The 72,089-nt window shown below is 30.8% G+C and overlaps 4 protein-coding genes across 4 annotated transcripts; 1 reads left to right on the forward strand and 3 right to left on the reverse strand.

The window, feature by feature from the left end:
• The first annotated feature begins 7,739 nt into the window (after nt 1-7,739).
• On the forward strand, nt 7,740-16,950 carry LOC119610310 (serine/threonine-protein kinase ATR). The gene is made up of 7 exons (XM_037965471.1): nt 7,740-8,092; nt 8,328-10,725; nt 11,025-11,318; nt 11,383-13,426; nt 13,783-15,851; nt 15,978-16,703; nt 16,767-16,950. The coding sequence occupies exons 1-7, from the start codon at nt 7,863-7,865 to the stop codon at nt 16,890-16,892; spliced, it is 7,887 nt and encodes a 2,628-aa protein (XP_037821399.1). The 5' UTR covers nt 7,740-7,862; the 3' UTR covers nt 16,893-16,950.
• Nucleotides 16,951-19,791: 2,841 nt separating this feature from the next.
• On the reverse strand, nt 19,792-26,256 carry LOC119610319. The gene is made up of 6 exons (XM_037965480.1): nt 25,979-26,256; nt 23,660-23,828; nt 22,816-23,523; nt 21,786-22,174; nt 21,558-21,726; nt 19,792-20,699 (listed from the first exon to the last, which is right to left on the reverse strand). Exons 2-6 carry the CDS (start codon nt 23,756-23,758, stop codon nt 19,977-19,979), a joined length of 2,088 nt encoding a protein of 695 aa, XP_037821408.1. The 5' UTR covers nt 23,759-23,828; nt 25,979-26,256; the 3' UTR covers nt 19,792-19,976.
• A 3,274-nt stretch (nt 26,257-29,530) lies between these two features.
• Nucleotides 29,531-31,923, reverse strand: LOC119610311. The gene is made up of 4 exons (XM_037965472.1): nt 31,536-31,923; nt 31,303-31,471; nt 30,924-31,246; nt 29,531-30,098 (listed from the first exon to the last, which is right to left on the reverse strand). Exons 1-4 carry the CDS (start codon nt 31,898-31,900, stop codon nt 30,065-30,067), a joined length of 891 nt encoding a protein of 296 aa, XP_037821400.1. The 5' UTR covers nt 31,901-31,923; the 3' UTR covers nt 29,531-30,064.
• A 2,268-nt stretch (nt 31,924-34,191) lies between these two features.
• On the reverse strand, nt 34,192-37,225 carry LOC119610317. The gene is made up of 5 exons (XM_037965478.1): nt 36,732-37,225; nt 36,586-36,674; nt 35,773-35,852; nt 34,771-35,088; nt 34,192-34,708 (listed from the first exon to the last, which is right to left on the reverse strand). The coding sequence occupies exons 1-5, from the start codon at nt 37,100-37,102 to the stop codon at nt 34,295-34,297; spliced, it is 1,272 nt and encodes a 423-aa protein (XP_037821406.1). The 5' UTR covers nt 37,103-37,225; the 3' UTR covers nt 34,192-34,294.
• Nucleotides 37,226-72,089: the final 34,864 nt, after the last annotated feature.

Here is a 72,089-nt window from a genome sequence, read left to right on the forward strand (position 1 = left end):
TATGCCAAATCTTATATATCCACCATCAAATCATAACCTGTAAAATAAATATGAATTTCGTAACGTTTTTATGGTTCATTATGAATTGATCGTTTTGTTAATTGTAGTAATGATATTAGTTGTGTTTTGTTGCTAACGTTATTAAAACAAAATAAATTAAGACAAATTTTATTAATTATCGAATTGGAGTTTAGTTTCTTTGGATTTCGATTAATCTTGTTGGTTCACAATAATGTTAATAATTCCATTTTAACTTCCGATCGGAATATATTTTTAAATCACTATCATCGGGTATACCTTGTTCAATAATTGACTTTCTGGTGTTCTGATTTTCCAATCATATCTTCATATGATCATCACTAACTCCAAGGTGGCAAGATTGGTACAATTGTACTTTTTTTTGTACAATTCAATCCTTTAAAGTAAAAGGTACACCAATGACTCATTTTGTACATTTGAAATTAATTTCCTTATTGAAATAGTAACCTAAAATTGTACTTCTGACACAAAGTTCAAAGGTAGGAAGTCCTAGATATATATTGTTTAAAAACCTGAAAGAGATTGCAACTAGACAAGAAGAAATAATTTTCAACCATTAGTTTATTTACATATTTAGGATTATTTTTTTATCCGATCGCTAAAATTTTAAATAATTTTAAGGGCCATTTAAGTGCTATTTTAAATAAACGTTAAGTACAAATCGATTATTTGCGGTATTTTTCCTCTAAGTGTAAATTCTAATGACTTACTACCATTAGTGCATTTACACTGAACCATATCGAATTGTCGCCGAATCATAGACTATTAATGTACAGTCTAATGAATTTTCTGTGCTCTGGTCTAAAAATTAGTCCAGGGACTAGTCTATGAAGTAGTCTCTGCGTTATTTACCGACTATGCTATTATCTAGTCTTTAGAGTCTAGCCTATAGACTATTCTATTATCTAGTTTATAGACAACTCTATGTATTTGCCTTTCGACTAATATATAACATTCTAATCTATAGACTAGTATATTGTCTTATCTATAGAGTATTCTATTGTCTAGTTTATAGACTACTCTATTGTGTCGTCCATAGGGAGTCTATAGACTGTGTAGTCTATGGACCTATCTGGTTGCCAAATGAACTTGTTCATTGTCTAGTCTTATGACTAATTTTTGGGCTAATACAAATGAACTGTTAATTTTGAAAGTGCTTCATATTGATATAAAGTAAAAAAAATGATTTGGTACAAATGGAATCAAAAAAGTACAATTTTCTTAATGCTGTTTTGTACAATTTGAAAATTCTATTTGCCAACCCTGACTAACTATCTAATAAGAACAACCTAAAAACTTGGCATTACTTTTTCTTTTATTTTCTTGTTCGTGCCGGCTTCTTATTTAGTTTTTTTAGACCTTCGCGCGCGTTTTACAGTGAAAATTTTAGCTAATAAAAAATATAAAATAAATCAATTAAATAGTAAAATGTGTTAGATACACACATTGCTGGGCTTGTAGAATGTGAAAAATCATTTCTTCAATGAATTCATTCACTGCTGATGTGTTTCCTATGAGATAAAGCTTCCGCTTGAGGCCTGGTGTCACAAAATTCATAAACTTATTTTGGAACTACGCCTTGGAGCATCTAAGGTATGGAAGCCAGACGTGAGGAAAACCGGAAGAATTTCGTTTCTGTGTGAATATTAATGGAAAGTTGCTGTAACAATATTATGTGTAAGTTCTATCTCATAATATGCATGTTAATAAAACTGATGGAGTCTTAATTGCCGGCAACAATAAGACTGCTAATTGTTTTTTGTTTATACGGAAGCTCATCTCATATTTTAATTGGAGTTTTGGTTTTGTGATAAAACACATGGAAATAAAAAAGTCGGATGGGACATATAAAATTAACAAAGTACAATCAATATTTATAGATCATATTTTATAAGCTGGAAATTAATACGGCTACCAGAAGTATCCACCGAAATTGAAAGCTTGGTTCATTCTACGGAAACTTTTGTTAAAATTTTTGTTCTGTGTTCAAAGCTACTCTCCTAAGCTTCGTCAAAGCTCCTTGTTTAAGTTTTCCAATTTTTTCATGTTTCTCACAAAGGAATAAATCGAATTTTGATATCATATGAAAGGGTGTTCAATACACCTTTAAAGGCTTATCATCATTTTTTGTGCTAGTTCAAAAATATAACCAAATTTTATAATTTTTCGAATAAATTTAAAATTATTACATAGATTTATTTATGGGGAAGAATATTTTTTTAATCTTAATTACAAAGGCATGATAAAGATCTTGACTTGATATTAGGGTGATAGATTATTCGACATTTTTCAAAAACCGGTTTTCGAATAGTTCGAATAGTTGACATTTAAAAAAACCGGTTGATATTTTTCAAATTCAGAAAAAACGGGTTTTCATTATAAATAAAAAAATATATTTTAATTTACCTGTATAGGAAATTTGCATTCCTACACTTCCATAAAATTTCAGTCGAAAATTAATTATTGTAATTGGAATACAATCTTAAGATTGATAAAATTTTATCAAACAGTTATCAATTTTACAAATAATTTTTTTAATTAATTAGGAAAATCAAAAAAGTTAAAACAAAGGAGCTGAGAAAAATATACGCTAGTTCCTCGACTCGAATATTTTTAAAATTTAGACGGACAATAATACGGTTTACTTAAAAATTTCATTTAAATAATCTTTGAATACAAAGCAAATAAAAGTATTAGAAACCGGTGAAAAAACGGGTTATTCGATATTCGAAAAATCAACATTAAGAAAAAACCGACACTGGTAAAGGGGGCCATTTTAACTGGTTATGAAATGTGTAGTGCTTATAATGTTCAACCCATTCAGCTGTGGAATTGGTGTAAACGTGATGCTTCAAATTTAATAGTGAAGCTAGTACGAATGACCAGGGAGTAGGAATCACCAGTGTTTTTGTTATTTTTCAAACTAAAGTAATTCTGAGTTATTGATTACTTTTTGTTTTTTCATTAAAATACATAATCTCTTTTACAAACAAAGTTATTTCACTAAAGCTTTCCACTTAAAAAGATCTTTTTTAATAGAACATAACGTTTTCAATAAAAACGAGCGCTATTTCACTAAATAAAAAGTAAGAGTGTTATTTTCGGCTATGCCGAACAGAGATACAAGCCGAGACGGCTCAAATCGGCGGCGGCTCAAAAGCTAAGCCGGCTTAAACGTAGCCGCTGATAAAGATTAGAATCACACATGTATTTCAGAACATAATTTCACCAAATTGAACGGAGTTGCCACTATTTTAAATTCTTATGGCAAATTGAAAAGAGTTGCCACACAATATTGTGCTAATATTAAAATAGTTTTCTGCAGAAAAAAACTTATATAGAGACAGGTTTCTATGTAACAGACTATTATACAAAGATTTTTCAATATAATAAACCTTATAAGGTCAATTTCTAAAGAAAAAGTTAAATTGAGCCGACAATTTAGCCGCCGCCGATATTTTTTGTAATAAGCCGCCGCCGCCGACCCAAAATGGTTGCGCCGCCGCCGCCGATCATTTCCCATCGGCTTGTATCTCTGATGCCGAATCTTATATGCCCCCATCAAATCATAACCTGTAAAATAGACATGAATTTCGGAAGATGGACCTATTTATGGTTCTTTATGAACTTTTTTAATTCATATTAAAAACAAGTTTTCAAATCAAGGAATTTCTTTATATGGTTAAAATGTATTTTTAGCTTAAACTTTTATATTTTATAACTTTTTTTTCTTATTTGGAACTTTTTAACAAAAAAACCTTAGGAGGGTCCATTACGTTACATTACACAAACAAGTGGGAATTTAAAATTTTTTGTTGAAAATGAAAAAAAGGAAAATATTTAAATCACTATCATCGGGTATAAAGTATATAGTTGTGTTTTGTTACTAACGTTCAAAGGCAATTTCATATAAATTTATAAACGTTAGGAGTTAACGTGTAAAATTATACAAGTTAACACAACTTTTGTTCAATAATTGACTTTCCGGTCTTTTATTTATTTTTTTTTTTTACAAAATCGTTTGGTATCGTCATGTTATCAACACTCACTCTAATAACAACAACCAAAAAACTTGGCATTACTTTTTCTTTATTTTCTTGTTCGTGCCGTCTTCTTATTTAGTTTTCTTTAGACTTTCGCGCGCGTTTTACAGTGAAAATTTTAGCTAATAAAAAAATATAAAATAAATCAATTAAACAATAAAAAATGTTAGATACGCACATTGCTGGATTTGTGGAATGTGAAGAATTATTTGTTGTAAGAATCAATTCGCTGCTGATTGTGTTTCCTATGATATAAAGCTTCCGTCTGGTGTCACAGAATTTATAAACTTGTAGAATTTTTGGAACGAAGCCTTGAGGCGTCTAAAGTATGGAAGCCAGACATGAGAGAAACCGGATGAATTTCGTTTCTGTGTGAATAACAATGGAAAGTTGCTGTAACAAAATAATTTGTAAGTTCTTTCTCATTATGAGCATGTTAATAAAACTAATGGAGTCTCAATTGCCGTTAACAATGGGGCTGCTAGAAATGATTAATGACAACTGCTTTTCCTTAAGGAAAACTATATTAGGAGGATAACTTACTACGGAAATATTTAATGGGAAGGAAACTTTTGGAAGATAATTATAGAACTTTTGTACAGACTTGTATTGTGATGAAAGTTTTCACTAAATGAAATTAATATAATCCATTTTTATCTAATTTACTACTTTTTATCTTTCTGTGTTCTCATTTAAGAATCTACGAAAATAATTAAAATAATCCCTAAACCCCGATCAAACTTGGAAATTATTAGTTGCTGTACAAGTCCTGAAGAAGAGACCTTTTTAACGGGTTATGAAATGTGTAGTGCTTATAATGTTCAACCCATTCAGCTGTGGAATTGGTGTAAACATGATGCTTCAAATTTAATAGTGAAGCTTATGATTTCCGTTTATCTTACCAAGGGAGTACGAATGACCAGATCTCGAAAGGCGGTAAGTGTTTTTGTTATTTTTTAAACTAAATTAAAAAAAAAATATATATTTTTTTTTGAGAAAAACTTCTAAATAATTCTGAGTTGTTGATGACTTTGCGTTTTTTTCTTTAAAACAAGTCTCTTTTACAAACAAAGTTATTTCACTAAAGCTTTCCACTTAAAAAATCTTTTTTAATAGAACATAACGTTTTCAATAAAAACAAAGTTTTTCACCAAAAAGAGCTATTTCACTAAATAAAAAGTAAGAGTGTTAGTTTCGGCTATGCCTCCCATCAAATCATAACTTATAAACATCAGGGAGATTTTTGGAATAGGAACCTTAATGATTTTGATATTTAAACTTAAGAAATTAAGAAAAAATTTATTAATTATCGAATTGAACAATATCCATTCTGTAGCTTATATTCCGATTGATATTGTTTTAGTTTCTTTAGATTTCGATTAATATTGTTGGCTCACAATAATCTTATAAGTTCTTTTTTAATTCACATTAAAAAACAAGTTTTCATATCAAGGAATTTGGTTTAACACTATTTTCTTTATATGGCTAAAATGTATTTTTAGCTTTAAATTTTATATAACTTTTTTTATTTGGAACTTTTAAAAAAACCTTACATTTTACATAAACAAGTGGGAATTCGAATTTTTTTGTTAAAAATGAAGAAAAGGAAATACATTATTCTACTTCCGATCGGAATATATTTAAATCACTATCATCGGGTATACTTTGTTCAGTAATTGACTTTCCGGTTTTTTTTAAATTTTTTTTTACAAAATAAGACTAGCTATCGTTTGATATCGTCATATTATCAACACTAACTCTAATAAGGACAACCTAAAAACTTGGCATTACTTTTTCTTTTATTTTCTTATTCGTGCCGGCTTCTTATTTAGTTTTCTTTAGACTTTCGCGCGCGTTTTGCAGTGAAAATTTTAGCTAGTGAAAAAATATAAAATAAATCAATTAAACATAAAAAAATGTTAGATACACACATTGCTGGATTTGTGGAATGTGAAGAATGATTTGTTGTAAGAATCAATTCGCTGCTGATGCGTTATCTATGATATAAAGCTTCCGCCAAAGTCTGGTGTCACAGAATTTATAAACTTATAGAATTTTTGGAACGAAGCCTTGAGGCGTCTAAAGTATGGAAGCCAGACATGAGAGAAACCGGATGAATTTCGTTTCTGTGTAAATAACAATGGAAAGTTGCTGTAACAAAATAATTTGTAAGTTCTTTCTCATTATGAGCAAGTTAATAAAACTAATAGAGTCCCAATTGCCGGCAACAATGAGGCTGCTAATAGTTGTTTTTTACAAGGAAGCTCATATTTCTCACATTCTAATTGGAGTTTTGGTTTTGTGATAAAACACATGGAAATAATAAAGTTCAATCAATATTTATAGATCATTTTTTATAAGCTGGAAATTGATACGGCTACATTAGGATGGCCCCATTTACATGGAGAAAAATAAGGTACTGAAGTTTCCAGCGAAACTTGTTAAAATTTTTGTTTTGGGTCCAAAGCTGGGTGAGCTTATCATCAACTTTTGTGCTAGTTCAAAAGTATATCAAAATTTCATAGTTTTTCGGATAAATTTTAATTTTTACATAGATTTATACCTATATGGGGACGGTTTTTTTTAATCTTAATCAAACTTTTAAATTTTCCTATACCTATACTTATTAGAGTGATCGACTCGGGTTTTCAACCGGGTTTAAAACCTGTTTTTTCAGTGTCGGTTTCTTCTAAATTTTAATTTATCCAATATCGAATAAGCCGGTTTTTACTTTTTAAAAATCGGTTTCGTTATATATTTTGTTATTTATGATGAAAAGCCGGTTAACCGGGTTTTTCTGGATTCGAAAAATGTCAACCTGTTTTTTTTTTTTTTTCAAATGTGACCTATATATTCGAAAACCGGTTTTTGGAAAATACTTACATATGTAGATGGACTATATTCAATAGTCGTTCATTATCACGATGGGAAAATATTCAGCAAACAATCCCACAAATCTATTTGTATTTTTATAGCTCTTTTTAAGAGAAACATAACTGAATACTAAACTCTGTTTGGGTTTATGGTTTTTGAGATATTACCGATTATGATTAATTTCATTGTCGTGTTTAACTATATATTGTTGATTTTGGATCAAACATTATATTCTGGTGCTTTTTTAATAATTTGGCTATTTAACGGCATTTTAAGTATTAAATTAAAATAACATTTTTATATTTCTATCGGTTGTATGAATATGTTCATAAAAACTCTTATCTGTTATAAATTTGCAAATAATTCCAAAATTTTAAATTCTAATTATGTACATATGGAATCCAAAAAATAAAATCGTTTTTTTGTCCACGATTTTAATTTCATGATTTGTTTAAAAGTTATTTAAAAAATGGTAAAATGTAGGTAATTAAACATTCAAAGCTATTTTTCTCGAAACGACTTTTTGTAGTAAATGACCGATATATGTATGTTATGAGTGATCATTTTGTTTAAACTAAGTAGTTTATTTTTTTATTATAATTATTTCCATTTTCATAATAATAAAAATCAATTCAGTACTTTGCCTTCTCTAGTGTAAAGTACTAAATGCATTAAATACAAATTAAATGAATGTACCATCACAATTGTCTAATAGGAACGCAAAATTAAACTTGGTAGCACTTTTTGTTGTTTACTAATAACAACCCTGTTTTACCCAGTTATTGTTTGTTGTCGCGCGCGTTTTGCATCGAGTATTGCAATATTCTGCAGAAAATGTGAAATAAATAAAGAATTTAAGAAATTAATCTAAATTTGTATAAAAGTGTTTAAAAACTATCTCAAACCATGACGGACCGTCGTAAAGATATGTGGAAACTGTTGTACAGTTTAGTAAATCGCAATGAAACAGAGCTAAATGATGTCTTTGTTTTTGTCGATGATATCTTGTGCAAGGAACCCAGTTTGATACGATATTCGGTGAAGGAGAGCACTAATCGTTTCCAAGACACTTTCATTTTATGGCTGGTCAATAAATTGGTAAAGTCTTTAAAAGTGGAAAGTGATCAGGATTATGAGTAAGTAAAGTTGACGACGGCTGCGGTTGTTGGGCACTTAGTGTGGATTATTTGTAGTGTTATTTTATGGTAGTCCAATCACATTTTTATTTCTATATATACACATTAGGAAACACTTTTCTATTAAAAGAAATGATTTTTAGAGAAAACTGTATAGATAATACGTGATAGCAGTTCCTAACTCCATTTTTTTATCTAACTTCCTACTTTTTGTCTTTCTATGTTCTCATTTAAGAATTCACGAAAAGAATTTAAAAGTTCAGCGTAAATTATTAAATTCCTGCCTCATAAATCGTGGCGTGCTCTTCGAAACCTTAATAAAAGCCTACATTTCAGCCATTGAACAATTATGTGAAGAATATTCTAAAGTGGACCTCTCCTGTCAAGAGGAAGTTGAAAGTCAGCTGCTTAAAATCACAGCATTCACATCGTCCGATGATTGTTTAAAAGAAATTGATCCAAATTTTAGTTTTCCTCTCATCGAGGTTGACATAGATGATGTGGACGATTATGTGCAGGCCTTATTACAAGTGTTGCATCATGGTCTATTTGTGGGTTATACCAATTACTCGCTAACCTTTGAAGGATCCTTAATGACAGTTCTTAAAGCTTTGAAAGAATGTGAATTTTCTACAAAACTCTATTGCTTACAATATTTGGGTAGAGTCTTTCAAAAGGTGCCCGTGCTTAACAACAACCTACAGCATCTGTATGAACTAAGCCTAAGAGCCTTAACAATGATGTGGAATTATATGCCCATATGGTTAAATAATAATTGTTTTGCTTTGGATTCTATAGATGAGTTTGTTGAAGAATCAAGCAGTTTTTTGAAAATTTTAAAGAATCTACAACATCAGGTGGAGCAAAAGGAGATACTCATACGTCACTGTTTCCTATTAATGGAGTATATGTTTGAAATTCATCAATGGCTACGTTATCGCACCGGTCAAAATACCCAAAATTTATTGGAAGTCTTTAAAACTTCAGTCGAATTATTATTTCAATTGATTAATTCTTCAACTATTGTCAAGGATCAGCAAGGAAAGTTTTTCAATCTTTTTTGGCGTGTTGTAGAGGATTATCCCCTTGTTTTGCGTCTCTTGCCCGCTTATTTGCATAACAATAAAGAAAAAACTAAACTTGATAAATATTTTAAGTTTATTGAAGTAAAAGTATTGGAATTTATAAAATTGGAAAAGTGGAATAAATCACAATTTGAAGTAGTCCATGAATGCTTAAATAGTTTAAAACTATGGGAACATATTTATCAGCATCAACAGCAATTAATGGAAGCAAAAAGTGTCTCCACCGTAAACGAGATAACACTACAAAACAAACTACCGAGTAATTGTATAAAAATAGAAAAATGGATCAAACCTTTGGACTTATGGTGCACAAAACTTAATCATTCCAGCCGTGTGTCACCCAATGAAATGGATGAAATAATAATTTCTGCATTTCTACTACAATCCAATATCATAGTTACTCAGTTGCCCTCTCAAATACAAGCTAAATTAATAGAAATTGTTTTAAAACCTATAAAAAATTTAAGTCCCATGAAAATACTTCAAAATGATTCAACCAGTTTGGAGCTTAGTTTGGAAATGTTAACTTTAATAAATAATTTAAAAAGCGAAAATGCCAACAGCAATATCAAACAATCTTTAAAGTCTGCAGGCAAACAAATATTTTCGTCTAACAAGGAACAAGATAATTTGATATTAAAATATTCTTCCTGTCTAAACAAGCAATGGATAACTATGGAGTATATAATGAAAGAATTTCTGGTAGCAAATCTTAAAAATAAAGAAGTCTATACCAATTTGCTAAAGTTATTAAGCTGTTTCAATGCTGAAACAAAAGAAATAATGGTAATAAAGAAATTTCCCTTTTCTGCGAATATTTGTGCAGTAAATTGTACAAAATTGTTGGAATCAGAGGTTTTATGTTTAAATTGCTTCAATGCATCTTTACTGCAATCTTCACAAAATTTAAAGGAGTTTTTGGAAAATAAAATCAATGTTCTATGTGTAAGCAAAATGGTTTCCTCTACGCTATCAACTAATCAAAAATTACCCGCTGATATGAAATTATTACTTATACAACAACTATTTTTAAACAAAGAACTACATCTCTTAAACAATCATCTTACCTATTGCAACATCACATCAGATGAATGCCTTAAATCTATATTTTCACTCACGGATATGACCAAAATCTATTTGCCTACAGTATCCTCAGTTTTGGCAAATTTCATACGAATTGAACCCGATTTCATTCATCAACTTTCCGCTGCTGTTTTACAAAAAGTTGTCGAATCCTTAAATACCGATCAAACTTATCAGCATCAAAAAATTATTTTGGAAATTATTGGTTGCTGTACCCAAAGTGGTTTACTTACAGAACATTGGCTTTTTCATTTCTTTAAAATGACTTTCTTTTATCTGCTGCATCCTGAGTCGAAGGTAGTACATGAGGCCATTTTAACGGGTTGTGAAATGTGTAGTGCTTATAATGTTCAACCCATTCAGCTGTGGAATTGGTATAAACGTGATGCTTTAAATTTAATAGTAAAGCTTATGATTTATGTTTATCTTACAAAGGGAGTACGAATGACCAGATCTCTAAAGGCGGTAAGTGTTTCTGTTATTTTTCAAACTAAATTAATCAAAAAACTAAATAATTCTGAGTTTTTGATGACCTTTTTACTTAAAATGCGTTTTCCCTAAAACAACTAAAACATAAAGACATTTTCACCCAAAAAGTGTTTTCATTAAAAAAATTTTTTCAATAAAATATAACTTTTTCAATAAAAACGAGCTTTTTCACAAAAAAAAGAGCTATTTCAAAAAACCCTTTCCAAGAAGAACTTCTCAAAAAAACTTCTATATATTCTACCCTATTCAACAAAACTTTTTTCTTTTCATTTTAGTTTACCAAAATGCTGGGCTTTTCTTGTGTCCAAGAATTCATTTGTAAATACTATCGTCTATTAGTAACTATGATTTTACCCTATTGTGTTAAGGCTCCCTTGTGCAAAGGACTCATTGTCAGTATATCGAAAATAACCCGAAAACCGGTAACCAATTTATTTGTGGTTTCCTTTCTTCGCATTTACACACACATTTATTTAACTGAAGACGCAGAGATTGGTAATGCCTGTATTGAGTTTATAGGCAAATGTACTGGGGCCAGTTTAAGCAAGCTAATGAATACTGATGTAAAGGTAGGTAAATTTAAAATTATGTTCACAGCTCATTTTCTGAAGACTCAATTTTGCTTTCTTTCAGCAAACAGTTTCGGAATTTCTGGTTTACTTTAATCGCAGTCCCACCTTTGTTATGCAAGCTTTTCAATGTCTACTACCCAATGAGGTAGGCGCCAGCACATCAATGGCTATGAAGAAATCTGTTAAAAGTCCCACCCATGAATTTGCCAGTTTTATTACTGATCGTTTTCTGGGTGTTATAACTTATTTCCAAACTTGTTTGGCCGAACCAAACTTTGAAAAACCTTTAAAAGAAGAAACTCTTTATAGTCTGGGACAAATCATGCGTTTAATTGGTTCTAGCAATGTCACGCAATTTCGTTTCAAAATTATAGCCATGTTAAGTTTTGTTCTCACGCTTAATGATCGTAATTTACAAAACATTTGTTTGAAAATTTGGAATATTTTCTTGCATATTGTTAATACTCAAGAACTGGGTCCTTCACTAAGTCGTATAGTGGCTTCATTGCAGCCTTTAATGTCTACAAATGCCCAGGAGGTTAATGATATCTATGATTATCTAATAATGAAAAACGATAGTCTATTGGGTGTTTATATACCAGATCTGTATTTCTTGGAAGACATGCCAGAAGTCAAGCCAAATATAAGGCAATATGTAGCACGCCAAACTGAGATTTTAAATATAGAACGTAATGGTGTGGCTGACAAATTGGGTTTCCTCTATAAACAAGTATGCAATGAAAATCTTCAGGTGCGTATTTATGGCTTAAATTACATGAGATCCTTCATAGCCAAATATCGCAGTGAAATAAATAATATGATATTGGATACGGTACCAGTAGACCCCCTAATCGAACAAATTGTAGATGAACTTATGAAAGGCTGTAGGCATGATGATCGTAATATGAATTTGGCTTCAGCTAAATGTTTAGGCGAATTGGGTGCCATAGATCCCAGTTATATGTCTGCAAATTTTTCCTTTATGAATTCGGCTGAAATCTCTTTAAGTATACATACCGATGATTTTGCCATAATGGCTTTAATGGAACTGTGTAAGGCGTATCAGTTTCAAAAGGATACAAAATATGTAGACAACTTTTCATTGGCTATACAAGAAACCCTATCGGTGTTTGGTGTGTCACCTAAAGAAAATAAAAAACTAAATGTTTGGGATGCTCTGCCTACTAGAATGCAACAAGTAATGGAACCATTACTCAATTCCTGTTATACCGGCTCGAGAAGAGAAAGTAAATTAACTGAACATCCCTTGTTTGAAAGTAGTCTTTGTCGCAGCTATGAGGACTGGTCATTTGCTTGGGCTTGTCGTCTAATAGAAATGGTACAATCAGATGAAACAAAACATTTATTAAATTCCTACAAACCCAGCATTAAAAGAGACACCAATATGTTGGGCATATTTTTCCCCTACATACTGCTACACGCCCTCCAAGAATGTCCTCAAGACAAAGTACAACAAATCTATGAAGAATTTATGGCCGTTTTCAACTTTTGTAGTCGTGATCATTCCACTCAACAAGAAATGGAAGTTTCCGGCTATAGAGAATTTAAATCTTCTAAATATGCTGCCGACAAAATGCCCTCGGAATCTAGCAATTCAGAACAATTTGAAACTTCCGAAACTTTAACTCAAACGTGCACAAAACTCTGTTCAGAGCAAGTGGATTTCTTGCAAAGATGGTGTAGAGAATGGCAAAAAGTCAATATGGTGGGTGGTAAACTCACCCAAACCGATAATCGTTTTAAGAATATTTATGATTTTCTTAAGAAATTCAATAAAGCTTTAATATCAAAAGCCAACTACAATTCGGGTGAATATGCCAGAGCTTTAATGTATTTAGAGGAATATATTGAAGAACAACCCTCGGTACGATTGCAAGAACAATTATCATTTCTTATTGAAATACATGGTAAATTAATGGATTCGGACTCGGTGGAGGGAGCTGTTTATATGAAGAAATCTAATTTATCTTTGGAAGAAGAGATATTAGTTAATCGTTTGATTGATAAACCCGAAGAGACTATAACCTGTTATGAGCAATTGTTGTCAAAAGATGATCATCAAATAAATCAGGATCATATTAAAGGTACATAATTGCTTTTTATAAAAAATTTAATATTTTTAAAAATTTTTTGCTAAGAAATTTCATAAAATCAAAATCAATTATTACTAAAAACTATTACTATTACAACACAAAATTTCACAAATTTCAAAAACATTTTATTTCACTAAAAAATTTTACCGAAATTATTTTTCGCTAAAAATTGTTATCGAAAAACTTTTCAAATTAAAAATTATCTAAAATCCGTTTTCACTGAAAATTTGACAAAAATTCATTTTTACTAAAATTTTTTTCTAAAATGTTTTAATCTTCACCAAAACTTTTTTCAAATAGTAAAAGTTCAATATGTATCAAATTTTCATTTTTATTCACAATTTCAGGAATGATTGATTGCTATCTGCGTATGGATAATCCTGAAACCGCCCTACTTATCACCGATGGCCTTTGGCAAAAACTGGCCGATCAATATACCGATGATTACTTCAAAGAATGTAAATCCGAATTGTTGTGGCGTTTAGGCCGTTACGATGAACTACAAGAGTTATTAGAGGATTCTGTGGTTAAGCGTAAAACTACCAATTGGAATATACAATGTGCTGAATCCTTTTTACTTTTCCGTCAACCAAACGATAAACAACTGCAGACATTTGAAAATTTCCTAGAACAACTGGATGTTATACGTTCCAATGTCGTTAGCTCTATGAGATCATGTTCTGTGGTAACAGGCAATTCTTATACACATTCCTATGATGAAGTCATACGTTTACATTTGTTAAATGAATTGGAAAATAATAAACAATTAATCAATGAAATAACAAAATATACAACCGTTAATAATACGGATAGACAAGATGCTAAGAATACTGAGCTATGCCTTAAAGAAGTGCAAGAATTCTTTAACAATTGGGATGCTCGTTTGGAAGTGTTACAGCCTATAGCTCGTGTTTTAGAGCCAGTATTTTGTTTCCGTCGCAATTTGCTTCTGGAAACGCAAAGAATTATGCAACAAGATTTGTCTTGTGCCAATAATCTCATACAAAAAGTTAATGATAAAATTAATGATTATTTGGTGAAATTATGGTTGCGTACCATACACATGAATCGTGAGGCTGGCTGCTTGCAGCAAGCTCAGATTTCCATAATGAAAGCAGAACAATATCAACCGGTTACCCTATTTTTGGAAAAAGCCAAACTTCTGTGGCAGAAAGGCAATCAAAGTAATTGCTTTAAGTTGTTGGAGGAAAACATTAAGGTACTTGAAAATAAATGTGAAGGTGATATACGTAAACTGGACACCGCCAGTCGTCATCTTTATGCGGAAACGAAATTTCTACAAGCTTCCTACAATGCCGAATCCATGAATATTTGCTCTGAATTGAATTTACGTTACTTTAAAGAAGCTGTTGCCGGCAACCGTACCAGTGAGAAATATTTGGTGCATTATTCTCAATATATGGAAAAAATTTATGACTCTTTTACCCGAGAACAAAAGGAATCGGAAAATGGCTGTCGTCTGCTATTGGATATAATGCTACACTATGCTAAATCCTTAAAATATGGCTATGCCAATGTGTATCAGTCTTTGCCTCGTTTGCTTAGTATATGGCTAGATTTCACTTCACAATTGGTATCAATGACCGACTCCAATCAAACTTCAGACTCTAGTCAAGCCGTTAAGATAAGTTTATTCCAAGAGTTGGCCAAGAAAATGAATGATATGATAAATAATTGTGTTAACATGTTGCCCACTAGTATATTTTATACCGCCTTTTCACAATTACTCTCACGCATTTGTCATCCTTCACCAGATGTTTTTAATAATTTAAGAAACATTTTCATTAAACTTATCGAACATTTCCCACAACAATCATTATGGATGTTATTGCCCATATTTAAGTCCTGTCACAATTCACGCATTAAACGTTGCCGTCTCATCTTTACCGATGCTCGTCTCAATAAACCCGCCTTCCAAAAGCTACTCAACGATTTTAATATGTTGGCTGAACGTTTAATTGAACTCACCGACAAAGAAGTTACCTTTGATCGTACTTATGAATTGAGTGGTTTAGTACGTCAACTTCCTAGACTTTTTGAGGATAGTAATTTTTCAAAAATAATGTTGCCCTTCGAAAAATTTATGCAACCTTCATTTCCCATAACTTCAACAGCAGAGTCTCTAAATTTAAATACGTCTATATCACCGGATACCACAGTTAACGCTTCTTCAGTGCCCAGTAATCCTTTTCCCAGTTGCTGTGTTTATTTGTGTGGCATAAGCGAAGAGGTGGTAGTTTTAAGATCTGCTGCTAAACCTAAGAAAATCACCATTGAATGTAGTGATGGTATCTCGTACAATGTTATGGTCAAGCCCAAAGATGATCTGCGCAAAGATTTCCGTTTAATGGAATTTAATGGTTTGGTTAAGCGGTTTCTTCATCAGGATTCAAAGGTGAGTGTAACTTTAACATGTTTACGTAACAAACAAAAGTACAGAAGTATATTAAAACCTGCAAGTGTAAATGATACTTCCTTTATCATACCTATAACATTGTCATTATATTCTCCTTCCCAAAAGGCTCGTCATCGTCGCTTACGCATACGCACCTACGCTGCCATACCCTTCAATGAAGAATGTGGTCTGGTTGAATGGTTACCCAATCTTAATTCCTTTAGAGGCATCTGTGTTTCCATGTATCGTATGCGTGGTTTGGGCATACCAGATCGAGCACTACGACAATGTGCTCTACCAAAAACAGATCCCATGGAAAAGAAAAGAGCCATGTTCACAAACGTCTTACTGACACGTCATCCACCCATCTTTCATGAATGGTTTAAACAACGCTTTCCCTCGCCTCACAGTTGGTATCAAGCTAGAAGTTCTTATGTTAAAACTATAGCGGTAATGTCAATGGTCGGTTATATATTGGGTTTGGGTGATCGTCATGGTGAAAACATACTCTTCGACGAAACGAATGGTGATGCAGTACATGTTGACTTTAATTGCCTCTTCAATCAAGGTGAATCATTTGCTTATCCAGAAATTGTACCTTTTCGTTTAACGCGCAATATGGTATTCGCTATGGGACCTTTGGGTGTGGAAGGTCTATTTCGTAAATGTTGTGAAATCACTTTACGTTTGTTAAAGGATGAGTCGAAAACCTTAATGTCTGTACTTCGACCATTTGTTTACGACTTGGGTGCTATAAATCGTTTGAAGGGAAAAACACATTCAGGTTTGGAAATAACCGATCCTAAAGCCATTACAGATGTTAAACGTATAGAAGAAAGGTTACAGGGTTACGTAAGTATAGCTGTATTCTAAAAAAAAACCAACAAAATATATAAATCTATTTTAATATTGCAGGTCAAACGTACTCTGGGTAATAGTATGCCTTTGTCTACCGAAGGCCAAGTTAATTTCCTTATAAACGAAGCTACAGATATTGATAATCTAGCTTCCATGTATATAGGCTGGGGTTCCTATATATAACGGCTGTGTCCACAAACTTTGTTATAAATAAATATGAAAACTCATTTGTTACTTTAAATTAAAGTTGCATATTTTCCACATCATCACAACAAATGAAACCACCACTACACAGAAGCACTTGTGGCAGCTCAACAACATAATTACAATTACTGGAACTTACATCCTACAAACATCTTGAACTTACTGCTAACTCTACTTACCTTAAAAACACCTGACCATCAGCAGTTTCCAACTTTTGAAAACACTAACCATAACAAAATATTCACAACAAAACGTTTCACACGGTTATTCGAAATATTCGTTCGTACGCGTTCGTTACGGTAATTAGAATTTCATTAATATTTATCACACAATTAACAACAAGCCAGTAATTTATTAACAAAAAATCTAACATTATAAATAAGTAAATATTAAGACACAGTATCTATAATAAAAGAACAAAACGTTTAAAACGGTTCCGGAAGATTTCGGTTATATCGGTAGTGTAGTGATCGTCCGCTCGTTCGTTACCAAAGTGTAAAAAGTGATCGTTCGGTATAGGAACTTTTCAAAATATTATAAAAATTATAGACTTTAGATTCGTTATAAAAACATACGTCGCGAGTGTTCAAACCATAAAATACAACTTGAAGTAGACATTTTTTGGACTGGAACTCAAGACTCAAGAATTTCATCAAGACTCAGGATATGACCGAACTGAAAAATTGTGTGGTGGTAAGGTAAGTGAAACTACATATTTCAACAATTGACAGACAACATCTATTTCTTCATGTTACAGTTTTACATTTACATTTTGCCTTAAAGGCAGTAAAAAGAAATAATAAGAAAAAATATAAATCTTACAAATGCATTTAAAATGTAACATAAATTGTTATCTGTTTATTGTTTTTAAATTATTTTTATTTTATTAATTTTTATTTATTTAAAAACAAATCAATGATAATATCGATATTATTTCGCTCGATTTACAGAACAGATATATAGAGAACTAAGAAAAATTAAGACGTATTGATTTATTTACTATATTTTTTGATCTTAATTTTCCTCGACTGGCATTTATGTCTTTAGTTTTTGTATTGGCAAGTTTATAAGCCATCTTGTCATTTATAGGTGCATTTTTCGTCATTTTTTCAGCATCCTTAAAACTTTAAACATGATATTACTTTGATTCTCCAAATTGTCCTCCTTTAAATCCTTATCAAAATAAGACCATTTTCATACTTCCAATTTAACAATTGAAAATCCTTAAACATCATTTAAAGTGTTTTAAATTGTATTAGTTATACATTGTAATTCAATTGTTTTTTATTTATCTATATTGTTCGTAATGTTTTGAACTCAAAGACATTCTTAAATTCTTGCTAAAATGTTTTTAATCTTCAAAATATTTATTTTGCTATTGTTGTTGCTGTTTTAATTTCAATATTCTTGGTAATCAGTTCAATCAGTTGTTACAGCCTAAACTTTTATTAGTGCAATAGAGCAGCATCAAACTCACCAACAACTGTACAAATGCAACTGGCATTGTCACTGCAGCATCAACAATAGAAACAGCATCAGCAACAGTGGCATGTTTGTTGCTAATGCGGTTAAATGCAATTGTTTCCTTTTTTTTAAATACCATCCTCTAGTTGTGTTCTTGTTTTAGTTTTTGTTGATAGTGGTAGTGGTGGGTCACAAACAAAAAGGCGAAACAAATGTGGTTTTTACTCTATTTTTTATTTTTAACTTTTTTGGGGAAACTTTCTCGTTGATTTTTACAATGGTGACATGCTGATTTTCTACAACAACGGCAGTAGCTGAAGCAGAAGTTGCAACAACAGTAAATTTGAAATCAACATCAACACCAGCTGCTGTTGCTGATGCTCCAGCTTTTATGCTGTTATTGTTGTTGTTTGGTACGTTGGTTAACTTAACAAATAACACCATGTACATACCAGGAGCCTAATACTTTAGTTGCGCTTTTATAATGCAAAAAAAGAAGCCAAAGACAAACAGACAGAGAACAACTGAAAACATTATGTTGTTACTGATGTTGTTCCTGCTACCGTTTGGTCACGTTCACAAAAAAAAAGAAGAAATACAAAGCATAGAAAATACTCGTAAAAAAGTCTGTTTGTTTTTGTCAACACAATCTATACAAATGCATCGCAAAATGGCAACAGCAACATTTAAATGTTTGTTTACAAATTTTTCTATCTTTCAACTTTTATTTAAGTTTAGGTTTCGTTTTTTTTTCTGTTTGCTTTTTTCGAGGGGGGAAAATGAAATGAAACAAAAATCGATTATTTGTCTTTCTGTTTGTTTTCCTTGTTAAATAGCGAGTATAGCGCTGCTAAGTCGTTGCAATTACACTAGTTAATGACAACGATTTTGCACATGTTTTCAGTTCATTTACTTTTGGTTTTAAGATAAAATAAGAGTAAGAGTTCATATGGAGGTCGAATTTTAAAGTGCCCTTCTTTTAAGCGAATTGTGATATTAGTTATTCTCATTCTGTGAGTGTTGCAACAATGTAGAGGAATAAATTTGTAAATATTTAATAAATTTGAAAATTATTTTCACACTAAAATTTGCAATTATCCTTAGTAGTCAGTTTCAAATTTGTAGGTTAAGATAATTTTAGTTTTAAATCGAGTAACTAGAACGTTTTTGTTACAAAATCAATTTGAAAAAACAGCTTTTCTTTCAAATTTGTGAAATCTTACCTCCCGAAAAAAAGTACGTAAATTCGTAATCCCAGCAGCAACCAAATCAATGCACTCAACATACTCACCTCTATTTTAATCTTTCATTAAATATGCAAAAATCTCCCAGAACAGAATGACAAAAAAAAAAACCAACATGAACCAATAAATGAATCCACTTCCACTTTAAAAACAATTTAAAGTTTAATTTAAGCAATTACAATACTCTATTTGACACCTGATATTATATAAACTTTTAACTAAACTAAAATGAAACAACTCTACATGTATTGTTGTATTTTCTGCAAACCAACACCATCATTTTTAAAAAGACACTTAAAATTTAATTGAATGTGAATGCATTTGTCGCGCCAAACGGCAATACAAAATTCAAGTGTTAATCAAACACTTTCATCTCATTGAAATGTAGCAAAGTGTAAGCGTACATGTCCTTAAGTTTTTGTTGTTCCAAAATTTGTTTGAATTTCTTTTTGGCAAATTCACGATCAGCGAAATTTTCAAACGTACTGTCGGCGGCAATTTCCTTATCAATGCTAATAATGGGATAAATGGCATGATTGGCAAAGAAACCAAACAATTCACGTTTTCTCACTTCGTCGCGTATTTGTTGTAATGTGGGTATTTTTTCATAATTTAATTTTTTCAGTGAACTTTGTAATTCTTCATAATAGATTTCTATGAAATGTTCACGTTTTTCCTTTAACAATTTAACCGGTAGACTGGTATAGAAGAAGTAGTTCAAATCGATACCGGGACTACCCCATATGCTCATTTGAAAGTCTACAAATACCACATCTTGGGGTTGTTGGGAATTGGGGGAGTCATATCGAAACATCATGTTATTGACCCACATATCGCCATGATTTAATACTTGAAATTCTTGTTCTTGCGGTTTTTGCATTTGTTCGAGTTTAGAGCGTAAGTTTTTCAAATGATTCTCTAGTTTTCGGCATATATCTTCATAACCTTTCCATGTCTTTGCTAAATCAATTAAGGCCTCACAGCTTGCCTTGATTAGGCAATAGAATGTGCTGTTGTCACGTTGTATAGCTCCTTTAGCCAAAATTCCAGAGTTGAAACATTTGAAGAGAGATGGATCCTGAAAGTATTTATTTTAAATTTGAATATTTTGCAGATTACTTATAGCTTTCCGTTTTTTTTAATTTCTTTAAATTTTAAATTTCAATCTTACTAGTTCGGAATGAGGATGTTCTCTAGTTATCCATTTTTGGTATAGTTTCAAAACTAATTCTCTTTTCAGCGATTTTACCCTTCACCTTTGAGAGAAGGGTATGTTTAGTTTGTCATTCCGTTTGTAATTTCTACATCCAGAAACTATAATGTATAAATATTTCGAGTCCTTATAGATAGCGGAGTCGATTTATCCAGGTACGTCTGTCTGTCCGTTTGAATGTTAAAATCAATTTTCAGAAGATCCCAGATATCTGCGAAATCCTAATCTTCAATTATTCTATCAGATATGTTTTCGAGAAGTCTCGAGAATCAGCCAAATCGGTCCATAAATAACGGAAATATGAGCAAAAGTCCCAAACAACCCATGAAATTATTACATTTTTTCTCATTCTTGATTAGTGTTTTTTTTTCTTCAAAAATTATAGCAGTTTTTTCAGCAATTATTAGAATAGGTTCGAAATTTTATAAAGCTCCCATTAATAGAAATCGTATTATCAACAAAACCATAGTTTGGTCAATAAATGACCATAGCTCCCATAAAATGATATCGGCCCACAGTTTGTCACCCATATAAATTCCTCTTCTGAAAAATCGTAAATAACTCTTGAATTACTAGTAATATCGAGATGAAATTCTACACGAATATGTTTTGTGTATACATATACAAATCATTTTGCAACACTATCCGGATTGGGCCATTATTTATTTATTATTTATGATGGATCCGTAAAAAAATCTGTAACATAGGGATAATTCAGCTTACCTTCTGTTTAACCACCAAAGAAATGCTATGAAACTGTGCCAAACGCCGTAACACCAACGAGGCATGATTTTCATCCATACCCCGTTCACGTGAGGCCAAACCATAACCCAAAGATCCTAAATCTTGGAAAACCAAAGTATTTATGGGTTTCTTCAAACATTGATAGAGCCTAAGTCAAACATTTTAAAAGTACATCTTAATTTTTTAATATCTTCCAATACAACTCACTTTGCACCAAATTGTTTACGATCATTCGTGAAAATTTCCATTATTGGCAATACATGATAATAAAATATTTTCTCTTTTAAAAACACTTTCATATCCTCCAAAAAATCAATCGATTTCGTCACAGGCATACTTTTTATAATAACCGAAAGTGTATGTTCTAATCCCGAATCATCGCTTAAAGTGTAACTGATTAAAACGCGATAGATAAGACTACAATAATTATCACCCGCACTACTACCCATTTTTATAAAAATCCTTTTAATTAAAGGATTCGCCTCTTGTACGGCATTTTCAACAATTTCTTCGAAAAAATCTAAATTTAAATGTTTTGGTATAACAACCACCGTTTTATCGTAAACGATTTCCATTGTGGAAATGCTGGATCGTTTTAAGTTGTTTATGATATTTAAATAAAATTTTATTGTTATTACATTATTAAATTATTTGTTTTCCGTATTATTAGAGAAACTCCTATAATATTTTCTAACAAAAGCAACAATGCAAGTTAGTGTGTTAAAGTGATTTTATTAGATTTTATTATAAAAATATAATAGTACAGTTTTATTGTTAATAACTTAATTTAGTGTTACATTGTCAATAAAAACGATAAGTACATAAATTTGCCTAATTAAATATAAATTAAAATCGTGTATAAAATCATAAATTATTTTAGTATATTATTAGTTTTGTTTACAAGTTTTTTATTCAAATAATGCATAAAAATATTATCTATTGAGTTTGATATAATAAATAATACATTTTAACAATCACAATCAATTGCTCTACAACTTGTAAAATTAATCAATCACATTTACTTGTAGAAATAAAATTGGGTGCATAATACGTTTAATAAATAGTTTAAGTTCCTTCGAACTTGACGTGAAATTCATTTACAATGAATGCATATTTGAGTTTTGGTTCTTCCAGCTTCCAATAATTGTTGGATAAATTTTAAACCAAAATGTTTTGCTTATATGATAGCTTTGTTCATGTTTCAATCAACTGAATTTTTTGTGCCGCTTTAATCGAATATACCCATTTTATCGAAGTTCTCCAAAGTATAACGATAAAATGCCTGTAAACGTTTGGAGGCAAATATTTGCTTTAACTTTTGCTTAGCGAATGCTTCATCATTGAAATTCTCCAAATTGCTATCGTGCGATTGTTCCTTATCTTGACATATTACCGGAAAAACACCATAATGAGCAAAGAATCCATACAATTGTCTCTTTTGTACCTCATTGTATATATCTTGGTAAGAGGGTATTTCCTTAATGCCCAATTCTTTCATACCTTCACTTAAAGATCTATGATATTCTTTAATCAGCACATCCAATTTATTTTTTAAAATATCAAACTCAATACTGGTATAAAAGAAATAATTCAAATCAATACCAGGAGTATTCCAAACAGACATTTGAAAATCTACAAAATTTAAATCAACAAGTTTACGTTCATCATTATATTTGAAGAGTATATTATTGACCCATAAATCTCCATGATTTAAGACACAAAAACCATTTTTCTCCACAGCTCCACTGCGTCTTAGATTGTTTCTTAAGTTTTTAGAATAATTTCTTAATTTCTCGGTAATTTTTTCATAACCCTGCCAGGTTTCGATTAAATCGATGAGTGCTTTAATATTATTACCGAAAAATTTCATAACCATACCCTCGTCCTTATTTAAGGCAGTATCGGCTAACATGCCCGAGTTGAAACATTGTTGTAATTCAGGAACCTTGAGAAAGTATAGAAATTGAAAATTTTAATAATTATTTAATTATAACTTGATTAAGAAGATAAAGATTTTCAATGTTTTTTTCTGTTGAATCAAAATATATGTAATATTTTTGGAGTTTAAATTTATAGGTTACCTTTTTAAAGAGTTTAACTGAGGCTGCATGGAACTTTCCCAATTTATTCATAACCATTAGACTGTGTGCTAGATCTAATCCCTTTTCTCGAGAAGCCATTTCAAATTTGCCTACAGCCAAGTCTTCAAATACCAAAGTGTTGACGGGAGTTTTTAAAGAGTGATAAAGTCTGAAAATGTTAAAGTAGTTAAGTAGTTTTATAATGTCATAAAAGCTATTTATAAAAGAATTAAATAAGATTTCTATATGAGCAAACATTTAATGGAACTTTCTAGGAAGAATTGAATTACATAGTTCGAGAAACTAGTTTTAAAATGCATGTATTTATCTCTATTTTGGCTTTCAGTTCAATGATATTTAATTGATATTGATATTTAATAAGAAATTGCCACCTTTGGAACTAATTCTGTGGGATTTCAACAATCCCACAGTTTTTAATTGATGTTCCCAGTTATTATTTTATCGATTCTGACAACAAATAAACCTTTTTAGAGACAATTTTAGAACAAGTTCTTGTTCACACATTTTTGTTAAGTTATGAAGATTGGGTCCAATTTTTACTAATAGTTGAAGACTCGTCAATTGCTAAATTATGTAAAACTAGATATTCATAATTAGTGTCAAAGAACACATTCGTTGAAAATATATTAGAAATAGTTTCAAACCACCAGAAGTAAGTGCGGTATTAGAGGTTTTAAAGTAACAGTTTTTTTAATCTGATTTTTTTTCGGATCTACATATTTTTATCGCTTGTTTTTGTAAAAATCTTCCCGGATCATAAGACTTCTTTCAAATTCGGAAAACACATAAATTACTCTAGCCCAACGGTTTCCAAAACGGATCCTACTGATCGTAATTCTGTAAATTATCCAAATAAATCGTTATAGGACATTGTAGTTGAGTTCTCATTCAGCTCTAGTTCTCTAGTTCAATTGTAATTCTGCTCTAGTTCTTTAGTTCAGTTGTAGTTCAGTTCTAGTTTAGTTTTAGTTCAGTTCTAGTTCAGTTCTATTTCAGTTCTAGTTAAGTTCTAGTTCAGTTCTAGTTCAGTTCTAGTTCAGTTCTAGTTCAGTTCTAGTTCAGTTCTAGTTCAGTTCTAGTTCAGTTCTAGTTCAGTTCTAGTTCAGTTCAGTTCTAGTTCAGTTCTAGTTCAGTTCTAGTTCAGTTCAGTTCTAGTTCAGTTCTAGTTCAGTTCTAGTTCAGTTCTAGTTCAGTTCTAGTTCAGTTCTAGTTCAGTTCTAGTTCTAGTTCAGTTCTAGTTCAGTTCTAGTTCAGTTCTAGTTCAGTTCTAGTTCAGTTCTAGTTCAGTTCTAGTTCAGTTCTAGTTCAGTTCTAGTTCAGTTCTAGTTCAGTTCTAGTTCAGTTCTAGTTCAGTTCTAGTTCAGTTCTAGTTCAGTTCTAGTTCAGTTCTAGTTCAGTTCTAGTTCAGTTCTAGTTCAGTTCTAGTTCGGTTCTAGTTCAAGTTCGGTTCTAGTTACTTTTAGTTAAGTTCTAGTTCAGTTCTAGTTCAGTTCAGTTCAGTTCTAGTTCAGTTCTAGTTCAGTTCTAGTTCAGTTCAGTTCAGTTCTAGTTCAGTTCTAGTTCAGTTCTAGTTCAGTTCTAGTTCAGTTCTAGTTCAGTTCTAGTTCTAGTTCAGTTCTAGTTCAGTTCTAGTTCAGTTCTAGTTCAGTTCTAGTTCAGTTCTAGTTCAGTTCTAGTTCAGTTCTAGTTCAGTTCTAGTTCAGTTCTAGTTCAGTTCTAGTTCAGTTCTAGTTCAGTTCTAGTTCAGTTCTAGTTCAGTTCTAGTTCAGTTCTAGTTCAGTTCTAGTTCAGTTCTAGTTCAGTTCTAGTTCAGTTCTAGTTCAGTTCTAGTTCAGTTCTAGTTCAGTTCTAGTTCAGTTCTAGTTCAGTTCTAGTTCAGTTCTAGTTCAGTTCTAGTTCAGTTCTAGTTCAGTTCTAGTTCAGTTCTAGTTAGTTCAGTTTCTAGTTCAGTTCTAGTTCAGGTTCTAGTTTCAGTTCTAGTTCAGTTCTAGTTCGGTCAGTCAAGTTCGGTTCTAGTACTTTTAGTTAGTTCTAGTTCAGTTCTATTTCAGTTCTGGTTTAGTTCTAGTTCAGTTCTAGTTAGTGATAGTTCAAACTTTATATTCTATTATTTTAAATTTTACAACTTGTTTCACAATTCGTCGTTTGGAACTTGTTTTTGGGAACCCAAATCTGAGAAAGCACTTTATCATTTTTATTGAGTATTGATGCATTTTATTGAAATCGATAAAGAAACTTAAAATAATAATATTCGTACAAACAAATAACAAAAATGAATCAATTACTTTCCAAACTCACCTTGGAGCAATTTAACAATCATCCTTACACAACACCTCCAACCTGGGCAAAACATCATTATAAAATATTCCTCTTTAAGGAAAACATTTAAATCCAACAAAAAATCAGTAGCTTCTGTATGTGGCATACTTTTAATAATAACAGAAATGTAACCATCATTTCCGTTATCATTTGTAGATTTATACGAAACAGTAACACGATAAATTTGACTACAATAATTTTCACCCGTACTACTGCCCATAGTAAAATCAATGGTTTTTATTTGAAAATTATTTCTTAACAAAGCATTTTCCAAAATATCGGTAAAGAAATCATAATCCAAATGTTTGGGTTCAGCCACTACGTCTCCGGAATAGGTAATAGTCATATTGAAATTTTATAAATATAAAACACTGTTATAAATTAAATTTTTTAAACAATTGTTCACTTTTTTTTAATTTTTGGTTAACTTTGTTGAATCACAGGTGTTGCACTTGAAACAGGTTTCGAAATATATAAAATATTTTAACCGTTCAAACATCTTAAATAGTCTCTGGTCTGTTTAAAAAAGTGTGTTCGCAACTGTATAGTTGTTATTACACTAAAATATCTCGGTGATGCGAGAAAAAAAATGATTTGATTGCCATTAATTAATGTCTAGATGTGTCGTAATCTTTGTTTTTTTTTTTTTCAATTTATTAAAACAAAACACTATAAAAACTGTTATTAACCCTAACGTGTACAAAGAAGCGCAATAAGATTTATATTTAAAAAAAGATAAGTAACAAGTCATTAGTTGTTTAACAATAATTCTTAAAACAATATAGTTTTTTAGATTAATTGAAGTCATTGGCCATGCTTCAGTGAGAAATTCTTATCAAAATTAATGTTTATTTTTGAAAATTAAATTTTATAATTTGGAGACAAATTGTTGTCATTTTTATAGTATTAAGAATGATTTAACATTTTTTGTTGTTGCAATAATTTTATAGTTTGCAAATTTTGGCTCGTGGCTACTAACTTTTTCATTGTGCTTATCTTGATTTCTATTCGAGATCTTTCAAATGTCTACAATAATATTTCAATTGAAATCATATGTTTCTACGTAAGATTTTAGCAGAAATGGAAAACTACTTTTGGAGGTAGATAATTGTGGTTTCAGACATGAGATAAACATTAAAACTACATAGTTGTATCATATTAATATATTTCGATGAAGAGCAATGATCTTTAGTCTTTCTTTTAGGTTAAAAGGCTAATTATTTAACAGCACTGTTAACAGTTCTAGTACAGTTTTAGTTCAGTTCTAGTTCGGTTCTAGTTCAGTTCTAGTTCAGTTCTAGTTCAGTTCTAGTTCAGTTCTAGTTCAGTTCTAGTTCAGTTCTAGTTCAGTTCTAGTTCAGTTCTAGTTCAGTTCTAGTTCAGTTCTAGTTCAGTTCTAGTTCAGTTCTAGTTCAGTTCTAGTTCAGTTCTAGTTCAGTTCTAGTTCAGTTCTAGTTCTAGTTCAGTTCTAGTTCAGTTCTAGTTCAGTTCTAGTTCAGTTCTAGTTCAGTTCAAGTTCAGTTCTAGTTCAGTTCTAGTTCAGTTCTAGTTCAGTTCAGTTCAGTTCTAGTTCAGTTCTAGTTCAGTTCTAGTTCAGTTCTAGTTCAGTTCTAGTTCATTCTAGTTCAGTTCTAGTTCAGTTCTAGTTCAGTTCAGTTCATTCTAGTTCAGTTCTAGTTCAGTTCTAGTTCAGTTCTAGTTCAGTTCAGTTCTAGCTCAGTTCTAGTTCAGTTCTAGTTCAGTTCTAGTTCAGTTCTAGTTCAGTTCAGTTCTAGTTCAGTTCTAGTTCAGTTCTAGTTCAGTTCTAGTTCAGTTCTAGTTCAGTTCTAGTTCAGTTCTAGTTCAGTTCTAGTTCAGTTCTAGTGCAGTTCTAGTTCAGTTCTAGTTTAGTTCAGTTCTAGTCTAGTTCAGTTCTAGTCTAGTTCAGTTCTAGTCTAGTTCAGTTCTAGTCTAGTTCATTTCTAGTCTAGTTCAGTTCTAGTTTAGTTCAGTTCTAGTCTAGTTCAGTTCTAGTTCAGTTCAAGTTCAGTTCTAGTTCAGTTTTAGTTCAGTTCTTGTTCAGTTCTAGTTCAGTTCTAGTTCAGTTCTAGTTCTGTTCTAGTTCTGTTCTAGTTCTAGTTTAGTTCAGTTCTAGTTCTAGTTCAGTTCTAGTTCAGTTCTAGTTCAGTTCTAGTTCAGTTCTAGTTCAGTTCTAGTTCAGTTCTAGTTCAGTTCTAGTTCTAGTTTAGTTCAGTTCTAGTTCTAGTTCAGTTCTAGTTCAGTTCTAGTTCTAGTTCAGTTCTAGTTCAGTTCTAGTTCAGTTCTAGTTCAGTTCTAGTTCAGTTCTAGTTCAGTTCTAGTTCAGTTCTAGTTCAGTTCTAGTTCAGTTCTAGTTCAGTTCTAGTTCAGTTCTAGTTCAGTTCTAGTTCAGTTCTAGTTCAGTTCTAGTTCAGTTCTAGTTCAGTTCTAGTTCGGTACTAGTTCAGTTCTAATTCAGTTCTAGTTCAGTTTAGCTCAGTTTAGTTCAGTTCTAGTTCAGTTCTAGTTCAATTCTAGTTCAATTCTAGTTCAATTCTAGTTCAATTCTAGTTCAGTTTTAGTTCAGTTTTAGTTCAGTTCTAGTTCAGTTCCAGTTTTAGTTCAGTTCTAGTTTTAGTTAGTCCATAATTGATCCGATTTTGCCGAAATCACTTTGTATATTTCTGCATTGATAAGAAATTTACAAGTTTCTTTTTTAACTTGAATCCAGAAAGAATTTTTTAAAATTTTATAAAATTAATTGAAATTTGAAGAATGTAGAACAAAATCCATGATATAAATAATAAATTCTATCATAATCATTTTCACCTAACTGTACCTGTTTGAGGGTTAAATACAACTAAGTAAATTAAAAATTATAAAAAAATCAAATAACAGAGGACAACATTTTTTTTATAAAATTAAAAAATAAAACACGCAATTTTTGTATTGTAATTTTAAAGAATTTTAATATTAATTATTTATTTTTTTAATAATTTAATGAAATAATAACAAACATTCAAGAAAGCGGCTACAAATAAAACAAATCAAACTGATGTTTGGATGAAGGGGTCATTTAAAACTGGTTAAAATACTAGGGGGTATATTTAGTTTGTCAATAAGTTTGTAAACAATTAAGAAAATATTTATAAAAAACTATGAAACTATTAATTAACGATGTTAATGGCTTTAATGAAGAAGAGTTACTTTAATTTATATTAATATTTTCTTAATATATAGAAACACTTTTTAGTATTAAATTATTAAAAACTTGAGATGAGATTTCTCAGGATTTCCTAAAGTTTCAAAACGAACAAATATTCTTAAATGACCTTTGTAGGGTATTACAAAATTCAAAATTCTGTAAGCGTGCGAGACAAACAATTAAATGTACATATATATGATTCCTGAAACAATAAACTTTCTTGTAAGCTTTTTAAATTAATTAATATATTTAAATAAACAAACGTAACAATATAAATATAAAATTCTCAACATGTCAATAATCAGCTAACAATTCAAACACATCATTATTCATAAAAAAAATAATACACATGTATTTTGCAAATATTGCTACAATCTAAAATTTAAAATTTTTAAAAAAGCTTAATAAATTTAATTTCTGTTTGCATTTTTCATCACTTAAAATTCCTCTCATATTTCAAATTGTATCACAATTTGCAAAATTTTACAATACACCTAATTGTTCTAAACGTTTAATATTAAATTTCAACGTTTCAATTGTTCTCTTATTGCTGGTGAACATTAATTGAATTTTTTGTTCGGCAAATTTTGCATCTTTTAATTTTTCCAACGAATTGTCATGGGAATCGTTGGCATACATTGACATCAATGGAAAAAATGCAAATGCAACAAAAAATCCATACGCTTCTTTTTCGAATATTTCTTGTTGAATTTGTTTTTTAGTGGGTCGCAGCGTAATGGGGTAGGGTAGTGTTTCTAGTGTTTGTAATAGTGTATTGGTATAGGTATCGATTAATTCGGAACGATTGTGTTTTAAGACATCTAATTGAACGCTTGTGTTTAGGAAATAGTTGACGTCAAAGCCTAGGCTGCCATAAAAGCTGAGTTGAAAGTCGATCTGTAATTGGAAAAGAAATATAATGGGAATTTTTTAGTGCAAAAAAATTGGTCGAACAAGTATTTAAATTGGGGAATTTAAAATTTAAATAAAAGTTTGCTTAGGGTTGCATCTTGAGGTTCAACTTGTCACCATCCCGTGCGCACCAAACGAGATATTGAAAGTCATATGGGGAATTTCGTGTCAAGTGATCCAACTTTAAAAATCATGTCTTCCGATTTGGATGCTATTTGCATCAAGGTTAGAACTATGGGATAGTAGGCCAGACACAAATTCAGCTCTATAGGTCAAGATCTGCCGGACTTATAGGGGGTCAAAGTTGGACATTTTGGTCAACAGGGTTTTATTCAAATGAGTGTAACTTTTCACCTATTGGTCCCAGCAAAAATTGTCCAAAGGAGTTCAGATAGCTATTTCTTCATTATTTCCAATTTTTTTTTTCAATTTTTTTTAACCAAGGGAGAAGTATGTGCCAAATTGCATAAAGTTATCTTGAAAATTGAGATCTGTAACATGTGCACAAGGTTTACATGGAAATACAGATCTTAATCGACTCAGAAAGTGATTCTGGCCCGATTTGTATTCTTTAAGACGGTTGTAGGATCAATATTTTTGGCACAAACGCATACTACCTTCCCCACTATAGTGCTGTAGTGTAAAATAATGCACTATAGCTCGAAACCAACCAATGATATGCAAAAATGATCTTTAACCAAAATGTAGGAAATCTAAAATCTATAGTAATTATAAAGTAGTAAATTCTACTTCTTTGGAAGTTATTTTTCTAATTGTTAAGAATATATTTTAACCTTCTTTAATACTTACAAATCTACTTCGGCCGGCTTACTATCATCTTTCGATCCATAGCGAAACATTAAATTATTCACCCACAAATCACCATGATTTAAAACATTCAATTGTCCTTTCAAAGGATACACCGATTTCAAAACACGTTCCGTAAAATGAGCATAATAATCTTCTAATTTCTTTACAAGACCCTCTGTTATCTGCAAATCATTTTTAAGGATTTCCATGAGTTTCAAAAGTTGTCCACCAAATAAAGCCTTAAAAGAGTCCGATTTACAGGAGTCCATATTCAATAAACCAAAAGGATAACGTTGCAAGATATTGGAAAATATATTATCATCCTGAAATGAAAATATTACAATTCTGTCTTAAATACCTCCCTAATAAAAACACTTACCCATTCATTTAAACTCAGTGACAAAGCATGATATTGCGCTAGTTTTTGTAAAACCATGAGAGAGTGTATCTTATCTAAACCGGTTTGTCGACTTTGCAAATGAAAACCCAAGGGATTTAAATTTTGAAACACTAATGTTTCCACCGGCTGGGAGATATTGTAAAAAAGTCTAAATTTTTGAAAAAAAAAAAAATAATAATTATTAATTCCTCTATTTCATTTCCATTTAGTACCTTGGTCCCAGAACATAATCCTTGTCCTTTATCTTCATTAACGTTTCCATTTTGGGTAAAATATTTCTATAGAAATACAACTCCCTATTGTAAATTTTTAAATTTCTTAAAACCAATTGCTTGTGTTTTGGCATACTTTTGACTACCACACTTTCTTGCTGCTCTTCTTCCTCCCCCTCCATTAATTGATATTTAAATTTAATTTCATAAATATCACTGCAATAATTTTCACCCGAACCCGAGACCAAATTTGAAATTACAAATTCATTTATTTTCACTTCATTGCAGCATAAATAGTTTTCCAAAGCTTTTTGTATAAATTCACTATTTAGATACGCCGGTGTTTGAGTTTCCAATTTGGCCATTGTGATTTTGTTTGAAATTTTCGTTAAAAACTAAAAGATTTTTATAGAAATCATGTGTATTTATAACTTGTATTACAATTAATGTTGTTGCATTTCATTGCATGGAGAGGCAGATTCATTTTAATTGATTCTAATGACATTTTACTTTGATTTGTTCATTTCTGCAGTATGGGGGGCAAATTGATTGACTTGTAATGGTTTAGTTTATTTTCTTAGTTTGTTTTCATTTTTATCAAAGAAAGATTCCGATATCATTAAGCTATTTAGAATTGTAGGTTGTATTAGGATTTAAAAGTTAAGTAAGATTTGAAAACTTGAATTTCAGTTCAAAATTATACTTATAAATTAAGGGAAAATCAGCTCTAGTTCAGTTCCAGTACTTTTCAAATTCAATTCTAATTAATTTCTAGTTCAGCTCTAGTCCAGTTCTAGTTCAGTTCTAGTTCAATTCTAGTTCAGTTCTACTTCTGCTCTAGTTCAGTTCTAGTTCAGTTCTAGTTCAGTTCTAGTTCTAGTTCAGTTCTACTTCAGTTCTAGTTCAGTTCTAGTTCAGTTCTACTTCTGCTCTAGTTCAGTTCTAGTTAAGTTCTAGTTCAGTTCTAGTTCAGTTCTACTTCAGTTCTACTTCAGTTCTACTTCTGCTCTAGTTCAGTTCTACTTCAGTTCTACTTCTGCTCTAGTTCAGTTCTAGTTCAGTTCTAGTTCAGTTCTAGTTCAGTTCTAGTTCAGTTCTAATTCAGTTCTAGTTGAGTTCTAGTTGAGTTCTAGTTGAGTTCTAGTTGAGTTCTAGTTGAGTTCTAGTTGAGTTCTAGTTGAGTTCTAGTTGAGTTTTAGTTGAGTTCTAGTGCAGTTCTAGTTCAGTTCTAGTTCAGTTCTAGTTCAGTTCTAGTTCAGTTCTAGTTCAGTTCTAGTTCAGTTCTAGTTCAGTTCTAGTTCAGTTCTAGTTCAGTTCTAGTTCAGTTCTAGTTCAGTTCTAGTTCAGTTCTAGTTCAGTTCTAATTCAGTTCTAGTTGAGTTCTAGTTGAGTTCTAGTTGAGTTCTAGTGCAGTTCTAGTTCAGTTCTAGTTCAGTTCTAGTTCAGTTCTAGTTCAGTTCTAGTTCAGTTCTAGTTCAGTTCTAGTTCAGTTCTAGTTCAGTTCTAATTCAGTTCTAGTTGAGTTCTAGTTGAGTTCTAGTTGAGTTCTAGTTGAGTTCTAGTGCAGTTATAGTTCAGTTCTAGTTCAGTTCTAGTTCAGTTCTAGTTCAGTTCTAGTTCAGTTCTAGTTCAGTTCTAGTTCAGGTCTAGTTCAGTTCTAGTTCAGTTCTAGTTCAGTTCTAGTTCAGTTCTAGTTCAGTTCTAGTTCAGTTCTAGTTCAGTTCTAGTTCAGTTCTAGTTCGTTCTAGTTCAGTTCTAATTCAGTTCTAGTTGAGTTCTAGTTGAGTTCTAGTGCAGTTCTAGTTCAGTTCTAGTTCAGTTCTAGTTCAGTTCTAGTTCAGTTTCTAGTTCATTTCTAATTCAGTTCTAGTTGAGTTCTAGTTGATTTCTAGTTGAGTTCTAGTTGAGTTCTAGTTGAGTTCTAGTGCAGTTCTAGTTCAGTGTTCTAGTTCAGTTTCTAGTTCAGTCTAGTTCTAGTTTCAGTTCTAGTTCATTCTAGTTCAGTTCTAGTTCAGTTCTAGTTCAGTTCTAGTTCAGTTCTAGTTCAGTTCTAGTTCAGTTCTAGTTCAGTTCTAGTTCAGTTCTAGTTCAGTTCTAGTTCAGTTCTAGTTCAGTTCTAGTTGAGTTCTAGTGCAGTTCTAGTTCAGTTCTAGTTCAGTTCTAGTTCAGTTCTAGTTCAGTTCTAGTTCAGTTCTAGTTCAGTTTCTAGTTCAGGTCTAGTTCAGTTCTAGTTCAGTTCTAGTTCAGTTCTAGTTCAGTTCTAGTTCAGTTCTAGTTCTAGTTCAGTTCTAGTTCAGTTCTAGTTCAGTTCTAGTTCAGTTCTAGTTCAGTTCTAGTTCAGTTCTAGTTCAGTTCTAGTTCAGTTCTAGTTCAGTTCTAGTTCAGTTCTAGTTCAGTTCTAGTTCAGTTCTAGTTCAGTTCTATTTCAGTTCTAGTTCAGTTCTAGTTCGGTACTAGTTCTAGTTCAGTTCTGATCTAGTTTAATTCTATTTCAGTTCTACTTCAATTTCTGCTCTGGTTCAGTTCCAACCGTACACTTTAAGATCACAATTTACCATCAGAGATGGAAAATCAAGTAAATTAATATTATTCGCTAATATAAATGCTTTTAATTTTCACCAAAAATAGTTATTGAGTTTAAATTTTTAATTAAAAATATTGTATTTAAAACTACTTTATTTTGTACTTTTGACAAAAAATCACTACTATATAATAATTATGTAAAAAATATAAATTTTTAACATACTTCTACCTTAAATCTAAAATTCTTCTAAAACTCCCAATTTTTCTAAACGTTTAAGACTGTACTTCAAATGATCGGTTAATTCGTCGCGGGCAAACATAGTTTCCAACTTTTTATTTTTATATTCCTCATTGGTGAAAGCTTCAATACTTGTATCACCAGAAAGTTCTTTCGGCAGTGTAACCATGGGCAAGAAACCAAATAGAGCAAATAGACCATACAATTCTCTCGATCTTAATTCATATTTCAAGTCATCCAAAGTGGGTATGTCCTCATAACGCATATAATCCAAACATTCCGAGAAACTTTTATAATAGATCTCAATTAATTCATTACGTTTTGATTTCAAAATATCCAATTGAACACTGGTGTTAAAGAAGAAATTCAAATCACAACCGGGACTGCCAAAGAAACTCAGTTGGAAATCAACCTGTAATAGTAAATAATTTATCAACTAAATTATTCACGAAATCTATTATTAAAGCTACTTACGAATATTGCTTTGGTAGGCTTAGTGGGTTCATTTTCATCTTCATAGGCATACATAAAGTTATTGGTCCACATATCACCATGATTGAGTACCACAAAGCGATCACCTTCTTTAGCTTTGGCTAGTTTGTGTGTAATTTCTTTAAAATTGTTGTGGTATTTTTGCAATTTATTAGAGATATTTTCATAACCGGGCCAAGTTCTGGATGATTTTACTAATTGTCCTAAATAGCCACCAAACATTTGTAGAAATGTATCCGTTTTCAAGACAGTTTCCTCACACAACATACCCTTTTGAAGACGTTTGGTTATAGCAGGATCCTTAAAAACGATTATATAGATTAAAATTAATTTAAATTGAATCTCTTATCTAATATCTAATTCAATAATTTATTCTCATACGTTATATATCGATATCAATTATTGTTCAGTATTAGTTCAGTTCGAGTTCATTTCTAGTTTAGTTCTGCTCTAGTTCAGTTCTAGTTCAGTTCTAGTTTAGTTCTAGTTCAGTTCTAGTTCAGTTCTAGTTCAGTTCTAGTTCAGTTCTAGTTCAGTTCTAGTTCAGTTCTAGTTCAGTTCTAGTTCAGTTCTAGTTCAGTTGTAGTTCAGTTCAGTTCTAGTTCAGTTCTAGTTCTAATTCAGTTCTAGTTCAGTTCTAGTTCAGTTCTAGTTCAGTTCTAGTTCAGTTCTAGTTCAGTTCAAGTTCAGTTCTAGTTCAGTTCTAGTTCAGATCTAGTTCAGTTCTACTTCAGTTCTAATTTAGTTCCAATTCAATTCTACTTCAGTTCTAGTTTAGTTCTAGTTTAATTCTAGTTTAGTTCTAGTTCAATTCTAGTTGAGTTCTAGTTTAGTTCTCGTTCAGTTCTAATTCAGTTCTTGTTCAGTTCTAGTTTAGTTGTAGTTCAGCTCTAATTCAGTTCTAGTTCGGTTCTAGTTCAGTACTAGTTCAATTCTGGGTTCGGTTCTAGTTTAGTCCTGTTTAATTCGTATCCACATTCTTACCTTTTTTGCTAACACCATTGAAGTGGCATGGAATTTAGCTAATTTTTCCAAAATCAAAACCGTATGATTCCAATCTAAACCATCTTGACGAGATGCCACTGAGTTCTAGTTTAGTTCTCGTTCAGTTCTAATTCAGTTCTTGTTCAGTTCTAGTTTAGTTCTAGTTCAGTTCTAGTACAGTTCTAGTTCAGTTCTAGTTCAGTTCTAGTTCAGTTCTAGTTCAGTTCTATTTCAGTTCTAGTTCAGTTCTAGTTCTAGTTCAGTTCTAGTTCAGTTCTAGTTCAGTTCTAGTTTAGTTCTAGTTCAGTTCTAATTCAGTTCTAGTTCAGTTATATTTCGGTTCTAGTTCAATTCTATTTTGGTTCTAGTTCAGTTCTAGTTCAGATCTAGTTCAGTTCTACTTCAGTTCTAATTCAGTTCCAATTCAATTCTACTTCAGTTCTAATTCAGTTCTAATTAAGTCTTATTTTAGTTCTAGTTTAGTTCTAGTTTAATTCTAGTTTAGTTCTAGTTCAATTCTAGTTGAGTTCTAGTTTAGTTCTAGTTCAGTTCCGGTACAGTTCTAGTTCAGGTTTAGTTCAGTTCCAGTTTAGTTGTAGTTCAGTTCTAATTCAGTTCTAGGTCAGTTCTAGTTTAGTTGTAGTTCAGTTCTAAATCAGTTCTAGTTCAGTACTAGTTCAATTCTGGGTTCGGTTCTAGTTTAGTCCTAGTTTAATTCGTATCCACATTCTTACCTTTTTTGCTAACACCATTGAAGTGGCATGGAATTTAGCTAATTTTTCCAAAATCAAACCGTATGATTCCAATCTAAACCATCTTGACGAGATGCCACTGTAAAACCATCCACTTTAAGATCATTGAAAACAATTGTTTGCACCGGTGTTTTAGTGGCATAAAAACAACTAAAATTATTTAAAAAATTAAAACTTTAAATAAACACTTTAAAAATATTAAATTACTTTGCTCCAAAAATATCGCCATTACTCAGAATAGCCAGACGTGGTAAAACATCCCAATAGGTTAATTTTTCCTTAACAAATACTCCCACATCCTCTAGAAATTGGGTTTCCGGTGTTATGGGTATGGTTTTGACAATCAAGGAAATTTGTTGTTTCTCCTGGGGCTCTTCTTGACCATACGAAGTATCGTAATCAATTAAGACCCGATAAATGCTAGAGCAATAATTATCGCCAGGATTGCTACCCCAGGTAAAATTAATTTCATGAATATTAACTTTTACTTCACGTAAACCCTCTTCCAGGGCATTAACGAAAAAATCTTCATTTAAATAATCCGGTACAAATATTTTGTTAGCGTTTTTAATTATCATTTTATTTAAATTGATTTTATTAATTAATAATCAGTTAAAAATTTATACACTACCGCCACAGACAACTTTTTGTGGTTTGTCTATTTCACTAAAAGTTAGAATTCGCAATGAAGAAGATTTGGCCAAAACTCAACTATTTCAATACAAAATATTTATACCGTTTTTCAGTGTTTTGTTTTATTATGAGCGTGAGAGAGTTAGCGTTAATTAGAGATAAATATGTTATAATGATATGACAAGTGGAAACTATAGCGTAAAAATAATGAACATGAAAGGGAACCATTATAGAAAATTGACAGCAGAGACGCGTGTCTCGAAATTTTGTATATTTTGTCTTATATAATTGCTAAAAAAAAAACGTCATTTATTTGGAGATAATAGTTATTTTATTAACCGCTACTCGTATGTATATTAGTACAAATATGTATGTTGTTGTTTATAGATCTCTTAATCAATCTTATCAAAAGTGGTTTTGTTTTTGTGTGTTGTTCATACAATTAATTTTAACCCATAATATGTATTATCTTAAGTTAATTATGACTATAGATACAATATTGAACATACATACATACATGTATAGTTCGTATATATTTATACATGCAGATTATAGAAGCAAAGTCCGCAATTTCCATGTTCCATTATGCAAACTATTATTGTAATTGTTAAAATCTTGCGATCGCACAAATTCGGTTTTAGTGAATAAAAATCAAAATTTTACTTTTGCTGTTCTTTTTATTGGAGATAGCTTCCTTTAACTTTTAAAAACTAATTTTCTTAAAAATGTTTGTTTGTTCCTTGCCGTTGAAGTGCATAAATTCAACAATTTCTAAATATCAAATGAAATTTCCCTGCAATCATCTCAATTTCATTAACATTTCTATACATTTTCTCTGATATCAACTAGCAAATAGCTCGCTATAAAATTATGAGGTGTTTCTTTTTTATTTAATTACAAAAGTGAAGATTACTGCTTTTGCATCTATAACTTTCATAAGTTTGTATACATAAATAAGTATTTGTATTTCGCACATATACATGTGGAAATAATAAACAAACATTTTGAATTTTGTTTGTGAATTGTAGCAGTATAAACTAGGTGGGCTAAGGGTTACCCCTACATTAGTTATAGTAAAATTCAGACAAGTTTGTTTTTAACAAGGAGTATTTAAGTTCGAAAAATAAGCTTCAATAAATAATCTTCACTTATTTGACAAAATATAACGAACGCATTTCTTGTCTGGAACATTTTTCAGTTCTAGTTCAATTCTAGTTAGTTTTAGCTCAGCTCTAATTCATTTATAGTTCTAGTTCAGTTATAGTTCTAGTTCAGTTCTAATTCAGTTCTAGTTCAGTTCTAATTCAGTTCTAGTTCAGTTCTAATTCAGTTCTAGTTTAGTACTAGTTTAGTTCTATTTCAATTCTAGTTGAGTTCTAGTTCAGTTCTAGTTCAGTTCTAGTTCGGTTCTAGTTCAGTTCTAGTTCAGTTCAAGTTCAGTTCTAGTTCAGTTCTAGTTCAGTTCTAGTTCAGTTCTAGTTCAGTTCTAGTTCAGTTCTAGTTCAGTTCTAGTTCAGTTCTAGTTCAGTTCTAGTTCAGTTCTAGTTCAGTTCTAGTTCAGTTCTAGTTCAGTTCTAGTTCAGTTCTAGTTCAGTTCTAGTTCAGTTGTAGTTCAGTTCTAGTTCAGTTCTAGTTCTTGTTCAATTCTAGTTAGTTTTAGTTTAGTTCTAATTCATTTATAGTTCTAGTTCAGTTCTAGTTCTAGTTAGTTTTAGTTAAATTCTAGTTCAGTTCTAGTTTAGTTCTAGTTCAGTTCTAGTTCAGTTCTAGTTCAGTTCTTGTTCAGTTCTAGTTCAGTTCTAGTTCAGTTCTAGTTCAGTTCTAGTTCAGTTCTAGTTCAGTTCTAGTTCAGTTCTAGTTCAGTTCTAGTTCAGTTCTAGTTCAGTTCTAGTTCAGTTCTAGTTCAGTTCAAGTTCAGTTCTAGTTCGTTCTAGTTCGGTTCTAGTTCAGTTCTAGTTCAGTTCTAGTTCAGTTCTAGTTCAGTTCTAGTTCTAGTTCAGTTCTAGTTCAGTTCTAGTTCAGTTCTAGTTCAGTTCTAGTTCAGTTCTAGTTCAGTTCTAGTTCAGTTCTAGTTCAGTTCTAGTGCAGTTCTAGTTCGGTTCTAGTTCAGTTCTAGTTCAGTTCTAGTTCAGTTCTAGTTCAGTTCTAGTTCAGTTCTAGTTCAGTTCTAGTTCAGTTCTAGTTCAGTTCTAGTTCAGTTCTAGTTCAGTTCTAGTTCAGTTCTAGTTCAGTTCTAGTTCAGTTCTAGTTCAGTTCTAGTTCAGTTCTAGTTCAGTTCTAGTTCAGTTCTAGTTCAGTTCTAGTTCAGTTCTAGTTCAGTTCTAGTTCAGTTCTAGTTCAGTTCTAGTTCAGTTCTAGTTCAGTTCTAGTTCAGTTCTAGTTCAGTTCTAGTTCAGTTCGTTCAGTTCTAGTTCAGTTCTAGTTCAGTTCTAGTTCAGTTCTAGTTCAGTTCTAGTTCAGTTCTAGTTCAGTTCTAGTTCAGTTCTAGTTCAGTTCTAGTTTCTAGTTCAGTTCTAGTTCAGTTCTAGTTCAGTTCTAGTTCAGTTCTATTTCAGTTTTCAGTTCAGTTCTAGTTTAGTTCTAGTTTAGTTCTAGTTTAGTTCTAGTTTAGTTCAGTTCTAGTTCAGTTCTAGTTCAGTTCTAGTTCAGTTCTAGTTCAGTTCTAGTTCAGTTCTAGTATAGTTTTAGTTCAGTTTTTAGTTCGGTTCTAGTTCAGTTTTAGTTTAATTCTAGTTTAGTTTATTATTTAGTAAACTTCATTCTGGAAACGTTTCCCGTAACAACATTTTCAATTTCTAACATTATCGTATAGAGAACCAAAACTGTATAATCACGTAAATAGTGACTTTTGTTTTGATAAATTAAAAAGTCATTTATCTTAATTTTCATTTTACATTTTTTCGTATGTATTCTATTTCAAAAATAATTGTGTCGATTTGAATGCATTTAACTGTATTCCCGGAATAAAAATGGCACCCAAACAATGAATTGGCGTTATTTAGGCAAAACATTTTCTAAATTGATTAGCTGCTAATTAGTTAGTAGTTTCTAATAAGAATTTTAATTGATAAATGCATTTCTTTATTTAGCATTTTTCACAATTACTTATTAAGAAGCTTTAAATACGTTTAAAATCGTACGCGTTTTTTAAGCACAATTGACAACAATGTATGAGATTTAGATTTTGATAAAATAAATATCAATTTTAGATTATTATAATTTTAGTTTAGAGATTGTGGAATGGAAAGTTTTAAATTTTTTAAGAAAAAAATTCTGTTGAAACCTTTTTGTAGTGGTTTTCTTAATTCTTTAGTAACTGAAAATTTTGGTTTGAAAATGTATATAAATATTATATTTCCTGTAGTGTATATATAAAATTCGTTGCTATCTGATTGGAATACTCATTTGTTTTCCATCTCCCTTGTATCTGTGATCTCAACTAAACATTGTTGTGTTAAAACTGTGATCGTCAATTATTTAAAGTTTTGTAATAGTATCTTTACTTTTTTGTAGGTTTTTGTTTTAGCAACAATAAACTTTTGTTATTATTTTTTTTTTAGTCTAAGGTTAGTTATTATTATTAATTTAAGTAATAGCAGATAAAATTTCCTAATGCAAAATAAATTAGTGGGACTTACACAAATTCTAGACAAATTGTTTATGATGTCATTGTTAATTTTGAAAAAATGTAGAATCATTGTATTGTAAATAGTAAGAATAGAAAATTAAATTTGTCAATAGGTAAATTACAAATTCCCTTTAGTTAGGAATCCCTCAAATTTGAAAAATTTTATTTCCCAAAATTCGACATTACAAGTTAAAAACAGATTGAATGATCTGAAAATGTAACGTATAAATTTGTATAATCTTCGTACTAAAAATGATGAAAGGGGCCCTCTTTTAAATTTAATTTAAATGACAACAACATGACTTGATATAATCATAAATATTATTTGCAAAAACTAAATACTTTAATAGAAATAATAGTTGGTTTATTTGTGAAATTTTTATTTTTCACAATAACAATAAATCTTAATATACTCATACAAATTATCTAAATTGTAATCTATATATATATAAAAGAGTAGCGTTACTGACTGACTGATTCATCATCGCACAGCCCAAACGGCTGAACCTAGAATCATGAAATTTTGACAGTAGATGTGTTTTTGATTATGTAGATCCACTAAGGAGGGATTTTTGGAAATTTGTACATTTATGGGTAAAAAAGGGGAAAAACGGGTAAAACAGCTTTTTTTTATTATCTTACCTAATATTAGTGATACAAGAAAAATTGTAAGTGCACCTGTATCTGCTCTTAAAATAATCAGATGGGTGTCTGGTACTTTTTTGAAATTCGTACTTTTAAGGGGTGAAAATGTGTAACAAAGGTGATTTTGGTACCTTTTTTGGCCCTTTATAACTTTTTAACTAATTAACATAATAACATTTTTATAAATATTTTGGATACATCTCCCAAAATTAGGAGACACCTGTTTCGTACTTTTTTAAAATTCAGTCCTTTTTGGGTCAAAAAGGGAGAAAACTGTATTTATGGTACTTTTTTTTAGCACATTAAGAAAACTTTTTCGGTTTATTGAATTATTCCTATTAAATTACGGACTAACTCTGTAATATTTAATGTAATAGAATGTTTGCTATTTCACAGGGGAAAAAAGTACTAAAAAGGGAAAAAACGAGAAATTTAATTTTATTCAAACTCATTGAGCCAGTTTTTATAAAATTTGAAAAAGTAGTTTATTTACTCACACAAAATAATCTATTGGTATATTATTTTGGAATTCGAGTACTAAGGCCTCTATAGATCAAATTGGAGTAAATTGTTTGGTACTTTTTGAAAGCACAATTTTTCTGGAACAAATTAATGCAGATTTGATTCGTTTGAGTTTTACCTGTGATATATAGATTTAAATACGGAACATTTTGTAAACTTAATTCTAGAAAAAATATATTTCTAAGCGAAAAGAGGAAAAATTTTACTTTTTATTAGTACTTTCCACTAAGGTAGAATTTATTCCACTTTTGGTACTTTTTCTTTCTTCAAATAATACTCTTTGTATGTTCTATAATATTAATTCAAAACAATTGATTATTAAACATACACATAGGAACATAAATTTAACATACATGGTATTGACTGAATAATATCCTGTAAGTGGGAACTCTTTACTTTTCCATTTCCAATAGTTAACCGGAACAGATGACACACGCTCCTTATTAAATGAGAATTTATTGAGAGATATTTTTGTACTTTTTCGTTTTTCCGATGGTACTTTTTGATAATTTTACGATATTGAACATAGATATTGAAAATAATATTTAAAATGTTGGGACCTTAGTGAATGAGAATCTACTGAAAGGGACTTTTGGTACTTTTTCAGTCATCAAATTATATTTTTTTAATTATATATAATATTGAACACAGAAACATAATTTTTTTTGGTATTTTATAATACTTTATAGTTTCTTATTGAATGCGAATTTATTCACGTGATATTGAACGTAAAAAACTGAAACATTAAAACAATTTTTAATCAATTTTAATTTCTATAAAAGTAAACAAAATTTTGTATGAATTTAATTTATGTTAGCGTAGCGAAGCACCCAGGGTATGCTAGTTTTTAATATACAAGACATAAAACATTAAAAACCAAGCGGACATAAAATACTATTATTTTAACAATGTGGGAATTATTTAAAAAATAATAAAATTATAGCTTTATCAAAAAAGGAGATATGACGACACACGATTGCGATTACTCGTACTCTCACTTTTCAGTTTATTATTTTGAAAGTCATTAAAAGACACAAAATTACTTAGATTAAATAAAAATAATAATAAACAAAATATATGAATTTGATGATGATACGTCAACTCATAAACTTCATTTTAGTCTATTAAATTTATTAAAAATTACTCATGACTTGTTGTAGAAACAAAATCTCACGTAGAAAATTATCTTAAGTGTAGAACATAATTAAAATTTATAAAGTGGAATTTGTTTAAATAATAAATAATTTTATAAACATCTGATTTAAAAGATTTAATTTTCTAATAACGATAGTGACAACAGCTGCGCAAATTTTTAAATGTCATCAGTAATTATGTGGGAATTTGTTCAGATATGATTGACTGACTACATTTTTTAATTTGTGGTAAAAATTTTAAATCGCATGGTATGCGAATTTGTGAAGTATTTTTTTAGTTAGTTAGTTGGTTGATAGAAGGATGTAACTACATCAAATCCGAAGAAATACACCTAGGCCACTATCGGGGCTGTTGTGCGGTCCTTTTGTTGGTAAAAACAAAAACTTATATACATATTTAGTATTCACTAAATGTATTATCGTCCGATGTTCAGTTTCCCTTACGTAATTCTTAGAATTTTTCAATCAGTGTTCGTGAGGGATTTTATATCCAGAATAATATCACTTTAATGATATTTCGATCTACTATCGTCGAAACATTAAAAAAGGCCGTATTCAGAGCCTCTTAAGCTCCTTTCCCCCTCGAAGTATTATGACATCGTCTGCATAGTAGACATGTCTAAGTCCTTTCTTAGTCAGGGTCCTTAGGTGGCTATTATTCGTGGTTAACCAAGTAAAGGGGACAAAATGCCACCTTATATTGCACTGCGAAATACCTATATTAACTATCAGGAGCTACCTCCCCGGGCATGTTTCCTTGAGGATAGATCTGCATCTTGGTGTATTGCAATCCGGGGGAAAAGAGGTGTTACCAATACCTCTAAGGTTCCTTCGGGATCCACGTAGTGGTTGTAGTTCAAACCCAAATTAGCGGGGAGAGTAAGTGGCGGTTAAAGGGCTGATGTAAGGTAAAGTCAATATTTCGGGATAAGTTCGGTGCTTTTGCCGAAACAACAGATACCCCACAGAGGAGTGACTGTGGGACTAATCATTCGAAGTGAGTTGGTGTTAATTGTATATGGTACGGGATGAATGTGGGGTATGCGGGGCCTCATGATTTTCTCTTATGAGTGTGTCGAATGAATGAGAAGTGTGCCGGGTTGAATGTTGATGGATGAAAGGTATCATATAAAAATGATACCATTGAATTTTTCTTCCTTGTCCAGATATGTTCAAAGTAAACTCTGTTCATATCAGAATTACTACAGTGTGTCAGCAATGGTCAGAGATTAGATAGCTTAAGTACTTCAGCAAAGTGCTTGTACATGGACCGGCTTAGCCATGTACAAAAATTGCCACCTGATTTCTTCATTGAAGATTGAAGGGGCGATAGTAGAACGTTCTCAAGGCTACCTAGTGGATGAAAAAGACCACCGTGAGATAGGCCAATACGGCAGGTACTCACGTAAAGCACTTCGGCATTCATGTACATCGTAGCTTATCCATCTGTTCCTTATCATGTAGTTGATCGAGTTACGGAGCAGCCGGTCAACATATAGGATTGGAAAAGAGTACCAGTGTGCACGTTATTGCAGGCGATTTCGATGTCTCGATGCATACCGCCAGTCTAGGGATTCACCTATGTAGTGGACCACTTCGTTTAACGCGGTTTCCACCGATCGTCCCTTTACATAAGCATGCTGCTTATATTTGCGGTCTTTGTCTGGTATGCTGCTTTTAACTATACTATCGACTATACGTTCCAAGGTTTTAAGTAGAAGTGACGTAAGGTTTATCGGTGGATATTATTAGGTGTCGCATAACCAGGTTTTCCTGGTTTGGGTATAAATATTACCCTTGAAACTTGCCATTTAATTGGTGTACATGTCAATTTCAAGCATGCAGTGAAAATCTTTAGCAGGTGTAGTAAGTTGAATTATACCTCTCCTACAGTAGCTATAGGGTATGAACAATTTGTAAACTAAGCTGTAAATAGTTGATTTTATAATATTTAACAATCAGCAAATATTGTATTGTTAAATAGTTTTCTGTTTTCTTTTACAAAAACGTTAAAAAAAAAACTGAAAAAGTAAAAGGTGTTTCTAAATAGATTTGAAAAAAGACACATTAAAAAAACTGAAAAAGTCGGTCAATTAGTAATTTTTGACTGACAGCTGTCAAACAATTTTATTTTTATGCGGCAATTTTGGGATACTCTTTTCAATTACACAAAATATTTTTCCAATATACACGCATATTTTAAAATATATTAATTTCATATAAATTAATGTTATAGTTGGTCATAAATTCTTTTGGTTATCAGATAATATTATATAGACATTTTTATTTTAGGTTTTGTTGGTTTTAAACATTAATGGTAATTAATTTTTGAAAGAGATCATAACACAAACAAATGAAAGCAAATATGTATATACACAAAACATCCATGCAGTTCTGTAAGTGGTAAATCTTTCTAAATAATCCGATTCGAAATTTTCTAAATAATCCTGTTCGAAATGATCCTGCAACATCGTTTAAATGCAAATTTATCATTAAATGTTTACGTTGCTCGTTAAGCAACGTAAAAATCGGTTTTAGGTTTTTTGAATAAACATCAATGTTTAAGAAACGACAGAAGATTTTAGATTTTTCATACAAAATCGATTTTTAGTGGGTAATATGAGTGATCACTGAATTTAGCTATTACCTCAATTGGAGCGTTATTTAAGAAACTACAGCCGATTTTAGGTTTCTCATATAAAAATCGATTTTAGTGGGAAATATGAGTGATCATAGATTTTTGTTATTTTCTTAGTTGGAGCGTTATTTATGAAACTACAGCCGATTTTAGGTTTCTCATATAAAAATCGATTTTTAGTGGGAAATATGAGTGATCACAGATTTTCGTTATTTTCTCAATTGGAGCGTTATTTAAGAAACTACAGCCGATTTTAGATTTCTGATATAAAAATCGATTTTTAGTGGGAAATATGAGTGATCACAGATTTTCATTATTTTCTTAATTGGAGCGTTATTTAAGAAACTACATCCGATTTTAGATTTCTCATATAAAAATCGATTTTTAGTTGGAAATATGAGTGATCATCGATTTTCATTATTTTCTTAATTGGAGCGTTATTTAAGAAACTACATCCGATTTTAGATTTCTCATTTTTAGTGGGAAATATGAGTGATCACAGATTTTCGTTATTTTCTCAATTGGAGCGTTATTTAAGAAACTACAGCCGATTTTAGATTTCTCATATAAAAATCTATTTTTAGTGGGAAATATGAGTGATCACAGATTTTCATTATATTCTCATATAAAAATCTATTTTAGTGGGAAATATGAGTGATCACAGATTTTCATTATATTCTCATATAAAAATCTATTTTTAGTGGGAAATATGAGTGATCACAGATTTTCGTTATTTTCTCAATTGGAGCGATATTTAAGAAGCTACAGCCGATTTTAGATTTCTCATATAAAAATCTATTTTTAGTGGGAAATATGAGTGATCACAGATTTTCATTATATTCTCAATTGGAGCGTTATTTAAGAAACTACAGCCGATTTAGATTTCTCATATAAAAATCGATTTTTAGTGGGAAATATGAGTGATCACAGATTTTCATTATATTCTCATATAAAAATCTATTTTTAGTGGGAAATATGAGTGATCACAGATTTTCATTATATTCTCATATAAAAATCTATTTTTAGTGGGAAATATGAGTGATCACAGATTTTCACTATTTTCTCAACTGGAGCGTTATTTAAGAAACTACAGCCGATTTTAGATTTCTCATATAAAATCGATTTTTAGTGGGAAATATGAGTGATCACAGATTTTCGTTATTTTCTCAATTGGAGCGATATTTAAGAAACTACAGCCGATTTTAGATTTCTCATATAAAAATCGATTTTTAGTGGGAAATATGAGTGATCACAGATTTTCGTTATTTTCTTAATTGGAGCGTTATTTAAGAAACTACAGCCGATTTTAGGTTTCTCATACAAAAATCGATTTTTAGTGGGAAATATGAGTGATCACAAATTTTCGTTGTTTTCTCTATTGGAGCGTTATTTAAGAAACTACAGCCGATTTTAGATTTCTCATATAAAAATCGATTTTTAGTGGGAAATATGAGTGATCACAGATTTTCGTTATTTTCTCAATTGGAGCGTTATTTAAGAAACTACAGCCGATTTTAGATTTCTCATATAAAAATAGATTTTTAGTGGGAAATATGAGTGATCACAGATTTTCCTTACTTTCTCAATTGGAGCGTTATTTAAGAAACTACAGCCGATTTTAGATTTCTCATATAAAAATCGATTTTTAGTGGGAAATATGAGTGATCACAGATTTTCCTTACTTTCTCAATTGGAGCGTTATTTAACAAACTACAGCCGATTTTAGATTTCTCATATAAAAGTTGATTTTAGTGGGAAATATGAGTGATCACAGATTTTCATTATATTCTCAATTGGAGCGTTATTTAAGAAACTACAGCCGATTTTAGATTTCTGATATAAAAATCGATTTTTAGTGGGAAATATGAGTGATCATAGATTTTCGTTATTTTCTTAATTGGAGCGTTATTTAAGAAACTACAGCCGATTTTAGGTTTCTCATACAAAAATCGATTTTTAGTGGGAAATATGAGTGATCACAGATTTTCGTTATTTTCTTAATTGGAGCGTTATTTAAGAAACTACAGCCGATTTTAGGTTTCTCATACAAAAATCGATTTTTAGTGGGAAATATGAGTGATCACAGATTTTCATTATTTTTTCAATTGGAGCGTTATTTAAGAAACTACATCCGATTTTAGATTTCTGATATAAAAATTGATTCTTAGTGGGAAATATGAGTGATCACAGATTTTCGTTATTTTCTCAATTGGAGCGTTATTTAAGAAACCACAGCCGATTTTAGATTTCTCATATAAAAATCGATTTTTAGTGGGAAATATGAGTGATCATAGATTTTCGTTATTTTCTTAATTGGAGCGTTATTTAAGAAACTACAGCCGATTTTAGGTTTCTCATACAAAAATCGATTTTTAGTGGGAAATATGAGTGATCACAGATTTTCGTTGTTTTCTCTATTGGAGCGTTATTTAAGAAACTACAGCCGATTTTAGATTTCTCATATAAAAATCGATTTTTAGTGGGAAATATGAGTGATCACAGATTTTCATTATTTTCTCAATTGGAGCGTTATTTAAGAAAGTACAGCCGATTTTAGGTTTCTCATACAAAAATCGATTTTTAGTGGGAAATATGAGTGATCACAGATTTTCGTTATTTTCTCAATTGGAGCGTTATTTAAGAAACTACAGCCGATTTTAAATTTCTCATATAAAAATCGATTTTTAGTGGGAAATATGAGTGATCACAGATTTTCGTTATTTTCTCAATTGGAGCGTTATTTAAGAAACTACAGCCGATTTTAGATTTCTCATATAAAAATCGATTTTTAGTGGGAAATATGAGTGATCACAGATTTTCCTTACTTTCTCAATTGGAGCGTTATTTAAGAAACTACAGCCGATTTTAGATTTCTCATATAAAAATCGATTTTTAGTGGGAAATATGAGTGATCACAGATTTTCCTTACTTTCTCAATTGGAGCGTTATTTAAGAAACTACAGCCGATTTTAGATTTCTCATATAAAAGTTGATTTTTAGTGGGAAATATGAGTGATCACAGATTTTCGTTATTTTCTCAATTGGAGAGTTATTTAAGAAACTACAGCCGATTTTAGATTTCTGATATAAAAATCGATTTTTAGTGGGAAATATGAGTGATCACAGATTTTCGTTATTTTCTTAATTGTAGCGTTATTTAAGAAACTACAGCCGATTTTAGGTTTCTCATACAAAAATCGATTTTTAGTGGGAAATATGAGTGATCACAGATTTTCGTTTTCTCAATTGGAGCGTTATTTAAGAAACTACAGCCGATTTTAGATTTCTCATATAAAAATTGATTTTAGTGGGAAATATGAGTGATCACAGATTTTCGTTATTTTCTCAATTGGAGCGTTATTTAAGAAACTACAGCCGATTTTAGGTTTCTTATATAAAAATCGATTTTAGTGGGAAATATGAGTGATCATAGATTTTTGTTATTTTCTTAGTTGGAGCGTTATTTATGAAACTACAGCCGATTTTAGGTTTCTCATATAAAAATCGATTTTTAGTGGGAAATATGAGTGATCACAGATTTTCGTTATTTTCTCAATTGGAGCGTTATTTAAGAAACTACAGCCGATTTAGATTTCTGATATAAAAATCGATTTTTAGTGGGAAATATGAGTGATCACAGATTTTCATTATTTTCTTAATTGGAGCGTTATTTAAGAAACTACATCCGATTTTAGATTTCTCATATAAAAATCGATTTTTAGTGGGAAATATGAGTGATCACAGATTTTCATTATTTTTTCAATTGGAGCGTTATTTAAGAAACTACATCCGATTTTAGATTTCTCATTTTTAGTGGGAAATATGAGTGATCACAGATTTTCGTTATTTTCTCAATTGGAGCGTTATTTAAGAAACTACAGCCGATTTTAGATTTCTCATATAAAAATCTATTTTTAGTGGGAAATACGAGTGATCACAGATTTTCATTATATTTTCAATTGGAGCGTTATTTAAGAAACTACAGCCGATTTTAGATTTCTCATATAAAAATCTATTTTTAGTGGGAAATATGAGTGATCACAGATTTTCGTTATTTTCTCAATTGGAGCGATATTTAAGAAACTACAGCCGATTTTAGATTTCTCATATAAAAATCTATTTTTAGTGGGAAATATGAGTGATCACAGATTTTCATTATATTCTCAATTGGAGCGTTATTTAAGAAACTACAGCCGATTTTAGATTTCTCATATAAAAATCTATTTTTAGTGGGAAATATGAGTGATCACAGATTTTCATTATATTCTCATATAAAAATCTATTTTTAGTGGGAAATATGAGTGATCACAGATTTTCATTATTTTCTCAACTGGAGCGTTATTTAAGAAACTACAGCCGATTTTAGATTTCTCATATAAAAATCGATTTTTAGTGGGAAATATGAGTGATCACAGATTTTCGTTATTTCCTCAATTGGAGCGATATTTAAGAAACTACAGCCGATTTTAGATTTCTCATATAAAAATCGATTTTTAGTGGGAAATATGAGTGATCACAGATTTTCGTTATTTTCTTAATTGGAGCGTTATTTAAGAAACTACAGCCGATTTTAGGTTTCTCATACAAAAATCGATTTTTAGTGGGAAATATGAGTGATCACAAATTTTCGTTGTTTTCTCTATTGGAGCGTTATTTAAGAAACTACAGCCGATTTTAGATTTCTCATATAAAAATCGATTTTTAGTGGGAAATATGAGTGATCACAGATTTTCGTTATTTTCTCTTCTCACAGATTTTCCTTACTTTCTCAATTGGAGCGTTATTTAAGAAACTACAGCCGATTTTAGATTTCTCATATAAAAATCGATTTTTAGTGGGAAATATGAGTGATCACAGATTTTCCTTACTTTCTCAATTGGAGCGTTATTTAAGAAACTACAGCCGATTTTAGATTTCTCATATAAAAGTTGATTTTTAGTGGGAAATATGAGTGATCACAGATTTTCGTTATTTTCTCAATTGGATCGTAGCCGATTTTAGATTCTGATATAAAAATCGATTTTTAGTGGGAAATATGAGTGATCATAGATTTTCGTTATTTCTTAATTGGAGCGTTATTTAAGAAAATACAGCCGATTTTAGGTTTCTCATACAAAAATCGATTTTTAGTGGGAAATATGAGTGATCACAGATTTTCATTATTTTCTCAATTGGAGCGTTATTTAAGAAAGTACAGCCGATTTTAGGTTTCTCATACAAAAATCGATTTTTAGTGGGAAATATGAGTGATCACAGATTTTCGTTATTTTCTCAATTGGAGCGTTATTTAAGAAACTACAGCCGATTTTAGATTTCTGATATAAAATCGATTTTTAGTGGGAAATATGAGTGATCACAGATTTTCATTATATTCTCAATTGGAGCGTTATTTAAGAAACTACAGCCGATTTTAGATTTCTCATATAAAAATCTATTTTTAGTGGGAAATATGAGTGATCACAGATTTTCGTTATTTTCTCAATTGGAGCGATATTTAAGAAACTACAGCCGATTTTAGATTTCTCATATAAAAATCTATTTTTAGTGGGAAATATGAGTGATCACAGATTTTCATTATATTCTCAATTGGAGCGTTATTTAAGAAACTACAGCCGATTTTAGATTTGTCATATAAAAATCTATTTTTAGTGGGAAATATGAGTGATCACAGATTTTCATTATATTCTCATATAAAATCTATTTTTAGTGGGAAATATGAGTGATCACAGATTTTCATTATTTTCTCAACTGGAGCGTTATTTAAGAAACTACAGCCGATTTTAGATTTCTCATATAAAAATCGATTTTTAGTGGGAAATATGAGTGATCACAGATTTTCGTTATTTTCTCAATTGGAGCGATATTTAAGAAACTACAGCCGATTTTAGATTTCTCATATAAAAATCGATTTTTAGTGGGAAATATGAGTGATCACAGATTTTCGTTATTTTCTTAATTGGAGCGTTATTTAAGAAACTACAGCCGATTTTAGGTTTCTCATACAAAAATCGATTTTTAGTGGGAAATATGAGTGATCACAAATTTTCGTTGTTTTCTCTATTGGAGCGTTATTTAAGAAACTACAGCCGATTTTAGATTTCTCATATAAAAATCGATTTTTAGTGGGAAATATGAGTGATCACAGATTTTCGTTATTTTCTCTTCTCACAGATTTTCCTTACTTTCTCAATTGGAGCGTTATTTAAGAAACTACAGCCGATTTTAGATTTCTCATATAAAAATCGATTTTTAGTGGGAAATATGAGTGATCACAGATTTTCCTTACTTTCTCAATTGGAGCGTTATTTAAGAAACTACAGCCGATTTTAGATTTCTCATATAAAAGTTGATTTTTAGTGGGAAATATGAGTGATCACAGATTTTCGTTATTTTCTCAATTGGACCGTAGCCGATTTTAGATTTCTGATATAAAAATCGATTTTTATGGGAAATATGAGTGATCATAGATTTTCGTTATTTTCTTAATTGGAGCGTTATTTAAGAAACTACAGCCGATTTTAGGTTTCTCATACAAAAATCGATTTTTAGTGGGAAATATGAGTGATCACAGATTTTCGTTATTTTCTTAATTGGAGCGTTATTTAAGAAACTACAGCCGATTTTAGGTTTCTCATACAAAAATCGATTTTTAGTGGGAAATATGAGTGATCACAAATTTTCGTTGTTTTCTCTATTGGAGCGTTATTTAAGAAACTACAGCCGATTTTAGATTTCTCATATAAAATCGATTTTTAGTGGGAAATATGAGTGATCACAGATTTTCGTTATTTTCTCAATTGGAGCGTTATTTAAGAAACTACATCCGATTTTAGATTTCTGATATAAAAATTGATTTTTAGTGGGAAATATGAGTGATCACAGATTTTCGTTATTTTCTCAATTGGAGCGTTATTTAAGAAACTACAGCCGATTTTAGATTTCTCATATAAAAATCGATTTTTAGTGGGAAATATGAGTGATCATAGATTTTCGTTATTTTCTTAATTGGAGCGTTATTTAAGAAACTACAGCCGATTTTAGGTTTCTCATACAAAAATCGATTTTTAGTGGGAAATATGAGTGATCACAGATTTTCGTTGTTTTCTCTATTGGAGCGTTATTTAAGAAACTACAGCCGATTTTAGATTTCTGATATAAAAATCGATTTTTAGTGGGAAATATGAGTGATCACAGATTTTCATTATTTTCTCAATTGGAGCGTTATTTAAGAAAGTACAGCCGATTTTAGGTTTCTCATACAAAAATCGATTTTTAGTGGGAAATATGAGTGATCACAGATTTTCGTTATTTTCTCAATTGGAGCGTTATTTAAGAAACTACAGCCGATTTTAAATTTCTCATATAAAAATCGATTTTTAGTGGGAAATATGAGTGATCACAGATTTTCATTATATTCTCAATTGGAGCGTTATTTAAGAAACTACAGCCGATTTTAGATTTCTCATATAAAAATCTATTTTTAGTGGGAAATATGAGTGATCACAGATTTTCGTTATTTTCTCAATTGGAGCGATATTTAAGAAACTACAGCCGATTTTAGATTTCTCATATAAAAATCTATTTTTAGTGGGAAATATGAGTGATCACAAATTTTCGTTGTTTTCTCTATTGGAGCGTTATTTAAGAAACTACAGCCGATTTTAGATTTCTCATATAAAAATCGATTTTTAGTGGGAAATATGAGTGATCACAGATTTTCGTTATTTTCTCAATTGGAGCGTTATTTAAGAAACTACATCCGATTTTAGATTTCTGATATAAAAATTGATTTTTAGTGGGAAATATGAGTGATCACAGATTTTCGTTATTTTCTCAATTGGAGCGTTATTTAAGAAACTACAGCCGATTTTAGATTTCTCATATAAAAATCGATTTTTAGTGGGAAATATGAGTGATCATAGATTTTCGTTATTTTCTTAATTGGAGCGTTATTTAAGAAACTACAGCCGATTTTAGGTTTCTCATACAAAAATCGATTTTTAGTGGGAAATATGAGTGATCACAGATTTTCGTTGTTTTCTCTATTGGAGCGTTATTTAAGAAACTACAGCCGATTTTAGATTTCTGATATGAAAATCGATTTTTAGTGGGAAATATGAGTGATCACAGATTTTCATTATTTTCTCAATTGGAGCGTTATTTAAGAAAGTACAGCCGATTTTAGGTTTCTCATACAAAAATCGATTTTTAGTGGGAAATATGAGTGATCACAGATTTTCGTTATTTTCTCAATTGGAGCGTTATTTAAGAAACTACAGCCGATTTTAAATTTCTCATATAAAAATCGATTTTTAGTGGGAAATATGAGTGATCACAGATTTTCGTTATTTTCTCAATTGGAGCGTTATTTAAGGATCTACAGCCGATTTTAAATTTCTCATATAAAAATCGATTTTTAGTGGGAAATATGAGTGATCACAGATTTTCCTTACTTTCTCAATTGGAGCGTTATTTAAGAAACTAAAGCCGATTTTAGATTTCTCATATAAAAATCGATTTTTAGTGGGAAATATGAGTGATCACAGATTTTCGTTATTTTCTCAATTGGAGCGTTATTTAAGAAACTACAGCCGATTTTAAATTTCTCATATAAAAATCGATTTTTAGTGGGAAATATGAGTGATCACAGATTTTCATTATATTCTCAATTGGAGCGTTATTTAAGAAACTACAGCCGATTTTAGATTTCTCATATAAAAATCTATTTTTAGTGGGAAATATGAGTGATCACAGATTTTCGTTATTTTCTCAATTGGAGCGATATTTAAGAAACTACAGCCGATTTTAGATTTCTCATATAAAAATCTATTTTTAGTGGGAAATATGAGTGATCACAGATTTTCATTATATTCTCAATTGGAGCGTTATTTAAGAAACTACAGCCGATTTTAGATTTGTCATATAAAAATCTATTTTTAGTGGGAAATATGAGTGATCACAGATTTTCCTTACTTTCTCAATTGGAGCGTTATTTAAGAAACTACAGCCGATTTTAGATTTCTGATATAAAAATCGATTTTTAGTGGGAAATATGAGTGATCATAGATTTTCGTTATTTTCTTAATTGGAGCGTTATTTAAGAAACTACAGCCGATTTTAGGTTTCTCATACAAAAATCGATTTTTAGTGGGAAATATGAGTGATCACAGATTTTCGTTATTTTCTTAATTGGAGCGTTATTTAAGAAACTACAGCCGATTTTAGGTTTCTCATACAAAAATCGATTTTTAGTGGGAAATATGAGTGATCACAGATTTTCATTATTTTTTCAATTGGAGCGTTATTTAAGAAACCACAGCCGATTTTAGATTTCTCATATAAAAATCGATTTTTAGTGGGAAATATGAGTGATCATAGATTTTCGTTATTTTCTTAATTGGAGCGTTATTTAAGAAACTACAGCCGATTTTAGGTTTCTCATACAAAATCGATTTTTAGTGGGAAATATGAGTGATCACAGATTTTCGTTGTTTTCTCTATTGGAGCGTTATTTAAGAAACTACAGCCGATTTTAGATTTCTGATATAAAAATCGATTTTTAGTGGGAAATATGAGTGATCACAGATTTTCATTATTTTCTCAATTGGAGCGTTATTTAAGAAAGTACAGCCGATTTTAGGTTTCTCATACAAAAATCGATTTTAGTGGGAAATATGAGTGATCACAGATTTTCGTTATTTTCTCAATTGGAGCGTTATTTAAGAAACTACAGCCGATTTTAAATTTCTCATATAAAAATCGATTTTTAGTGGGAAATATGAGTGATCACAGATTTTCGTTATTTTCTCAATTGGAGCGTTATTTAAGAAACTACAGCCGATTTTAGATTTCTCATATAAAAATCGATTTTTAGTGGGAAATATGAGTGATCACAGATTTTCCTTACTTTCTCAATTGGAGCGTTATTTAAGAAACTACAGCCGATTTTAGATTTCTGATATAAAAATCGATTTTTAGTGGGAAATATGAGTGATCACAGATTTTCGTTATTTTCTTAATTGTAGCGTTATTTAAGAAACTACAGCCGATTTTAGGTTTCTCATACAAAAATCGATTTTTAGTGGGAAATATGAGTGATCACAGATTTTCGTTTTCTCAATTGGAGCGTTATTTAAGAAACTACAGCCGATTTTAGATTTCTCATATAAAATCGATTTTTAGTGGGAAATATGAGTGATCACAGATTTTCGTTATTTTCTTAATTGGAGCGTTATTTAAGAAACTACAGCCGATTTTAGGTTTCTTATATAAAAATCGATTTTAGTGGGAAATATGAGTGATCATAGATTTTTGTTATTTTCTTAGTTGGAGCGTTATTTATGAAACTACAGCCGATTTTAGGTTTCTCATATAAAAATCGATTTTTAGTGGGAAATATGAGTGATCACAGATTTTCGTTATTTTCTCAATTGGAGCGTTATTTAAGAAACTACAGCCGATTTTAGATTTCTGATATAAAAATCGATTTTTAGTGGGAAATATGAGTGATCACAGATTTTCATTATTTTCTTAATTGGAGCGTTATTTAAGAAACTACATCCGATTTTAGATTTCTCATATAAAAATCGATTTTTAGTGGGAAATATGAGTGATCACAGATTTTCATTATTTTTTCAATTGGAGCGTTATTTAAGAAACTACATCCGATTTTAGATTTCTCATTTTTAGTGGGAAATATGAGTGATCACAGATTTTCGTTATTTTCTCAATTGGAGCGTTATTTAAGAAACTACAGCCGATTTTAGATTTCTCATATAAAAATCTATTTTTAGTGGGAAATACGAGTGATCACAGATTTTCATTATATTTTCAATTGGAGCGTTATTTAAGAAACTACAGCCGATTTTAGATTTCTCATATAAAAATCTATTTTTAGTGGGAAATATGAGTGATCACAGATTTTCGTTATTTTCTCAATTGGAGCGATATTTAAGAAACTACAGCCGATTTTAGATTTCTCATATAAAAATCTATTTTTAGTGGGAAATATGAGTGATCACAGATTTTCATTATATTCTCAATTGGAGCGTTATTTAAGAAACTACAGCCGATTTTAGATTTCTCATATAAAAATCTATTTTTAGTGGGAAATATGAGTGATCACAGATTTTCATTATATTCTCATATAAAAATCTATTTTTAGTGGGAAATATGAGTGATCACAGATTTTCATTATTTTCTCAACTGGAGCGTTATTTAAGAAACTACAGCCGATTTTAGATTTCTCATATAAAAATCGATTTTTAGTGGGAAATATGAGTGATCACAGATTTTCGTTATTTCCTCAATTGGAGCGATATTTAAGAAACTACAGCCGATTTTAGATTTCTCATATAAAAATCGATTTTTAGTGGGAAATATGAGTGATCACAGATTTTCGTTATTTTCTTAATTGGAGCGTTATTTAAGAAACTACAGCCGATTTTAGGTTTCTCATACAAAAATCGATTTTTAGTGGGAAATATGAGTGATCACAAATTTTCGTTGTTTTCTCTATTGGAGCGTTATTTAAGAAACTACAGCCGATTTTAGATTTCTCATATAAAAATCGATTTTTAGTGGGAAATATGAGTGATCACAGATTTTCGTTATTTTCTCTTCTCACAGATTTTCCTTACTTTCTCAATTGGAGCGTTATTTAAGAAACTACAGCCGATTTTAGATTTCTCATATAAAAATCGATTTTTAGTGGGAAATATGAGTGATCACAGATTTTCCTTACTTTCTCAATTGGAGCGTTATTTAAGAAACTACAGCCGATTTTAGATTTCTCATATAAAAGTTGATTTTTAGTGGGAAATATGAGTGATCACAGATTTTCGTTATTTTCTCAATTGGATCGTAGCCGATTTTAGATTTCTGATATAAAAATCGATTTTTAGTGGGAAATATGAGTGATCATAGATTTTCGTTATTTTCTTAATTGGAGCGTTATTTAAGAAACTACAGCCGATTTTAGGTTTCTCATACAAAAATCGATTTTTAGTGGGAAATATGAGTGATCACAGATTTTCATTATTTTCTCAATTGGAGCGTTATTTAAGAAAGTACAGCCGATTTTAGGTTTCTCATACAAAAATCGATTTTTAGTGGGAAATATGAGTGATCACAGATTTTCGTTATTTTCTCAATTGGAGCGTTATTTAAGAAACTACAGCCGATTTTAGATTTCTGATATAAAAATCGATTTTTAGTGGGAAATATGAGTGATCACAGATTTTCATTATATTCTCAATTGGAGCGTTATTTAAGAAACTACAGCCGATTTTAGATTTCTCATATAAAAATCTATTTTTAGTGGGAAATATGAGTGATCACAGATTTTCGTTATTTTCTCAATTGGAGCGATATTTAAGAAACTACAGCCGATTTTAGATTTCTCATATAAAAATCTATTTTTAGTGGGAAATATGAGTGATCACAGATTTTCATTATATTCTCAATTGGAGCGTTATTTAAGAAACTACAGCCGATTTTAGATTTGTCATATAAAAATCTATTTTTAGTGGGAAATATGAGTGATCACAGATTTTCATTATATTCTCATATAAAAATCTATTTTTAGTGGGAAATATGAGTGATCACAGATTTTCATTATTTTCTCAACTGGAGCGTTATTTAAGAAACTACAGCCGATTTTAGATTTCTCATATAAAAATCGATTTTTAGTGGGAAATATGAGTGATCACAGATTTTCGTTATTTTCTCAATTGGAGCGATATTTAAGAAACTACAGCCGATTTTAGATTTCTCATATAAAAATCGATTTTTAGTGGGAAATATGAGTGATCACAGATTTTCGTTATTTTCTTAATAGGAGCGTTATTTAAGAAACTACAGCCGATTTTAGGTTTCTCATACAAAAATCGATTTTTAGTGGGAAATATGAGTGATCACAAATTTTCGTTGTTTTCTCTATTGGAGCGTTATTTAAGAAACTACAGCCGATTTTAGATTTCTCATATAAAAATCGATTTTAGTGGGAAATATGAGTGATCACAGATTTTCGTTATTTTCTCTTCTCACAGATTTTCCTTACTTTCTCAATTGGAGCGGTATTTAAGAAACTACAGCCGATTTTAGATTTCTCATATAAAAATCGATTTTTAGTGGGAAATATGAGTGATCACAGATTTTCCTTACTTTCTCAATTGGAGCGTTATTTAAGAAACTACAGCCGATTTTAGATTTCTCATATAAAAGTTGATTTTTAGTGGGAAATATGAGTGATCACAGATTTTCGTTATTTTCTCAATTGGACCGTAGCCGATTTTAGATTTCTGATATAAAAATCGATTTTTAATGGGAAATATGAGTGATCATAGATTTTCGTTATTTTCTTAATTGGAGCGTTATTTAAGAAACTACAGCCGATTTTAGGTTTCTCATACAAAAATCGATTTTTAGTGGGAAATATGAGTGATCACAGATTTTCGTTATTTTCTTAATTGGAGCGTTATTTAAGAAACTACAGCCGATTTTAGGTTTCTCATACAAAAATCGATTTTTAGTGGGAAATATGAGTGATCACAAATTTTCGTTGTTTTCTCTATTGGAGCGTTATTTAAGAAACTACAGCCGATTTTAGATTTCTCATATAAAAATCGATTTTTAGTGGGAAATATGAGTGATCACAGATTTTCGTTATTTTCTCAATTGGAGCGTTATTTAAGAAACTACATCCGATTTTAGATTTCTGATATAAAAATTGATTTTTAGTGGGAAATATGAGTGATCACAGATTTTCGTTATTTTCTCAATTGGAGCGTTATTTAAGAAACTACAGCCGATTTTAGATTTCTCATATAAAAATCGATTTTTAGTGGGAAATATGAGTGATCATAGATTTTCGTTATTTTCTTAATTGGAGCGTTATTTAAGAAACTACAGCCGATTTTAGGTTTCTCATACAAAAATCGATTTTTAGTGGGAAATATGAGTGATCACAGATTTTCGTTGTTTTCTCTATTGGAGCGTTATTTAAGAAACTACAGCCGATTTTAGATTTCTGATATAAAAATCGATTTTTAGTGGGAAATATGAGTGATCACAGATTTTCATTATTTTCTCAATTGGAGCGTTATTTAAGAAAGTACAGCCGATTTTAGGTTTCTCATACAAAAATCGATTTTTAGTGGGAAATATGAGTGATCACAGATTTTCGTTATTTTCTCAATTGGAGCGTTATTTAAGAAACTACAGCCGATTTTAAATTTCTCATATAAAAATCGATTTTTAGTGGGAAATATGAGTGATCACAGATTTTCATTATATTCTCAATTGGAGCGTTATTTAAGAAACTACAGCCGATTTTAGATTTCTCATATAAAAATCTATTTTTAGTGGGAAATATGAGTGATCACAGATTTTCGTTATTTTCTCAATTGAAGCGATATTTAAGAAACTACAGCCGATTTTAGATTTCTCATATAAAAATCTATTTTTAGTGGGAAATATGAGTGATCACAGATTTTCATTATATTCTCAATTGGAGCGTTATTTAAGAAACTACAGCCGATTTTAGATTTCTCATATAAAAATCGATTTTTAGTGGGAAATATGAGTGATCACAGATTTTCGTTATTTTCTCAATTGGAGCGATATTTAAGAAACTACAGCCGATTTTAGATTTCTCATATAAAAATCGATTTTTAGTGGGAAATACGAGTGATCACAGATTTTCGTTATTTTTTTAATTGGAGCGTTATTTAAGAAACTACAGCCGATTTTAGGTTTCTCATACAAAAATCGATTTTTAGTGGGAAATATGAGTGATCACAAATTTTCGTTGTTTTCTCTATTGGAGCGTTATTTAAGAAACTACAGCCGATTTTAGATTTCTCATATAAAAATCGATTTTTAGTGGGAAATATGAGTGATCACAGATTTTCGTTATTTTCTCTTCTCACAGATTTTCCTTACTTTCTCAATTGGAGCGTTATTTAAGAAACTACAGCCGATTTTAGATTTCTCATATAAAAATCGATTTTTAGTGGGAAATATGAGTGATCACAGATTTTCCTTACTTTCTCAATTGGAGCGTTATTTAAGAAACTACAGCCGATTTTAGATTTCTCATATAAAAGTTGATTTTTAGTGGGAAATATGAGTGATCACAGATTTTCGTTATTTTCTCAATTGGATCGTAGCCGATTTTAGATTTCTGATATAAAAATCGATTTTTAGTGGGAAATATGAGTGATCATAGATTTTCGTTATTTTCTTAATTGGAGCGTTATTTAAGAAACTACAGCCGAATTTAGGTTTCTCATACAAAAATCGATTTTTAGTGGGAAATATGAGTGATCACAGATTTTCGTTATTTTCTTAATTGGAGCGTTATTTAAGAAACTACAGCCGATTTTAGGTTTCTCATACAAAAATCGATTTTTAGTGGGAAATATGAGTGATCACAAATTTTCGTTGTTTTCTCTATTGGAGCGTTATTTAAGAAACTACAGCCGATTTTAGATTTCTCATATAAAAATCGATTTTTAGTGGGAAATATGAGTGATCACAGATTTTCGTTATTTTCTCAATTGGAGCGTTATTTAAGAAACTACATCCGATTTTAGATTTCTGATATAGAAATTGATTTTTAGTGGGAAATATGAGTGATCACAGATTTTCGTTATTTTCTCAATTGGAGCGTTATTTAAGAAACTACAGCCGATTTTAGATTTCTCATATAAAAATCGATTTTTAGTGGGAAATATGAGTGATCATAGATTTTCGTTATTTTCTTAATTGGAGCGTTATTTAAGAAACTACAGCCGATTTTAGGTTTCTCATACAAAAATCGATTTTTAGTGGGAAATATGAGTGATCACAGATTTTCGTTGTTTTCTCTATTGGAGCGTTATTTAAGAAACTACAGCCGATTTTAGATTTCTGATATGAAAATCGATTTTTAGTGGGAAATATGAGTGATCACAGATTTTCATTATTTTCTCAATTGGAGCGTTATTTAAGAAAGTACAGCCGATTTTAGGTTTCTCATACAAAAATCGATTTTTAGTGGGAAATATGAGTGATCACAGATTTTCGTTATTTTCTCAATTGGAGCGTTATTTAAGAAACTACAGCCGATTTTAAATTTCTCATATAAAAATCGATTTTTAGTGGGAAATATGAGTGATCACAGATTTTCGTTATTTTCTCAATTGGAGCGTTATTTAAGGATCTACAGCCGATTTTAAATTTCTCATATAAAAATCGATTTTTAGTGGGAAATATGAGTGATCACAGATTTTCCTTACTTTCTCAATTGGAGCGTTATTTAAGAAACTAAAGCCGATTTTAGATTTCTCATATAAAAATCGATTTTTAGTGGGAAATATGAGTGATCACAGATTTTCGTTATTTTCTCAATTGGAGCGTTATTTAAGAAACTACAGCCGATTTTAAATTTCTCATATAAAAATCGATTTTTAGTGGGAAATATGAGTGATCACAGATTTTCATTATATTCTCAATTGGAGCGTTATTTAAGAAACTACAGCCGATTTTAGATTTCTCATATAAAAATCTATTTTTAGTGGGAAATATGAGTGATCACAGATTTTCGTTATTTTCTCAATTGGAGCGATATTTAAGAAACTACAGCCGATTTTAGATTTCTCATATAAAAATCTATTTTTAGTGGGAAATATGAGTGATCACAGATTTTCATTATATTCTCAATTGGAGCGTTATTTAAGAAACTACAGCCGATTTTAGATTTGTCATATAAAAATCTATTTTTAGTGGGAAATATGAGTGATCACAGATTTTCATTATATTCTCATATAAAAATCTATTTTTAGTGGGAAATATGAGTGATCACAGATTTTCATTATTTTCTCAACTGGAGCGTTATTTAAGAAACTACAGCCGATTTTAGATTTCTCATATAAAAATCGATTTTTAGTGGGAAATATGAGTGATCACAGATTTTCGTTATTTTCTCAATTGGAGCGATATTTAAGAAACTACAGCCGATTTTAGATTTCTCATATAAAAATCGATTTTTAGTGGGAAATATGAGTGATCACAGATTTTCGTTATTTTCTTAATTGGAGCGTTATTTAAGAAACTACAGCCGATTTTAGATTTCTCATATAAAAGTTGATTTTTAGTGGGAAATATGAGTGATCACAGATTTTCGTTATTTTCTCAATTGGAGCGTTATTTAAGAAACTACAGCCGATTTTAGATTTCTCATATAAAAATCGATTTTTAGTGGGAAATATGAGTGATCACAGATTTTCGTTATTTTCTTAATTGTAGCGTTATTTAAGAAACTACAGCCGATTTTAGGTTTCTCATACAAAAATCGATTTTTAGTGGGAAATATGAGTGATCACAGATTTTCGTTGTTTTCTCAATTGGAGCGTTATTTAAGAAACTACAGCCGATTTTAGATTTCTCATATAAAAATTGATTTTTAGTGGGAAATATGAGTGATCACAGATTTTCGTTATTTTCTCAATTGGAGCGTTATTTAAGAAACTACAGCCGATTTCAGATTTCTGATATAAAAATCGATTTTTAGTGGGAAATGTGAGTGATCACAGATTTTCATTATTTTCTCAATTGGAGCGTTATTTAAGAAACTACAGCCGATTTTAGGTTTCTCATGTAAAAATCAATTTTTAGTGGGAAATATGAGTGATCACAGATTTTCGTTATTTTCTCAATTGGAGCGTTATTTAAGAAACTACCGATTTTAGATTTCTTGTTTCTCATATAAAAATCGATTTTTAGTGGGAAATATGAGTGATCACAGATTTTCCTTACTTTCTCAATTGGAGCGTTATTTAAGAAACTACAGCCGATTTTAGATTTCTGATATAAAAATCGATTTTTGGTGGGAAATATGAGTGATCACAGATTTTCATTATTTTCTCAATTGGAGCGTTATTTAAGAAACTACAGCCGATTTTAGATTTCTCATATAAAAGTTGATTTTAGTGGGAAATATGAGTGATCACAGATTTTCGTTATTTTCTCAATTGGAGCGTTATTTAAGAAACTACCGATTTTAGATTTCTTTTTTCTCATATAAAAATTGATTTTTAGTGGGAAATATGAGTGATCACAGATTTTCGTTATTTTCTCAATTGGAGCGTTATTTAAGAAACTACAGCCGATTTTAGATTTCTGATATAAAAATCGATTTTTAGTGGGAAATATGAGTGATCACAGATTTTCATTATTTTCTCAATTGGAGCGTTATTTAAGAAACTACAGCCGATTTTAGGTTTCTCATACAAAATCGATTTTTAATGGGAAATGTGAGTGATCACAGATTTTCGTTGTTTTCTCAATTGGAGCGTTATTTAAGTAACTACAGCCGATTTTAGGTTTCTCATACAAAAATCGATTTTTAGTGGGAAATATGAGTGATCACAGATTTTCATTATTTTCTCAATTGGAGCGTTATTTAAGAAGCCACAGCCGATTTTAGATTTTTGATATAAAAATCGATTTTTAGTGGGAAATATGAGTGATCACAGATTTTCATTATTTTCTTAATTGGAGCGTTATTTAAGAAACTACAGCCGATTTTAGGTTTCTCATATAAAAATCGATTTTTATTGGGAAATATGAGTGATCACAGATTTTCATTATTTTCTCAATTGGAGCGTTATTTAAGAAGCCGATTTTAGATTTCTGATATAAAAATCGATTTTTTGTGGGAAATATGAGTGATCACAGATTTTCGTTATTTTCTCAATTGGAGCGTTATTTAAGAAACTATAGCCGATTTTAGGTTTCTCATATAAAAATTGATTTTTAGTGGGAAATATGAGTGATCACAGATTTTCGTTATTTTCTCAATTGGAGCGTTATTTAAGAAACTATAGCCGATTTTAGGTTTTTCATATAAATATCGATTTTTAGTGGGAAATATGAGTGATCACAGATTTTCGTTGTTTTCTTAATTGGAGCGTTATTTAAGAAACTACAGCCGATATTAGGTTTCACATAGAAAAATCGATTTTATTGGGAAATATGAGTGATCACAGATTTCTGGTATTTTCTCAATTGGAGCGTTATTTAAGAAACTACAGCCTATTTTAGTTTTTTCATACGAAAATTATTTTTAGTGGGAAATATAAGTGATCACAGATTTTCATTATTTTCTCAATTGGAGCGTTATTTAAGAATAAGATATGGAGCCGGACCTTCTGGGTTAATGAATATTTTTACACTGGCTTTTAAATTTTTCAACAAAGCGAGTTAAAGTTTTAAGTAATTTATCCTTTTTGATATACATGAACTCATACTTTTCAAGTGTTTTTATAAAATACACCTGTATCTGTATTGTTAGAATTGTCTCTGTGTTTGTATTTATGTTGGCTTGTATGTGTGTGGTTGTTTAAGTTGTGTTGTGTGAACAAATAAACCGCTAATAGTTAAAATAAATTTGGCACTTTGCCAAAAATTATGCAAAAAAATTTATAATATTACCGGTACAGGTATGTAAAGTTGTGTTAGTAACAAATTTTTCTGTCCACAATAGTTTTTTCATGTTTTGTTATATAGGTTTCTCTCTCTAAAACTGTAACTATAGTTTACTAAAAATTTACCATAAAATATTTTATAAATTTAATTTAGAATAAAAGCTAGTGGTGGCCTCAGGATGAATATATATAATGAATTTAGGGTGACCAGGAAAAATTTTGATTTGTGTTTACAAATGTTATATTCGAATTCCGTGAATCTTATACTTACAGCTATGATTTAGGCAAATTTAGTTATTTCGCTAATCCTTGATTGTCATAGAGACTGAATTTCTTTAAAATGCTGGATCATGGCCTCGGGCTGTTATTTATCTGTTCACCTTAAAATAGATACAAACTTCTATACTAATAATGTCCGCATAAAAATTACTATAAATACATACATCTGTACGCATATTGTAAATTCTATATGTGGTCAATGTTACCTTCTTCCATCACAATTTTATGCATTTTTAGTAGAATTACCACTATAAAACACCCAATGAAAAAAATTGGTTAAAAACCAAAGTAAACCACATTTAATATAAAAATCTAATTTCATTAAATAAATAAAATAATTGAAATTAATCACAATTTTTTTGAGTGTTATAAATAAAGGCAGACACACATATTTTGATATTATTTTTAATGTATAAAACTGTATATGTGTATATTTATGTGGTATGCCACGATATTTTTTATACCATAAAACAAATTCACTTACTCATCCCTAAAGTCCTAGTTGTCGTAACCGTTACATTTACCTGAACATATAACCAAGGCTCACAGAGAGTGGGGGTAAAAAAATAACCGAGATCTCTGACTGACATTAGAAATTCATCATAGTTTTACTGCATAAATTGAAACGAAATACAAACAAATAAATATAATAAATTTTATAGCGTAAACAACCACAGAACTAACCCGGCAATGCTAAAGGTGACAATTACCGATCTTGTACGGCGACAGATTTCGAGCTGAACCAGACATGGAAAATTTTAATTTTAAAATATAAACTAGACTATACATTAGACTAGACTAAAGACTAGACTATAGACTGGTCTATAGACTAGACTATAGACTAGACTATAGACTAGACTATAGACTAGACTATAGACTAGACTAGACTAGACTATAGACTAGACTATAGACTAGACTATAGACTAGACTATAGACTAGATATAGACTAGACTATAGACTAGGACTATAGACTAGACTAGACTATAGACTAGACTATAGACTAGACTATAGACTAGACTATAGACTAGACTATAGACTAGACTATAGACTAGACTATGGACTAGACTATAGACTAGACTATAGACTAGACTATAGACTAGACTATAGACTAGACTATAGACTAGACTATAGACTAGACTATAGACTAGACTATAGACTAGACTATAGACTAGACTATAGACTAGACTATAGACTAGACTATAGACTAGACTATAGACTAGACTATAGACTAGACTATAGACTAGACTATAGACTAGACTATAGACTAGACTATAGACTAGACTATAGACTAGACTATAGACTAGAATATAGACTAGAACTATAGACTAGACTATAGACTAGACTATAGACTAACTATAGACTAGACTATACACTAGACTATAGACTAGACTATAGACTAGACTATAGACTAGACTATAGACTAGACTATACACTAGACTATAGACTAGACTATAGACTAGACTATAGACTAGACTATAGACTAGACTATAGACTAGACTATAGACTAGACTATAGACTAGACTATAGACTAACTATAGACTAGACTATAGACTAGACTATAGACTAGACTATAGACTAGACTATAGACTAGACTATAGACTAGACTATAGACTAGACTATAGACTAACTATAGACTAGACTATAGACTAGACTATAGAAAAAAATAGACTAGACTATAGACTAACTATAGACTAGACTATAGACTAGACTATAGACTAGACTATAGACTAGACTATAGACTGACTATAGACTAGACTATAGACTAGACTATAGACTAGACTATAGACTAGACTATAGACTAGACTATAGACTAGACTATAGACTAGACTATAGACTAGACTATAGACTAGACTATAGACTAGACTATAGACTAGACTATAGACTAGACTATAGACTAGACATATAGACTAGACTATAGACTAGACTATAGACTAGACTATAGACTAGACTATAGACTAACTATAGACTAGACTATAGACTAGACTATAGACTAGACTATAGACTAGACTATAGACTAGACTATAGACTAGACTATAGACTAGACTATACTAGACCTTAGACTAGACTATAGACTAGACTATAGACTAGACTATAGACTAGACTATAGACTAGACTATAGACTAGACTATAGACTAGACTATAGACTAGACTATAGACTAGACTATAGACTAGACTATAGACTAGACTATAGACTAGACTATAGACTAGACTATAGACTAGACTATAGACTAGACTATAGACTAGACTATAGACTAGACTATAGACTAGACTATAGACTAGACTATAGACTAGACTATAGACTAGACTATAGACTAGACTATAGACTAGACTATAGACTAGACTATAGACTAGACTATAGACTAGACTATAGACTAGACTATAGACTAGACTATAGACTAGACTATAGACTAGACTATAGACTAGACTATAGACTAGACTATAGACTAGACTATAGACTAGACTATAGACTAGACTATAGACTAGACTATAGACTAGACTATAGACTAGACTATAGACTAGACTATAGACTAGACTATAGACTAGACTATAGACTAGACTATACTACTAGAGACTAGACTAGACTAGACTATAGACTAGACTATAGACTAGACTATAGACTAGACTATAGACTAGACTATAGACTAGACTATAGACTAGACTATAGACTAGACTTAGAACTAGCTAGACTAGACTATAGACTAGACTATAGACTAGACTATATACTAGACTATAGACTAGACTATAGACTAGACTATAGACTAGACTATAGACTAGACTATAGACTAGACTATAGACTAGACTATAGACTAGACTATAGACTAGACTATAGACTAACTATAGACTAGACTATAGACTAGACTAATGACTAGACTATAGACTAGACTATAGACTAGACTATAGACTAGACTATAGACTAGACTATAGACTAGACATAGACTAGACTATAGACAGACTATAGACTAGACTATAGACTAGACTATAGACTAGACTATAGACTAGACTAATAGACTAGACTATAGACCTAACTATAGACTAGACTATAGACTAGACTATAGACTAGACTATAGACTAGACTATAGACTAGACTATAGACTAGACTATAGACTAGACTATAGACTAGACTATAGACTAGACTATAGACTAGACTATAGACTAGACTATAGACTAGCTATATACTAGACTATAGACTAGACTATAGACTAGACTATAGACTAGACTAATAGACTAGACTATAGACTGAACTATAGACTAGACTATAGACTAGACTATAGACCTAGACTATACTATAGACTAGACTATAGACTAGAACTAGAGACTAGACTATAGACCTAGACTATAGACTAGACTATAGACTAGACTATAGCTAGACTATAGGACTAGACTATAGACTAGACTATAGACGAGACTATAGACTACTATAGACTAGACTATAGACTAGACTGATTAGACTAGACTATAGACTAGACTATAGACTAGACTATAGACTAGACTATAGACTAGACTATAGACTAGACTATAGACTAGACTATAGACTAGACTATAGACTAGACTATAGACTAGACTATAGACTAGACTATAGACTAGACTATAGACTAGACTATAGACTAGACTATAGACTAACTATAGACTAGACTATAGACTAGACTATAGACTAGACTATAGACTAGACTATAGACTAGACTATAGACTAGACTATAGACTAGACTATAGACTAGACTATAGACTAGACTATAGACTAGACTATAGAACTAGGACTAATAGACTATAGACTAGACTAGACTAGACTATAGACTAGGACTATAGACCTAGACTATAGACTAGACTATAGACTAGACTAGACTAGACTATAGACTAGACTATAGACTAGACTATAGACTAGACTATAGACTAGACTATAGACGACTATAGACTAGACTATAGACTAGACTATAGACTAGACTATAGACTAGACTATAGACTAGACTATAGACTAGACTATAGACTAGACTATAGACTAGACTATAGACTAGACTATACTAGACTATAGACTAGACTATAGACTAGACTATAGACTAGACTATAGACTAGACTATAGACTAGACTATAGACTAGACTATAGACTAGACTATAGACTAGACTATAGACTAGACTATAGACTAGACTATAGACTAGATAGACTAGACTATAGACTAGACTATAGACTAGACTATAGACTAGACTATAGACTAGACTATAGACTAGACTATAGACTAGACTATAGACTAGACTATAGACTAGACTATAGACTAGACTATAGACTAGACTATAGACTAGACTATAGACTAGACTATAGACTAGACTAGAACTATAGACTAGACTATAGACTAGACTATAGACTGACTATAGGATAGACATAGACTAGACTATAGACTAGAATATAGATGACTATAGACTTAGACTATAGACTAGGACTATAGACTAGGACATAGACTTAGACTATAGACTAGACCTATAGCCTTAGACTATAGACTAGATATAGCCGAGACTCTAGACTAGACTATAGATAGACTATAGACGAGACATAGACTAGACATAGACTAGACTATAGACTAGACTATAGATAGACTATAGACTAGTCATAGTTCTAGACTATGGCTGACTATAGGCTAGACTATAGATAGACTATAGACTAGACATAGACCGGACTATAGACTGACTATAGACTAGACTAGAATAGATAGACTATCGACTAGACTTAGACTAGACTAAGACTAGACTATAGAACTAGGACTTTAGACTAGACTATAGACTAGAATGTAGACTAGACTATAGACTAGACTATAGACTAGACTATGACTAGATATAGACTAGACTATAGACTAGACTATAGACTAGACTATAGACTAGACTATAGACTAGACTATAGACTAGACTATAGACTAGACTATAGACTAGACTATAGACTAGACTATAGACTAGACTATAGACTAGACTATAGACTAGACTATAGACTAGACTATAGACTAGACTATAGACTAGACTATAGACTAGACTATAGACTAGACTATAGACTAGACTATAGACTAGACTATAGACTAGACTATAGACTACTATAGACTAGACTATAGACTAGACTATAGACTACTATAGACTAGACTATACTAGACTATAGACTAGACTATAGACTAGACTATAGACTAGACTATAGACTAGACTATAGACTAGACTATAGACTAGACTATAGACTAGACTATAGACTAGACTATAGACTAGACTATAGACTAGACTATAGACTAGTCTATAGTCTAGACTATAGGCTAGACTATAGGCTAGACTATAGACTAGACTATAGACTAGACTATAGACTAGACTATAGACTAGACTATAGACTAGACTAGACTATAGACTAGACTATAGACTAGACTATAGACTAGACTATAGACTAGACTATAGACTAGACTATAGACTAGACTATAGACTAGACTATAGACTAGACTATAGACTAGACTATAGACTAGACTATAGACTAGACTATAGACTAGACTATAGACTAGACTATAGACTAGACTATAGACTAGACTATAGACTAGACTATAGACTAGACTATAGACTAGACTATAGACTAGACTATAGACTAGACTAGACTATAGACTAGACTATAGACTAGACTATAGACTAGACTATAGACTAGACTATAGACTAGACTATAGACTAGACTATAGACTAGACTATAGACTAGACTATAGACTAGACTATAGACTAGACTATAGACTAGACTATAGACTAGACTATAGACTAGACTAGACTATAGACTAGACTATAGACTAGACTATAGACTAGACTATAGACTAGACTATAGACTAGACTATAGACTAGACTATAGACTAGACTATAGACTAGACTATAGACTAGACTATAGACTAGACTATAGACTAGACTATAGACTAGACTATAGACTAGACTATAGACTAGACTATAGACTAGACTATAGACTAGACTATAGACTAGGAACTAATAGACTACTATAGACTAGACTATAGACTAGACTATAGACTAGACTATAGACTAGACTATAGACTAGACTATAGACTAGACTATAGACTAGACTATAGGACTAGACTATAGAACTAGACTGTAGACTAGACTGTAGACTAGACTGTAGACTAGACTGTAGACTAGACCTATCGACTAGACTATTTATCAAAAGTTTATAAGTTACAAAATGTACGGAAAATGTCGTGGATGTACCACGGTATTTTTCAATGTCAAGAAGTACTGAAATTTGCGATTTTTGGCGGTAAACTGGAGGGCTCGTATGAGTGCAAAGGTTACTAAAATGATTATAAAACGAAGGTTTAAAGTAGCCTGATTTTCGCCTATGATCGATGAAGAAACTAAAAACTGTTCCCACTTTATTACCATTCGCTGCTAAAACAATTTTTCAATGTTTTCCATACACATAGTTTTAGTGTAAACACTGATTACCATGAACTGCTGGGGTACCTTTGTATTTATTTTATTACTTTGTGTATGTGTATTTAAAATATACACACAAACGTTTCAGCTTTTTTCAAGCTGGCACAGGAAAAATGTTACATATTTTTACTATACTTCCGTGTATATCCTTTCTTTTTCGAA

This window comes from Lucilia sericata, unplaced genomic scaffold, assembly GCF_015586225.1.
Source record: "Lucilia sericata isolate MDLA Ls3-8-SP2 unplaced genomic scaffold, ASM1558622v1 Contig001151F_arrow, whole genome shotgun sequence".
In the NCBI taxonomy this organism is placed as follows: Eukaryota; Metazoa; Arthropoda; class Insecta; order Diptera; family Calliphoridae; genus Lucilia; species Lucilia sericata.

Bases quoted from the DNA above. Each gene is read 5' to 3' on its own strand.
- LOC119610310 (XM_037965471.1), top strand. From the start codon at position 7,863: ATGACGGACCGTCGTAAAGATATGTGGAAACTGTTGTACAGTTTAGTA. The intron at 10,726-11,024 runs GTAAGTGTTTCT...TTTTCATTTTAG, and splicing joins TGACCAGATCTCTAAAGGCG to TTTACCAAAATGCTGGGCTT. The intron at 13,427-13,782 runs GTACATAATTGC...TCACAATTTCAG, and splicing joins AAATCAGGATCATATTAAAG to GAATGATTGATTGCTATCTG.
- LOC119610319 (XM_037965480.1), bottom strand. From the start codon at position 23,758: ATGGCTTCTCGAGAAAAGGGATTAGATCTAGCACACAGTCTAATGGTT. The intron at 23,524-23,659 runs GTAACCTATAAA...TACTTTCTCAAG, and splicing joins CAGTTAAACTCTTTAAAAAG to GTTCCTGAATTACAACAATG. The intron at 20,700-21,557 runs GTAAGCTGAATT...AAATACTTTCAG, and splicing joins CTTTGGTGGTTAAACAGAAG to GATCCATCTCTCTTCAAATG.
- LOC119610311 (XM_037965472.1), bottom strand. From the start codon at position 31,900: ATGGCCAAATTGGAAACTCAAACACCGGCGTATCTAAATAGTGAATTT. The intron at 31,472-31,535 runs GTACTAAATGGA...TCAAAAATTTAG, and splicing joins GATTATGTTCTGGGACCAAG to ACTTTTTTACAATATCTCCC. The intron at 31,247-31,302 runs GTAAGTGTTTTT...TTTTCATTTCAG, and splicing joins CACTGAGTTTAAATGAATGG to GATGATAATATATTTTCCAA.
- LOC119610317 (XM_037965478.1), bottom strand. From the start codon at position 37,102: ATGATAATTAAAAACGCTAACAAAATATTTGTACCGGATTATTTAAAT. The intron at 36,675-36,731 runs GTAATTTAATAT...AAATAATTTTAG, and splicing joins GGCGATATTTTTGGAGCAAA to TTGTTTTTATGCCACTAAAA. The intron at 35,853-36,585 runs GTTTAGATTGGA...CTCGTCAAGATG, and splicing joins AGTGGCATCTCGTCAAGATG to GTTTAGATTGGAATCATACG.